A 59,648-nucleotide genomic window follows, 5' to 3' on the forward strand; every position below is an offset into this window, starting at 1 on the left:
TTATTAAACCATTCTCATTGTTCTCTCTCTACACCCCTCCTCTGCCTCCATCCAAACACATTCTAAGGCATAGTAGGTGTTATAAATATCAATCTGAGAAAAAGGACAGCTACTTGTGGATTCTTTCATCATATACCACCTCTCTCTCTTAGTATCCCTCATTTGAACTATGATAACAACAACAAGGCCAGGGTCCCAAATTTTTTGGGGTTAGCTACAGATCCTCAACAGATTAGTTAAGGTCGACTACATATATTCCTCATTTGCACTAAAAGAAAAAATACTTAAAGTTACACTGGGTGTCTAAGAATGATTCAGTATTCTGCAAAGATAATTCAGTTGACCAAAATTTGTTCCACACATGAAACATCCAGTTCTTAATGCAAAGACCAAAGTGGGAATCTATTCCAACACTTGAACCATAATGATGCGATGAACTAGGGCTAGTTTCCCTTTTTTAAAAGCTACAAAATCAGAACAAGAAGAACAAGCAACAGAACAATCCCACAAACAAGAACAAAACAAAAGAGACCACTACTAGTTCCATCCGATCCTCATGAAAGACTTTGTTGCCTGCAATGTGAGATGGCACACATCCTTCAAAATAATTCTGAAAACTTGACAAAACCACATACCCTAAAGCTTTTATTTACAGGTCTTGATGTCGTTAATGGATGCTTGCTGCTAAATCCCATGTACACTTAGTACAGCTACTACAAATATCCTTACTACTAGTTAAGACCAGTATTCTTTGAGAGCCACTTTGTTTGAAAAAAAACAACGTTTCTCACATATACATTATGCTTTGTGCCTTTAAGCCAAGAAAAAGGTAAATATCCAATAGCATATATATTCCTGACCAACATGTGGAAATTCTCAAAAGGCGGATTAGGCTAAGCAAGATGTTGTAATGAGAACGTCAATCAGTAGTTCTTAACATCTAGCGAGTACCTTCTCCAACAAAAAGAATTAAATTAATAATGACTTTATTGCCTTTATCATCAAATGGTCAAAACTGGGCTTCCTCTTATGCACTTTGTAACAAGTTTGTGTCATACAGGGTGTTAAACAACTTCTAACTTCAATACTTACCTTAAGGGTTATAGGTGCATTTATCCTTAGTGGCACAATTATAATACTTGGGGTTATACCTTCATAGTCGCCTTACGAAAAGTACAAAGAAGATTTCCTATCCTAGTAGAAGGGTAGAGGAAGCAAAGACAGAAGAATGTTTTATATCGAGCACTAGCAGCTATTCATTTAAAAATATAATAGATGCATAGCCTACCTCAGTTCCCACAATTCTAACTAGGTCAAGTTTTGTATTACATCTTGCTCCACTTCGATTAGCGATTGAGCTAGAACCAGCTAACTAAAAAAACTTAGCCTAAAATGTTCGATTGTAGGCTGTTTATTGATCAAACCTTAGCCTAATTTTTTTTCCATTTGTATACAATTTGGGCTCTAGAAGTTAAAGCAATGCATTTGAAAAAATGTAGATTTCCATAGAAAAGCATGTGATACAATTTGTTGAAATATTGCTAACCACAATGTCAAGATCCTTCTTACATTATTTCTTCATTTCCTTTGTAGCAAGGCTATTACATAAAGCTAACAACTAACAGTGGAAAAAACAAACAGAAGCAGGACACATCATAGCTAATAATTTTGTGGGCTAAACATCTCACCCAAAAAAAAATCGTTATGCATTCATCATATGATTAATAAGCATGCTCCCATAATGACACATAATCATAAAAATGCCACCATAGATGTCATAAACACCCATGCACAAGGAAGCACATCACCAATAAACATAGATAAAAAGATCTAAATAGTATGAAAACATAGAAATGACCCTCCTAATAGATTTTCCATTCAATTTTTATAAAAATAATTTCTCCGTTGTTATGACAAATTCGTAACAAAAAGGTTCCATCACTTTTTTTTCTTCAGTATATCTTCAAATATACATTACTCCAATGAGTCCATGTTAGGTCACACATGGACATTTCACCAAGCTTAATAGAAATATGTCATACACTGCTCTGGAAGTGTCCACTTCAGTTACTTCCAGAAAATTCGATGCAAGTAAGCAATTTCAATCATATGTCTTCAAGGAAACAATATGCCATCTCATTTACGAGATTACAAACACAAAACTACATAAAATACAATGCATTTTCTTAAATGCATAATTCAACAACAGGAAAATGTGACCACCTGGAAGAATCCAAATGAAGTATATTAATGTTCATAAATACACTGAAGCAAAGTGTAGCAATAAGCAGTAAGTGCTGTTTCAGATATTTTACAGCCACTTACCTCACAGTTCAGAGACTCAAATTACAGTATTTCCAAGGACTTGTTGACAAATGGTATTCCACTTTAAACAAGGGGCCACTCTAGAACATTGTTGTCAGTATCAGAATGGAGACCATCTAGGCTGGTAAAATGGTCACCTTTCCTGCCAAGATCTATAAGGGAAGATTGGTCAATAAGGATATCCTCACAACATTTATTTCCAATTTCCATTGACAGAGATATACCTAAGGAGGATTATAAATTCCTTGGTCTAATTATCAAATTCTAGTCTGTTTCCATCAATCCAAAAAAGATTCAGTTCAAATTCATTGAAAAACAACCAACTTCAGTACCCCTAAATTCAACAAATCAATGCAAGCATAACATATTAAGCAACAAAATCACCACAAAATTATATCGGCTTAATCAATCTACCACTAAAAATTAAAATTTTATCATAAAATGCAAGTACAAATAATGATTATATTGGACTAAAATTTTTCAGCTACTTACCATAACTGACCAAATTAAACTTAAATAAAACTAAATTTTGATCAACAAAGCACTAAAATTGAATCCTCAGCAGATATAAACATACCTAGAAACATAATCCAATTCCACATACCAATTCAATCTCAAAAAACAATAAAGCTTCTATCTTTTTTAACAGTTCTATTAGAAATTCAATACAAAAACCAAAATAGAAAAAAAAAAAAAAAAAAAAAACTGATTACTTTGCAAAATGCATAAAGGGACTCACCTTTTTTTATTTATTTTTTATTTTTTATTTCCAAATACTGCGTAGGCTGGAGACTGAGTGAGAGTAGAGGGTAAGTGAGAGAGTAGAGAGGGTGACAGGGACGTGCGACAGTGGGTCGGTGAGTGAGAGAGTGAGAGGGTGAGTGAGAGTGGGTCGGTGAGGCTGAGAGAGTGAGAGGGTCCGACCGGTGACGCTGAGAGGGTGAGTGGGTCGGGGTCGGCGTCGGTGTCGGTGAGGCTGAGAGAGTGAGAGAATGAGAGGGTGAGTGAGAGTGGAGAGGGTTTGACTGATGTGGTTGGGAGAGTGAGGAGAGGGTGAGTGAGATTGGAAAGACAGAGCGTTAAATTCAAAAAATCCCCTATTAGAAATCGAGTCTTATAGACTCGGTTTCTAGGTGGCTTCCACGTGAGTCCACGTCAAATTGCCACGTCACAAACAAATGAAAATCGAGTCTCAAAGACTCGATTTCCAGATGGATGCCAAGTGGCAAGAACGCCACATCAGATCTCACCCGAACATAAAAACCGAGTTTGTGAGACTTGATTTACAGCCCCAAAATCGAGTCTCTTAGACTCGAGATGTTAGTAAATTAATTACTTTCGAAACCGGACCTACTAACTAGATAGTTGGAAAATTATGGCTAATTTCCCATTTCGTCCATGATTCTCTCTCCAACTTTTACTCTTAATCGTCAATTCAACAAACCGTTACCTAATTATTTGTCAATTTGCCACCCTAATTATTTAATAATCTCTCTGTCCTCATTTTGCACAGTATTGGAGTCCTATATGCCAAAATTATGAGTGCAGTAACCAGACTTAAATAACTTAACACCTTTTAGATTTAAGAACCTCACTATTATGCTATAGATTGTTTATGAGTCGGGACTTGTAGCTTAGTTGTGCCATTGAAAGCTATAGATTGTTTATTTGGTGTCATTTAGCTATTTAGAGGGCATTTGGGCTGCGCGTTTCTGCGTTTGCGTTTTCTCCAGTTCACGTTTTCCCTTTTTTATTTTTTTGGCCCGCATTTGTTGACTTTGGGGGACAAATTTTACTGTTATGAACAGTGAATACACTGTTCACGCACTGTGCTGACACTGTTCACGTATTAAAAAATATTAAAAATGGGTCCCACGGTACTATTTACACATTTAAAAATTATTTTGCTACAGTGTTTTCAGTTTTCAGTTTTCAGTTTCAGCAACAATAAGCTCAATTCAAACGGACCCTTAATATTATGCACAGTTTCTGAGGTAATGTATTAACTTATTTGATGCTGACTTGCATCAAATAGACATGTGAAAGAATTTGTCAAGGTTTTGCCGCAGCTGCCAACTCAATCTGATTTCAGATTTGATTAAAGCGATCTTGTATGTGTTACCTATCAAGAGAGGTAATTCTTCCTCCTTGACTAATACATGTTCTTTATTGGTGTCATTGTTTGGGATCTGTTTGTGTGCTGGTAGCATAATATGCACTGAAGCGTACAGCTATAAAGTAGAATTTCTCAAAAGCAGGTCATTTCTGGTTAGAATTCTTTCTTTGTTCTGAGGCCATTGGGCTCTCAGAATGAGCTCTTACACTGGCTATTTACCACCAGGTTGGGACAGGAGGGCATGATGCTCTTTTGTTGTGTCATTCTACTGAAAACAAAATTAACAGTCGAAACACTTATTAACTTCTTAATAATTGAACAGAACACTGCGTTTGGATTAAATTTTTGCTGAATCGTTAAAAGTGGGCAGAAGTACAATTATACATAGAAAAAGTGAGGTTTTTAAAAGACATGATAAGCCAAAAAAAAAAAAAAAAAAAAAAGCAAATTCAAATGCACATTCTTATTTTTGCTGTAATCAGTTGTGGTAGTAATGAAAGAATCTCATCTGGGAGAAGCAAAAGAAGTTTGACTGACATGTACAGTGGCATAGCATGCACAACTAGTGTAGATTTTCCAAACCAGTGCCCAGATTAACACTTTCTGAGAAACTAACCAGAGTGAGTGCTAGTAGCATCCTATTCGGATTCTAGAGATTATCAAGCCTAATTCGCTGTTGAGAGCAAACTACAAAACACTGATTGACTTTTCTTTTGATTTTCATAGGAGACTGCTTCAAACCACTCCTAAAGACAAGACTCTAGACAGAATTTGTAGAAGGAACAAACATTGTTGTTTTTCCCTTACCCAAATTACATGTGTGAAAACCAGACATATAATAAGATTGAGGGAGCCAAAATAGCAAATTAGTTTGAATTTTATTCAACACTTGGACATGTCGAGTACACAATTTCTAAATTCTCCCATGTAGTGGCGAAACCAGAAATTTGGGTTAAGGGAATAAGATTAAAAGACAAAATTGAAAGTAAAAAATTAATCTAAAAAAAATTAATCAATATTAATAATAAAGTAAATAACCAACTATATGCTAATGAAATTCTCATACACAATCTAATATAAAATGTAAAATCTTATTTATTTTTTCACACCTAGTTTAATTTACTCAATTGCTCTTGATGATTTTTCATATTTTGAAACCACTGCATGATTTCTTCACACTCAATAGTCTTGAATATATCTTTATCAATATATGTGACTAAGCAATCATTTATTCATTGATCTCCCATTTGATTGTGCAATTAATTTTTAATTATGTTCATTGCTGAAAACTTTCTTTCAACAATAGTTGTTGAAACTTGTAAAATCAATGTTGAGGTCACTAACATGTAAAAACAATGGATATAAAACATCCTTTTTCATTTCTATCATTATTTTAATATAAAAATTGTTGGAGTACAGGTCTATTTATGTGAAAGCATTAGTATTGGTGGGCTAAAAAGCCATATTACTATTTTTAACACTATCAATACTAAAAAGCCTACTGCAATGGTGGAGGAAAAGCCAAAAAATTTAGTTGTTGAGCTACAATGCATAACCAAAGATGTTTGTGCACCGTAGCTAAGATGTTAAAAAACAATATTTTATTAAAAGTTATATTCTTTTATTGTGTTGCTGGTAGTGGTTGTTGTTTATTGTAGTAGATATATTATATTATTGTGTTGAATGCTAAAATAAAATCACTGATGTTAAGTGTTTTATAAAGTGAGGTGGTAAAATAGATAAAACAACTTTTTGTGGTGCCAAATTGTGAAATTTTTGGCACCACCAATGATGATGCTTTGAGCATTTGCATCCTATTCTATTTTATCATCTCAAAAAGCTACTTTATCAATTGTACCATACCATTTTACAACACAACCAACATCCCAAATTTTATTTTCCTATTCTACTTATTAAAATAATATATATTATCCACTAAAATAATATAATATATTCTAATACAACTTTCTCTCTTTCTTTTCCCCATCCCTCTTCCACTTTATCAATTAAAATATATTATAATTTTTACTAAAGTGCTACAGTGCCATCCTACATTTAGGATGGAACTATAACACAATTGCAAAAAAATTTGCAATTGTAAGATTTTACAAGTCCGGCTGCTGGCCTCTTTTTTTGTCTTTATGTTAAATTTTCTCTATATATACCATTTACAATTGCCAATTGGAACGCTCTGTGGCTTAAAAAAAGAGAAAAGTTATTTGTCCTTTTGTGGTGTAAGGGGCAAATAAGATATTTTTGTACAATATAGTAATATTAACCTATTATTAGATAAATTTTTGGAAGTTCAGCCCCCTTCCCCCCCCTCGGGGGATTGCCCCTCCCTCTGCCCCTACTCTCATGACAATTGCTCTAGCTCACTTGACGAAGCAACGAGATTTCACACTAAAATAATTGTTTATGGAAAATGACTCGTTTTATGTGTTTCGTACTTTGGTCCAAATACTAAAAATGACAGAAAAATATTTGTTGTTGTTGTTGTTGTTTGGTTTGAATATATATATATTAATTCAGAATAATTGTACGAACAAAAACTTTTATTTACAAAAACATACCCCAATTGGAAAAACAATTAATTTTTGGCAATTAGTGTGCGGCCACATTTTGCAATCAGCCAATTTTGGTAATAATTAACTCCTATCAGAGCACTCACAGCAGTGGTGCTATATAGGTATAATGCTATTTTTTAGCTCCCAAACACTAAAAAACCATCACGCAGCAGTGGAGCTAAATCTAAAAGATTTAGCTCCTCAACTACAGTGCACATCTATCTTTAGATGTGCATTGTAGCTCAAAGCTAATTTTTTTTTTATTACACTCTCTCTCTTCTCTCATTAAAATAATCATTTCCTTTTCTCTCTCCCTCTCTCTCTCTCTGGCTTCTCTTCTTTCTTCTTTCTTCTTTCTTCCTCAATTTTTTTTTTCTCTCTAGCTCGCCGGCCTCCTTTATCTCCCTCATCCCTCAGCTCACTGGCCAACTCCCTTACCGCCGACCTGTTCCGCCGACCCACGCCAAGCCCCATCGTCGGTCTCCCCAAGCCCCATAGCCCAATCCGTGCCCCTTCGCCGGCCTCAACGTCACCGGTTAAAGCCCCAAGCTGCTGATCCACGCCTCAGACCCATGCCTCCGCCCAGTCCGCCGATCAGACCCACGCCGCCCAGTCCTCCCCACTCCGCCGATCCATGCCTCCGCCCAGTCCTTCGATCAGACCCACGCCATCTCTCTATTCTTTTTGCTGTGATTGAGTTTGTTTGTTTGTTTTTTTTATTTTTTAATTTTTTTTAATTTTTAATGTGTTTTCATATGGGTTTGGTTGTGGTGGTGGAATGATGTTTGATTTTTTTTTTCTTCTGTGGGTTTGATGGCTGTGGTGGTGGCGATGGTGGTTGTTGCGGCTATGGTTTGGTGGTACGGTGTTTGATTTTTTTTTTCCTGTGGGTTTGGTGGCTGTGGTGGTGGCGATGGTGGTTGTTGTGGCTATGGTTTGGTGGTACGGTGTTTGATTTTTTTTTCCAGTGGGTTTGGTGGCTGTGATGGTGGATTGGTGACTATGATGGTGCTTTGATTTTTTATTTTGTTTGTGGGTTTGGTTGTGTCTGGTGGTGGTGGTGGTGGTGGTGGTGGTAGTGGTGGTTGTGGGATTGGGTGCGATTGTGGCGGTGGCTGATGGTAGAGGTGGTTGTGGGTGGTGCTGGGTTGTTTTTTTGGGTAGTGGGATATATTATTTTATTGTAGGTGATATATTATTTTATTGTGATGTTTATCTTATTTTATTACGTTGATAGCTAAAATAGATCCACTGCTGCAGCATGTGTGTAGGTATAATAGATAAAGTAACTTTTGGTGGAGTTAAAAAGCTAAATTTTTAGCTCCACTGCTGTAGATGCTCTCACAATGAAATTCACTTGTTGTACTTGTGAGAGACCTATTCCATACATACAACATACCCACTCTCATTTTGGAAAGAAAATAATAAAGTTCACTTGAACTTTTAAAATTACATTTTTGCCCATCACTTTCACTCCCTCTCTCAAATTCATGCGTAGGCATAAAAGTAAAAGCATACATTGTTCTTTCCATTTCCTCTCTATTTCTTTTCTCCCTATTTCCAAACATTAGAAAAGTGTTTTCATTTCTTTTCCTTCCTCTTCCTTCAACCGTAGCCAAACACAGTCGTAAAGAACCCCTTAAGCGGGAATGCCAAAATTCAAACCTTTTCTGTGAAAAAAAAAACAAAAAAACAAAAAACCAAAAGCAGATAACAAAATCGTCACATTGGTCACTGACCTCAAGATCTCCTCTGCTTCTCATCCATGGAGGAAGCCATATCTCGAATACTCGCAGAACTCGAAGAGATCCGCCATTTCTTCGATAACCCCACAAATCCAAACCCCCAATACCTCTCTGAATCCACTCTCTTAGACCTACAAACCCTTCTTCGCCGCGCCACCAATTCCAATGATTCCGAACCCCTTGACAGTTTCTTCGAAGACCTGTCGTCGAAATCCTTGTCTCCAACCCATATCGTCCTTCCTATCTCCTCTACAATGGACTTGGGCCCCACCCATTTGTCCCTCTTGGCCTCTAATGTCTACCTCTCTCTGCTTCTCTCTCCAAACTCCCCTGTTTTCACTCTGTTCACTCCAATGTCGTTTCTCTCTCTCCTTCGCTCTATTCGCCGGTATCTCAAGCCTCGGCCTCGGGGCACGTCTGAGACTGGTGAGGGGTCTCACAATGTTGTGGCTAATCGGAAGAGAAAGGGTGGCAGTGGTGGCCGAGGGCGAGGCAGGGGATCTAGGAATAACGTGAAAAGTTTGGGTGTCGATGAGGGTGAGTCTGAAGAGAGTGAATTTGATATTGGGAAGTTGTTCACAGTGCTTGAAAAGTTGGAATCAGTAATGGGTTTGATTCATTTGGATAGGTTTCCTGACAGTTTGAAGTCTTTGGTACAAACGGTTGTTGAGATTCCGGTAATGGCAGTTGAAGTGTGTGGCAATTCTGTTAGCTATAACAGAATAACTGATTTGTGTTCGCGGGTTTTGAGCGAGGTGTTGAGGCCTGAGCATGGAGAGCAGGCGGATACTGCTGCTGAAGTGTTGAAGTCTTTGTCACCGTTGATTCTTAGGTCTAAATCGTTGGCACGGACGTTTGGTTTGGAATTTGTGATGCATAGGATGATGGGAGTGGCAAAAAGTTCAGATGGAGTGAAGAAAGCAGTTGTGAATCTTCCGAGGTACTTGGTGCAGAAGGCGCCGGAGAAGACTGAGCTGAGGGCTTTAGCTGTGGAGTCAATCATGGAGATTGTCAAAGTGATGGAATTCAATGATCAAATTGGGTTTGTGGAGTATGTGTTGAAGATGACACAAGGAAAGGCTAGCCTGAGGCTCTTGGGGGTTGATCTTATTTTGATGCTCCTGATGTCATTGAAGGATCCATTGGGTGTGGAATTGGATGGTGAAGTGAAGAGTGAATGGGGTTTGAGGAGTATGGAGGCTTTGATACAGCGTTGTTCGGATACTATTGGTGGAATCCGTGCTCGTGCTTTGTCGAATTTGGCACAGCTGGTAGGGTTTCTGGCTGGTGATGATAGGAGTCGGGACGTGTTGAAAGAAGTTATGGGGTTTGGCAATGTGGCAGAAGAGCGAAGAGTGGAAGCTGATATCAATGGACTTTTGAGAAAAAGGTGTATGGATGAGAAGGCAGCAGTGAGGAAGGCTACATTTCTTCTGATTACCAAGTTGACTGCCCTTCTAGGTGGTGCCTTTGATGAAGTTGTGCTCAAGACCATTGGCATGGCTTGTTCCGATCCTCTTGTTAGCATAAGGAAAGCCGCAATTTCAGCTCTTTCTGAGGTTCATTCACTGCTTTGCTTCATCTGCCGTTTTCTGATTTGAATAATGTCATTTTTGTTACGATTAGTATATGATATCTAATTGGTTTGTGCCATCGCATACACACACAGTTGTGGCAATTTGTGCTTTTGGACACTTTAACCTGCCATGCCAACTTGTGTACTTTTTTAGAATAGACCTCGTGTACTGTCAACCTTGAACACAAATATCTTATTCAAGTACTATTTTGGATTAGCTTAAAGTAATTGTTACGTTAGTGATGATTATTTAGGTTGTTGGGATATGTCTATTATAATTATGGTGGTTGCTAATTGAATTATGAATACTCTAGGCAAAAATCTGGGTGTCCTTGGCTTCAAGGGGATTCTTTGATCGTTTTTCTATATAATGTGAAATAATATTATCCTAACTTTTATAATCTGGATTCCTGGATATGTCTAAGTAACTATGCTTGCACCTCATTAATTACATTTTTTTTTTTGTTTTTTTGGTTTTGTTTGGTTTTATTTATATATTTTTACCTTGCATCTGCTAGTATACCTCTTAGCAAGCATATATTGAACTTATGGTGGAATCTGCATTGATGTTATAGGCTTTCAGAAAATTCTCAGATGAAAGTGTTACTACTGAGTGGCTTCATTCAGTTCCACGTTTAATAACTGATAATGAATCCAGTATTCAAGAAGAGTGCGAGAACTTGTTTCTAGAATTGGTACTGGACCGAATATCTGGAGCTGCTTCGGCTGGTTTTTTTCAAAATGGATCTGTTTTAAGCGATTCAAGTCTCAAAGCTAAAAGTTCAGAAAGAGAAATGGAGTTTTTATTTCCTGAAGGAGTGTTGGGTCTTTTGAGAGGAATTTGTAATGGGGAGGTGACACCTTGGGTAAAGAAAATTTGTGCAAGCTTGGGTAAGAAGAAACGGCTTAAGCACAAAATTGTTTTGGCACTTCAGAATATTATTAAGACATCTGAGTCTCTCTGGTTGAGGCAATCTATGCCGATAGAGAAGTGGACAGCACCACCGGGTGCTTGGTTTCTTCTATCTGAGGTGTCAGCATATCTTTCAAAAGCAGTGGACTGGGAGTTCCTCCATCATCATTGGCAGCTCTTTGACAAGCATGGAGTAAGAGGGGAGGTTAAAATTCCACTTGCGCAAGGAGATGCACATGCAGAGGAAGACGGTATAGAATCCAATTCTGTTGCTTGGGCTGGGGATCGTGTTTTCCTCTTGCAAACAATCTCTAATGTTTCTACGGAGCTGCCTCCAGAACCTGCAGCAGATTTGGCTCATAACTTGCTTAAACGAATTGAAGAGTTCAACATGCATTCAACGGAGGTATCTACCACTTGATTTCATTTAGTGTATTCAGTTACTTATGTGTGTGTGTGTGTGTGCGCATTTTGTTGCAGTAAGGATCCTTTTCTTTTGTTGTCTAAAATGTTTTATTGGTCAATATAGTAGTTTGCCATCAGTACAGCTTGATGGTAAAAGAACTCCGATGAATTTCCCAATTCACACTGATCAAAACTCAATAGCTTTTTATAGAACTTAGGTGTTGATCATATGTTTTGGCTCACAAATTGCACATATGGATTGATGACATATACTTGCTTTAGTGTTTTCTTTTAAGGTTGAATATTGGGTTACAATTAGACTATTTGTTTAAGTATGTGTTTTTCCCTTTGTTTCTCTTTAATATTTGCACCTGCATGTGTACTTAATTGGTACATGTGATGGCAGGTTAATGCTCATGTAAAAGCACTTAGGACATTGTGCAAGCAGAAGGCTTCAAATCCTGAGGAGGCTGATTCACTTGTTATAAGATGGGTAGACCAGCTTCTCTCTAAAGCTTCTCACATCTTAGAAAAGTATGTTTTAGAGGTTTCAGAAGCAAAACAAAATGGTTGCTTTTTTACCCCACCTAGTAGAAAGGGCAAGAAAGCAGCCAGGTTGTTATCAAAAGCAGTCACAGCAGTTTATACAATTGGATCTTTGGTTATTGTTTGTCCGTCTGCTGATGTGAGCGCCATTACTCCGCTATTACACACCATAATCACTTCAGGCAATTCTGATCCCAAATTGAACAAATTGCCAGGCCCTTCAGTTTCTCTAAAGCAAACGGCTCCTCCTTTATACATTCAAGCTTGGCTGACAATGGGGAAGATTTGCCTTGTTGATGGAAAACTTGCAAAGAATTATATTCCTCTTTTTGTACAGGTTTGGTCATTGACTTGGCATCATTCAATTCCAATGGTCTTAGAATTATTTTCTTGAAAACTCATTAAGAAGCTGTCCTTGGTACAAAATTTTGTTCACCTAAAGCCATTCTCTTTGTGACAGGGTTCTCTCTGTATCTGTAAGAAATTTTAGCTTATAGAAACTCTATTTTTGTATAATTAAGTTAATTTTGATTCAAAGATTTTATTAGGCACAACTGATGCATATAGTATTATTCCCTAGATACTTGTTATATGTGTGTGTGTGTGTGTGTGTGTATTTGAAGATATCAATTGGAGGATATATATTTGTGTTTCCTGTAGTAATCATTTGTCACTCCCCCTGAATAACTGAAACAAAATTTGAACTTTGCATGTCTTGTTCCAGGAGCTTGAAAAGAGTGATTGTGCTGCTCTACGCAACAATCTTGTTGTAATGATGGCGGCTTTTTGCGTTCGGTATACTGCTCTGGTTGATTGGTAAGGCCTGTAAACAATTAACAGAAATGATATACCATTTGAACAGTATCTGATATTTAAACTAGCTTTTGAGAGGAGATGAAAGGATCAATTTTGATTAACTGTTTCTTATGCTAAGTTTCTAACAAATTGTTTTGAAGTCAACAGTTATATAGCAAAGATCACGAAGTGTCTCTGTGATCCATGTGAACTTGTGAGAAGGCAGACATTTATCTTGCTCTCAAGATTATTGCAGGTACTATTTGTTATGGTGTTCTGTTATTTCTGATACTTCTCATTTGTTTCCCTTTTGATAATTTCTAACCAGGGAGAATATTGACATTATTCTCATAATCAGAGAGACTATGTGAAATGGAGAGGAGTGCTATTCCTCAGATTTCTTTTGTCACTTGTTGACGAATCAGGAAAGATAAGACAACTCGCTGATTACCTTTTTGGGAGTATTTTAAAAGGTGACTAGGTTCTCACAAGCAATCATATTTTCAGCCTTTGAAGTTGGTCATGCATGCTTGTTGGGTGTTGACTCTAAAGTTTAATTTGTTTGCAGTGAAGGCACCTCTTCTTGCTTATAACAGTTTTGTGGAAGCCATTTTCATTCTGAATGATTGTCATGCCCACAATGGTCATACTGACTCTCAGGGCTCACGAGTGGAGAGCCGGCCTTTTTCCATCAGGTTGGTATGCCCCACCATATTCAGAAAGAACAGATCTGAAATTGAAATGCAGCTTGTCTTCTGTTTTCTACACCCTTCGGCAAAAAAGAAGTGAAACTCCTGTAATGACAAATATGATAAACAATGTGCCCAAAAGTGAGAGTAAAACTATTACTAAAAGTCGGTTGCTCCTCTTCAATAGAGGAGTAGGAATCAGTTTTGAGCAAGCCTTCAAGTCAACAGCAATACCACATAAGCCTCTTTTATTTTGCAGTGCTGCAATTGGAGTAGTGCGGAAGGCTTTGATGTTAGGAATAGGACCCTCTAACTCTTTGGAGGATTTATTAATGGATGCCAAGCTTGCAATATCATCAAATCTGGATAGGATGGAACTAGAGAGATTCAATTTTTCCAATTGTTTCATTCCTCCAAGCTTTTGTGGTATCTCCCCTACCAGCAAATTCTGACTAACATCAAGAACTTGAAGAGACTGCAGGCTTCCTATATTAGAAGGAATACTTCCATCCAGTATTTTCTGCTCAAATTCAAGAACATTAATCTTGAGCACTCTCCAAGTTGTTTGGGGATCAAGCCACTGAGATTGTTTGCTATCAAATTACAATGGTCTAAAACGGATAGCATTCCAATTTCTGAATGAATGTGACCTTAAAGTTGGTTATTGTTCAAAAAAAGTTTGAGCAATGACTTCTGGCACCGCAGATCCTTTGGAATCTTTCCAATTAGAAGAATTAGAGAGAGGTCATGGACACCTAGCATTGTTGCGTTGCCAAGTTCAAGTGGTATCCTACCAAAAATCTTTGTTAGATTAAGATAGATTGACCCTAGTTAATTAATTCAATTACACCCAAGTTGATTAATTAAGTCAAATTACATGCAAATCGTGAAGGCACCAACAAATCACCAAATAAACTAAATGCAGCAGAAATTAAATTGACACAATAATTTGTTGACAAATGGCAAAAACCTCTTGCAAGACAAAAACCTCATCGGGTGAACTTAAGGTCACCACTCCCAAGAATCCACTAATCAATTATCAAGCAATTACAAGTATGAGGAATCTTACCACTATCCTGTCCTATCTCAAAATACCAACCTACAGTTGAACCTTAATTTCAATACCCAATTGAACTTGATATTGTAGTAGTCTTCTTTCATTTGTTGCATAAATCTCTAATCTGTGACTAACTCCTTTGCACAAATCCCAATATATGACTAACTCCAACAACTTGAATGATTATCATTGGCTGCAAAGTTCTTCACTTCATCAACAATAAAGATCAGGAAGCACTTGGTTATAAAGCCCTAAGACATACAAACGCAGTAAATTCACACATAGTATATGAGTTCTAGGTATCTGTTTCCGTGTGTGATGACTTTTAAAATAAGCCTTATATATGACTAGGATTATGAGAAAAAAAAAAAAAAAACCCTAATCAAACAAGTTATCATGGGCTGAATTTCAGATCTGGAAATTTTGAAATAGTAGATCTCAATAGATCGAGCTGGTGCCGAACTTCTTCATTAATCCTTGATAACAATATTTGTCGAGTATCTATCAAGACTTAATGAAACAGCTTTTCTTCACTTGTTTCTTGGATCAATCTTCATGCCTTTAATGAAACCACTTGATATGTTTGAACAACATACTTCTTGGTACATTAAACCTAACTTAGATCTATCCAATTACAAGTGCGTTTTGACAAAGGATTACCCAATTACATAAAAAAATTGACCCTAACATTCTTGTTAAGATTTTTAGGTTTGTCAAGTTAAGGCACTGCCCCACTTTGATAAAAGTTCACCATACAGATTATTACTACTCAAATCAATATAATTTAGGTTCGGGTAGATTTCAAAATCTTCAGCTATATTCCTATCAGCTAGTTTCCATCAAGCCGAACCTGAAAGAGGCTTCTGCAGTTTTTCAAACTTTTTGGGATAGGACCTGTAAACTGGTTATTAGTGGCACCAAAGTAAACAAGTGTTCCTGATTGGCATATTTTTAGAGGAAACTGGCATATAAAATTGTTGTTAGATAGTTTCAAATTTGTCAAACTGCTAAAATTATTCATTTCGACCAAAACAGAACTAGTTAGTTTATTCATCATTAAAATCAATTTGATGAGATTGGTACGCGGTCGAATTGATCCATAAAGTTTCTTTTCATTAAGTTGAAGTTCAGACAAGGCAGCTAAGTTTCCTATGGAAGCAAGAATTGAACCACTTAGTTCGTTCATGAACAAATTTAAAGTGGTGAGCTTGATCAAATTTCCAATAGTGGTTGGAATTGGTCCAGAAAGTTTGTTTTCGTAAAGTTGAAGTTCGGACAAAGCAGCTAGGTTTCCTATTGGAAGTGGGAATTGAACCACTTAGTTCGTTCTTGAACAAAATTAAAGTGGTAAGCTAAGTCAAATTTCCAATTGTGGTTATAATGGTCCAAAGAGTTTGTTTAAGATCAGACAATGAAGTCATCTTTCTTTCCTATGGAAGCAGGGAAAAAAAAAGTTCTAGACCTCTATGGTAGTTGTCAAGCGTCCTAATTACACCCAACACTTTAAATTAGCGTTTCACAAGGAGATGTGAGTTCCCAGATCTGGGTTCATGATCAAGATCATCTGGGTAAAATATTTCATTAAAATTGAGAAATTAATTTTTTACTCAAACACTAATGTGTCATTTTTATTATTATTTTAGTGTTTATGTCAACTTCAAGTATGCCAACAATACATATTGTTTGCCACATAAGCATTTTGCATTAGTAAGTTGACAGTCGGGGGTAGGGACCAAATTAATTATAAAACAATAAAATAAAAATAGTTACTACCAAAATATAGAGACCAAATTAATTATGGTTCTAAAATGTAAAAGGACTAAAATAGTATTTTGGCATATTATTAAAAAAAAAAAAAGTATAAGGGAACTGTGGAAAACATTAATCATCTGTATTATCACTTTCGATATAAACCTTTGGATTTTTGTCCAGAGTTGTTCTGGCACTTTCTGATTTCCTTCTCAGTGTCTTGATCATGGCTTGACAATTCATGGATTGGAGTAGAGTCCTATCACCGAGGTTGTCAAAATCAGGATCCTACGTAGAATCGTTGAAGATAAGTGGGATTGTAGATCGTAGGATCGAATCATGAATCGTAAGATCCTACATATTTTTAGATTTAAAGCAAAAAACAAATTGATAATGACTTTGTATGTTGAATAATCATGTAAAATATAAATTTAAAAAAAAAAAAAAAAAAAAAAAAAAAAAAACAAACAAACAAACAAACAAACCTAAGATTAGCATCATATAATGTAATTTGTATGTCATACATCGCTAAGTCTATGCTAACAAAACAGATATATTTAAGTTTTGACTCAATGTATCTAAAAAATTCAATAAATGTTTAATTAGCAATCAAATACTAAAATATTTTCCAAGTTCTAAGTTCCAAGTTTGAAATCCAAAATAAGTTAGCAAATGAAAATTAGCTAAACTACAATATGAAATCTAAAAGTAAGATGAATATTAAGGTGAAGTGAACATTTAATTATTCCCATTCTAAAGTTCTTATAACCACCGTCCTAAATTTCTAATCTTCATCATCCATTTCATTATCTATGTAGACATTATATATTTGTATACTAGAGTTGCAAAAGGTATCAAGATACAATTTCATACTCAACTATTCAAGTTATACCACTTAGCAACAATTAAAGAGCATGCTCAAAAAAATCAATCAATCAATATACAAATACAAGCATAACTGATAAAATTATATATAAAAAAAATATTTTAGTAATGTTAGAACACAAATTAGTATATTAATCAAACAAATTTAACAACATTATAGCTTAAAAGACAGCAAAGCCAACATCAAATTCTTCATTTAGAAATAATGAAACATTCCTTGATTTTGATTACAAGTGAACTAGAAACTAAAAAACATTTACTTAGGTTAACATAATTTTATAAAAATAAAATTAAAGGTCATACCATCACAATATGAAAAACTAAAAACCCTTAAAGCTTCATCAAAAAAAAAAAAAAAAAAAAAAATTATCCCATTAAAAAAAAAAAAAACAAAAATTAATTTTTGGTAGGATCGGTAGGATCTCATACAATCCTACGACCCTACACGATCTTATGTACGATCTTACCATTTTTACGATCCTAGTGCGATCCTACGATCCAGATCGCGATTATGACAACCATACCTATCACTGTCTGTCGTTTCACAATTCTTTTTGCTACATTATTCTGCAATTGAATACATCACCTAATTTTCAAAAAAAAAAAAAAAAAAATACATCACCTATATACAATTAAACTTTTAAAAGAAATAAACTGGTTAAACCTAAGGAAAATTAGGATTATTTTGGATTAATTGGTGTCTGTCCTTTCAAAGAGAGGAAGGATTGTGTGTCGGGACCATTGCGCTAAATTTTGAAGGGCAATGACCTTTGGATTAATTGGCATGTCGTAATGTTGTTTAAACATCAAAAACTGTTATTTAAACAACATTAACAAATACCCCCTTAATTACACTCTCTCACCAAGCTCAAACACATTACTTAACCCGAAGTACCACTACAAAAAAAAGGTCTAACTCTTATAGTGATAGTGGGGCTTTAAGCAATGGGAAAGAGTTACACTTACACTCAAGAAAAGTTAATAAATTGTATTGATAGATTATATACCATTCGTCAGAGCGTGAGCTGTGTCATTCTACCTCAAAACCAATTAGTGATGAGGAAGACACACTCAAATCTTTTATGGGCTCCGACATCACACCACGCATACCAGTTTTTAGAGTGGTTGTAGGGAGTCAAATTGTGGTCCCCCAACACAATTATTAAAGAGTAATATTAGAACCATAATTTTTGTCACAACTTGCTCACGCGGCAAGTCGTGAATGGTGGAATTATTGTAAGGTTTTTAACTTTATTGTAAGGTTTCTCTACAAGAACTTGAATCCAAGCACATCAAACTATCAAAGCATCATATCCACAGCTAATGATTGTATCATGGTAATTCTCTATCAGAATTCCTATATATGCATTTACTTGAATTCATAAATGAATAAGAGCTTAAAAGGTGAATCTCAAGTCACAAAACAACTATTATTTAAACCAAGGAGCCTTCAGGCTCTAAAAGCAGTGAAAAGACAGTGTCATAGATCAAGGTGCAACTTAACTACTTATTCAACAAAAAATTTAAAAAATAAAAAATAAAAAGGTGCAACTTAACTGACTATAAAAGTCTAAAGCATAACGTTCTCCCTCAACAGAATGCAAGAGAAATGAATTAAATTAAATTGACTGATTCGTTCTACAAACTGGCACTTTTGCTTGGGAAAACAAAATTTCATGGCTTTGAAGTAGAAGGAATCAAGGCATGAATATTTTCTGTAAAATAAAAATATATATATTACTTGGATTGAATAGGAGAAAAGGCATTTACTCTTTTCTTCTTCTTTTTTGACACAAAAAGGCATTTACTCTTGTATTCTAATACAAACGTGGCATTAATTATTAGAGGACATACACACCTACAGCATACAAAAATGTTATCTTTCCTTTAAAAAAAAAATAGTATATTTACATTGAAGTATAGATGAAGCTTTAGACCAATGGGGCATCAGTTTTCTTCATCAGAGTCAAAAGAATGTCTCTTACTCAAAGATTTCAATACATTTACAGGTCGATCACATTGGGAAGTACTTGCACCATTACAAGACTTGAGCTTAGGCACACTTAAGGAACTGAGTGGCGGTGTAGATCCCTTGTTCACTTCCCTTAGCACAGAACGAGCTGTGGCTGCAGCTGCTGCATCCGCCATTGCTGAAGCCAATTTTGAATTGCCTTTTGACTTCTTGGTGAAATTATGTGCATGTTTTCCACTAGCAACCTTAGAAACATCAGGCGATTTATTGCTGCTTGATTTTTGCATTTTGGCAACAGCCTCGGTCGCTGTTGATTTTGTCTTTGCTGAATCATACTTTTGCATGTCATAGATGAGCTCTTTCTGAAGCTGCTTATCGGCAACCAATATGTCATCAATCTCATTCTTGTAGTCCTTGAGAAGGATTCTAAGGCATTCCATGAGGGAGCCTATGAGGGGGCTATTCTTGCTTTCTAATAGCCGTTTCAGCTCTATAAAGATGGGGATGGTATTTTGGATAAGGCCCTTTCTGACTGCTTGAGTTATAGCCCTTCCTCTAGCAGCAGCTGCGGATCCTCCTCCACTATCTCCGCCTTCTTCATCAATTTCTGCTGAGTCAGATGATGATCCACGGTTGGTTGGGAGGCGTATCTCTTTGCAGACAAGAATTTGGAAAGCATCCTGCTCCTCAATTAGAATGCAGTTTTTACATTAGAACTTATGAGTAACAGAAACCAACACAGATGATTAGTTTAGTAGGGAACTCTGGAAAAACAAGATAGACAACATGAAAGTTGAACAATTGTTATAAATATTTTAATAGAGAAGGAGCACTTGGTTTACATATTCACTATTAGGTAAGATGATGGCTGTGACCTTCTGTATTAATATTTGTTCACTAACTGCAACAATTATAAAGGAGCTAAACCCCCTTGATGAGCTTGATATTAACTGGTTAAGAAATCTCTCACGTATAGGTGCACATTAATATATTCCAAGAGAGCTCACCCACAAAACACTAATTTACCTGCAGAACAGACTGTCCAGTAATATCTTCTGTATCAAGCATACCATCGGATGCTGCAGCAAGAATCTCTGCACATAACTTTGCAAAGGTGGCCAAAAGGTGCTCTGGAGCCATTTGTTTCAGCAAAGAAACGTAAATGTACATTCTTTTAGATCTCGAATTCTCATCACTACCCCTGGAAACACATGCAGTAGTTTTAAATCTGCATTTCAATTTCAGATCTGTTCTTTCTGAATATGGTGGGGCATACCAACCTGATGGAAAAAGGCCGGCTCTCCACTCGTGAGCCCTGAGAGTCAGTATGACCATTGTGGGCATGACAATCATTCAGAATGAAAATGGCTTCCACAAAACTGTTATAAGCAAGAAGAGGTGCCTTCACTGCAAACAAATTAAACTTTAGAGTCAACACCCAACAAGCATGCATGACCAACTTCAAAGGCTGAAAATATGATTGCTTGTGAGAACCTAGTCACCTTTTAAAATACTCCCAAAAAGGTAATCAGCGAGTTGTCTTATCTTTCCTGATTCGTCAACAAGTGACAAAAGAAATCTGAGGAATAGCACTCCTCTCCATTTCACATAGTCTCTCTGATTATGAGAATAATGTCAATATTCTCCCTGGTTAGAAATTATCAAAAGGGAAACAAATGAGAAGTATCAGAAATAACAGATCTGAAATTGAAATGCAGATTTAAAACTACTGCATGTGTTTCCAGGGGTAGTGATGAGAATTCGAGATCTAAAAGAATGTACATTTACGTTTCTTTGCTGAAACAAATGGCTCCAGAGCACCTTTTGGCCACCTTTGCAAAGTTATGTGCAGAGATTCTTGCTGCAGCATCCGATGGTATGCTTGATACAGAAGATATTACTGGACAGTCTGTTCTGCAGGTAAATTAGTGTTTTGTGGGTGAGCTCTCTTGGAATATATTAATGTGCACCTATACGTGAGAGATTTCTTAACCAGTTAATATCAAGCTCATCAAGGGGGTTTAGCTCCTTTATAATTGTTGCAGTTAGTGAACAAATATTAATACAGAAGGTCACAGCCATCATCTTACCTAATAGTGAATATGTAAACCAAGTGCTCCTTCTCTATTAAAATATTTATAACAATTGTTCAACTTTCATGTTGTCTATCTTGTTTTTCCAGAGTTCCCTACTAAACTAATCATCTGTGTTGGTTTCTGTTACTCATAAGTTCTAATGTAAAAACTGCATTCTAATTGAGGAGCAGGATGCTTTCCAAATTCTTGTCTGCAAAGAGATACGCCTCCCAACCAACCGTGGATCATCATCTGACTCAGCAGAAATTGATGAAGAAGGCGGAGATAGTGGAGGAGGATCCGCAGCTGCTGCTAGAGGAAGGGCTATAACTCAAGCAGTCAGAAAGGGCCTTATCCAAAATACCATCCCCATCTTTATAGAGCTGAAACGGCTATTAGAAAGCAAGAATAGCCCCCTCATAGGCTCCCTCATGGAATGCCTTAGAATCCTTCTCAAGGACTACAAGAATGAGATTGATGACATATTGGTTGCCGATAAGCAGCTTCAGAAAGAGCTCATCTATGACATGCAAAAGTATGATTCAGCAAAGACAAAATCAACAGCGACCGAGGCTGTTGCCAAAATGCAAAAATCAAGCAGCAATAAATCGCCTGATGTTTCTAAGGTTGCTAGTGGAAAACATGCACATAATTTCACCAAGAAGTCAAAAGGCAATTCAAAATTGGCTTCAGCAATGGCGGATGCAGCAGCTGCAGCCACAGCTCGTTCTGTGCTAAGGGAAGTGAACAAGGGATCTACACCGCCACTCAGTTCCTTAAGTGTGCCTAAGCTCAAGTCTTGTAATGGTGCAAGTACTTCCCAATGTGATCGACCTGTAAATGTATTGAAATCTTTGAGTAAGAGACATTCTTTTGACTCTGATGAAGAAAACTGATGCCCCATTGGTCTAAAGCTTCATCTATACTTCAATGTAAATATACTATTTTTTTTTTAAAGGAAAGATAACATTTTTGTATGCTGTAGGTGTGTATGTCCTCTAATAATTAATGCCACGTTTGTATTAGAATACAAGAGTAAATGCCTTTTTGTGTCAAAAAAGAAGAAGAAAAGAGTAAATGCCTTTTCTCCTATTCAATCCAAGTAATATATATATTTTTATTTTACAGAAAATATTCATGCCTTGATTCCTTCTACTTCAAAGCCATGAAATTTTGTTTTCCCAAGCAAAAGTGCCAGTTTGTAGAACGAATCAGTCAATTTAATTTAATTCATTTCTCTTGCATTCTGTTGAGGGAGAACGTTATGCTTTAGACTTTTATAGTCAGTTAAGTTGCACCTTTTTATTTTTTATTTTTTAAATTTTTTGTTGAATAAGTAGTTAAGTTGCACCTTGATCTATGACACTGTCTTTTCACTGCTTTTAGAGCCTGAAGGCTCCTTGGTTTAAATAATAGTTGTTTTGTGACTTGAGATTCACCTTTTAAGCTCTTATTCATTTATGAATTCAAGTAAATGCATATATAGGAATTCTGATAGAGAATTACCATGATACAATCATTAGCTGTGGATATGATGCTTTGATAGTTTGATGTGCTTGGATTCAAGTTCTTGTAGAGAAACCTTACAATAAAGTTAAAAACCTTACAATAATTCCACCATTCACGACTTGCCGCGTGAGCAAGTTGTGACAAAAATTATGGTTCTAATATTACTCTTTAATAATTGTGTTGGGGGACCACAATTTGACTCCCTACAACCACTCTAAAAACTGGTATGCGTGGTGTGATGTCGGAGCCCATAAAAGATTTGAGTGTGTCTTCCTCATCACTAATTGGTTTTGAGGTAGAATGACACAGCTCACGCTCTGACGAATGGTATATAATCTATCAATACAATTTATTAACTTTTCTTGAGTGTAAGTGTAACTCTTTCCCATTGCTTAAAGCCCCACTATCACTATAAGAGTTAGACCTTTTTTTTGTAGTGGTACTTCGGGTTAAGTAATGTGTTTGAGCTTGGTGAGAGAGTGTAATTAAGGGGGTATTTGTTAATGTTGTTTAAATAACAGTTTTTGATGTTTAAACAACATTACGACATGCCAATTAATCCAAAGGTCATTGCCCTTCAAAATTTAGCGCAATGGTCCCGACACACAATCCTTCCTCTCTTTGAAAGGACAGACACCAATTAATCCAAAATAATCCTAATTTTCCTTAGGTTTAACCAGTTTATTTCTTTTAAAAGTTTAATTGTATATAGGTGATGTATTTTTTTTTTTTTTTTTTTGAAAATTAGGTGATGTATTCAATTGCAGAATAATGTAGCAAAAAGAATTGTGAAACGACAGACAGTGATAGGTATGGTTGTCATAATCGCGATCTGGATCGTAGGATCGCACTAGGATCGTAAAAATGGTAAGATCGTACATAAGATCGTGTAGGGTCGTAGGATTGTATGAGATCCTACCGATCCTACCAAAAATTAATTTTTGTTTTTTTTTTTTTTAATGGGATAATTTTTTTTTTTTTTTTGATGAAGCTTTAAGGGTTTTTAGTTTTTCATATTGTGATGGTATGACCTTTAATTTTATTTTTATAAAATTATGTTAACCTAAGTAAATGTTTTTTAGTTTCTAGTTCACTTGTAATCAAAATCAAGGAATGTTTCATTATTTCTAAATGAAGAATTTGATGTTGGCTTTGCTGTCTTTTAAGCTATAATGTTGTTAAATTTGTTTGATTAATATACTAATTTGTGTTCTAACATTACTAAAATATTTTTTTTATATATAATTTTATCAGTTATGCTTGTATTTGTATATTGATTGATTGATTTTTTTGAGCATGCTCTTTAATTGTTGCTAAGTGGTATAACTTGAATAGTTGAGTATGAAATTGTATCTTGATACCTTTTGCAACTCTAGTATACAAATATATAATGTCTACATAGATAATGAAATGGATGATGAAGATTAGAAATTTAGGACGGTGGTTATAAGAACTTTAGAATGGGAATAATTAAATGTTCACTTCACCTTAATATTCATCTTACTTTTAGATTTCATATTGTAGTTTAGCTAATTTTCATTTGCTAACTTATTTTGGATTTCAAACTTGGAACTTAGAACTTGGAAAATATTTTAGTATTTGATTGCTAATTAAACATTTATTGAATTTTTTAGATACATTGAGTCAAAACTTAAATATATCTGTTTTGTTAGCATAGACTTAGCGATGTATGACATACAAATTACATTATATGATGCTAATCTTAGGTTTGTTTGTTTGTTTGTTTGTTTTTTTTTTTTTTTTTTTTTTTTTTTTTTTAAATTTATATTTTACATGATTATTCAACATACAAAGTCATTATCAATTTGTTTTTTGCTTTAAATCTAAAAATATGTAGGATCTTACGATTCATGATTCGATCCTACGATCTACAATCCCACTTATCTTCAACGATTCTACGTAGGATCCTGATTTTGACAACCTCGGTGATAGGACTCTACTCCAATCCATGAATTGTCAAGCCATGATCAAGACACTGAGAAGGAAATCAGAAAGTGCCAGAACAACTCTGGACAAAAATCCAAAGGTTTATATCGAAAGTGATAATACAGATGATTAATGTTTTCCACAGTTCCCTTATACTTTTTTTTTTTTTAATAATATGCCAAAATACTATTTTAGTCCTTTTACATTTTAGAACCATAATTAATTTGGTCTCTATATTTTGGTAGTAACTATTTTTATTTTATTGTTTTATAATTAATTTGGTCCCTACCCCCGACTGTCAACTTACTAATGCAAAATGCTTATGTGGCAAACAATATGTATTGTTGGCATACTTGAAGTTGACATAAACACTAAAATAATAATAAAAATGACACATTAGTGTTTGAGTAAAAAATTAATTTCTCAATTTTAATGAAATATTTTACCCAGATGATCTTGATCATGAACCCAGATCTGGGAACTCACATCTCCTTGTGAAACGCTAATTTAAAGTGTTGGGTGTAATTAGGACGCTTGACAACTACCATAGAGGTCTAGAACTTTTTTTTTCCCTGCTTCCATAGGAAAGAAAGATGACTTCATTGTCTGATCTTAAACAAACTCTTTGGACCATTATAACCACAATTGGAAATTTGACTTAGCTTACCACTTTAATTTTGTTCAAGAACGAACTAAGTGGTTCAATTCCCACTTCCAATAGGAAACCTAGCTGCTTTGTCCGAACTTCAACTTTACGAAAACAAACTTTCTGGACCAATTCCAACCACTATTGGAAATTTGATCAAGCTCACCACTTTAAATTTGTTCATGAACGAACTAAGTGGTTCAATTCTTGCTTCCATAGGAAACTTAGCTGCCTTGTCTGAACTTCAACTTAATGAAAAGAAACTTTATGGATCAATTCGACCGCGTACCAATCTCATCAAATTGATTTTAATGATGAATAAACTAACTAGTTCTGTTTTGGTCGAAATGAATAATTTTAGCAGTTTGACAAATTTGAAACTATCTAACAACAATTTTATATGCCAGTTTCCTCTAAAAATATGCCAATCAGGAACACTTGTTTACTTTGGTGCCACTAATAACCAGTTTACAGGTCCTATCCCAAAAAGTTTGAAAAACTGCAGAAGCCTCTTTCAGGTTCGGCTTGATGGAAACTAGCTGATAGGAATATAGCTGAAGATTTTGAAATCTACCCGAACCTAAATTATATTGATTTGAGTAGTAATAATCTGTATGGTGAACTTTTATCAAAGTGGGGCAGTGCCTTAACTTGACAAACCTAAAAATCTTAACAAGAATGTTAGGGTCAATTTTTTTATGTAATTGGGTAATCCTTTGTCAAAACGCACTTGTAATTGGATAGATCTAAGTTAGGTTTAATGTACCAAGAAGTATGTTGTTCAAACATATCAAGTGGTTTCATTAAAGGCATGAAGATTGATCCAAGAAACAAGTGAAGAAAAGCTGTTTCATTAAGTCTTGATAGATACTCGACAAATATTGTTATCAAGGATTAATGAAGAAGTTCGGCACCAGCTCGATCTATTGAGATCTACTATTTCAAAATTTCCAGATCTGAAATTCAGCCCATGATAACTTGTTTGATTAGGGTTTTTTTTTTTTTTTTCTCATAATCCTAGTCATATATAAGGCTTATTTTAAAAGTCATCACACACGGAAACAGATACCTAGAACTCATATACTATGTGTGAATTTACTGCGTTTGTATGTCTTAGGGCTTTATAACCAAGTGCTTCCTGATCTTTATTGTTGATGAAGTGAAGAACTTTGCAGCCAATGATAATCATTCAAGTTGTTGGAGTTAGTCATATATTGGGATTTGTGCAAAGGAGTTAGTCACAGATTAGAGATTTATGCAACAAATGAAAGAAGACTACTACAATATCAAGTTCAATTGGGTATTGAAATTAAGGTTCAACTGTAGGTTGGTATTTTGAGATAGGACAGGATAGTGGTAAGATTCCTCATACTTGTAATTGCTTGATAATTGATTAGTGGATTCTTGGGAGTGGTGACCTTAAGTTCACCCGATGAGGTTTTTGTCTTGCAAGAGGTTTTTGCCATTTGTCAACAAATTATTGTGTCAATTTAATTTCTGCTGCATTTAGTTTATTTGGTGATTTGTTGGTGCCTTCACGATTTGCATGTAATTTGACTTAATTAATCAACTTGGGTGTAATTGAATTAATTAACTAGGGTCAATCTATCTTAATCTAACAAAGATTTTTGGTAGGATACCACTTGAACTTGGCAACGCAACAATGCTAGGTGTCCATGACCTCTCTCTAATTCTTCTAATTGGAAAGATTCCAAAGGATCTGCGGTGCCAGAAGTCATTGCTCAAACTTTTTTTGAACAATAACCAACTTTAAGGTCACATTCATTCAGAAATTGGAATGCTATCCGTTTTAGACCATTGTAATTTGATAGCAAACAATCTCAGTGGCTTGATCCCCAAACAACTTGGAGAGTGCTCAAGATTAATGTTCTTGAATTTGAGCAGAAAATACTGGATGGAAGTATTCCTTCTAATATAGGAAGCCTGCAGTCTCTTCAAGTTCTTGATGTTAGTCAGAATTTGCTGGTAGGGGAGATACCACAAAAGCTTGGAGGAATGAAACAATTGGAAAAATTGAATCTCTCTAGTTCCATCCTATCCAGATTTGATGATATTGCAAGCTTGGCATCCATTAATAAATCCTCCAAAGAGTTAGAGGGTCCTATTCCTAACATCAAAGCCTTCCGCACTACTCCAATTGCAGCACTGCAAAATAAAAGAGGCTTATGTGGTATTGCTGTTGACTTGAAGGCTTGCTCAAAACTGATTCCTACTCCTCTATTGAAGAGGAGCAACCGACTTTTAGTAATAGTTTTACTCTCACTTTTGGGCACATTGTTTATCATATTTGTCATTACAGGAGTTTCACTTCTTTTTTGCCGAAGGGTGTAGAAAACAGAAGACAAGCCAAGAGAAGCACATAATAATAATCTTTTTACAATATGGAGTTATGATGGGAAAATGGTGTAAAACATCATTGAAGCTATAGAGGAATTCAATTCCAAATATTGCATTGGAGTGGGAGGATATGGAAGTGTTTACAAAGTTGTTTTACCAGCAAAGTCTAGTTGTTGCTGTGAAGAAACTTCACCACTACTTGATGGTGAGAAATCCAATCAAAAAGCCTTCATGAGTGAGATTCGTGCCTTAACATAAATAAGACATCCTAACATTGTGAAGTTGTATGGTTTTTGTTCACATCCAAAGGCTCTCTTTTGGTTTATGAGTTTTTGGAAGGAGGAGGCTTGTTGAATTTACTAAATAGTGAGGAAGGAGCAAAGGCATTTGATTGGATTAAGAGAGTCAACATCATAAAAGGTGTGGAAATGTTTTATCTTATATATGCAGGGACGACAGAGGTACACTTGGGCTGTGGGGGGCAATGGCTCCCCCAAATTTAAAAAAATAAAATAAAAAATACTAGTATATATATAGGTACTAGTTTTAGTAATTTTGTTCTATAAAATTACATTTTGTCCCTTTTAACACTATCATTAATTTTTCTAAAAGTAATACTATAATCACAAACTTCTTTATAACATTTTTACAAACCGATGAGGTATAAATTATTATTGTTTCACATCTGAGCCCACCACTTACATCACATTTATATTTACTAATAACCACTCACCATATCATTAATTTGTAAATAAATTTGTTGCTCTAACATTTTTCCTCCTTTTAAAGGCCATAAAAATTTTTTTGCATCTAAAACAAAATATACAAGCCCAAAACAATTAGCTCAACAACAAAAATTGCCAATAATAAAGCTAAAAAAAATTAAGTACAATCAACAACTTTTACCCATTAAAGAAAAAAAAGAAAGGAAAAAAAAAAATCACTTGGAGTTGCCGCACGCAGATAGTAGCAAAACTACCCCCCAACTCCCAAGTCATGGTTCCGTCCCTGCTTATGTGCACTATGATTATTGGCCTCTTATAATTCATCATGATATATCTAGTAAGAATGTATTGGATCAAGAGTATGAGGCTCACATCTTTGATTTGGACACTGCTAGGCTTTCGAAGTCAAATTCATCCAACTGGAGTCACTGGACTTTACTTGCAGGCACCTTTGTGTACATGGCTCCAAGTTAATTTCTTTGTTGCTGTCTATAGTTTGTTTAAGTAGCAGTTTTCCATTGGTCATTTTGTTCTGTCAGAAAGATTGATGTTTTGGATTGACGAATAATTAGGGTTGTGAACATATGGACTAGCTAAATGCTTTTTTTTTTTTTTGGGTCTACTGTTTGTCTACTTGTCCGCTAATTTTCTATCGTTTTCCTGTTAAAAAAAAAAAGAAGACTTTTCCCTTTTTTTTTTTTTTTTTTTGGATAGGACTTTTCCGCTATTTTTAAGTTTAGGATTAGTTATTACTTATACCATATATTAAGGCCAACAAAAAAAACAATTCATATAAAAAATTGTAGCAGGTTTATCTATATAGACCTATATGCTTTATTGTAGAATAATACAAATTTTTTTGCTGCATTTTTACCTCATATATAAGAGATAAGTTATTAGGTAGCATAAATCATTTAACACCTTTTCTTTTGTATTTAGTCTACGGAAAACGAAACTAATACCTATTATGTTTCTATTTTAGCATAATTAGAAAAAATAGATTCTTATGCTAAAATAGACAAAAATATTTGCATAAACTAATGCAAATACTCTTAAATTTAGCGCCTCTAATTTTCATTTTATAGGTCCTATCCTAAAAAACTTGAATAATTGCACTAGCCTATACAAAGTTAGGCTTGATGTAAACCAATTTGATAGGGTGAGAATTGCGACCCAATGGGACCTCTTTTGATTCTCATCTTTAATGGATAAAGAGAGAGAGTCCCTTGCTTGTGAATCTCAAATAATGGCCAAGCTAGGATTTCTACTTCCCTAGGAGAGGATAAGATTATAAGTTAAAATTGAAAGTAAAAAATTAATCTAAAAAATATTAATAACAAAATAAATAAAGAATTATATGCTAATGAAATTACATCCAAAATCTCAAATATATATATATATATATATATATATGTACGGCACCGAGGTCCCAAGAACCAAATGGGCCCTGGGCTCAGGCCCAATGGCACGGCCCCATCGCCCTAAGCTCTGCTTGAAACAGCCTTCAAAGAATACAAGTTTTGGGCCTCGGCTCCTGAACTATGCTTGGCATAAAACTTCCCGAACAATCAGTGAAATCTTGTCCGGGCGTACCATAGGATGCTCGGGGAACATCACTACCGAGCAAATTCACCTGAGTTGGAACCAAGTTCCAAGGCCATAATCGTTACATTCCACTCTCACCTAAACATCCACTTATAACAGATAATATTGGACCTTCAATTGCACTAACAATGGCAGTAATCATGATCTCCCCACTAACTTAAAGTTATAAATAGAAGAAGTTGGGGAAGAAGAAGGGGTTGAGAAAAAAGGGAGAAAAAAGAGAGAAAAAACAGTTATTTAGGAAGAGAGGAGGAATATTACTTTGATTCTTTGTGCCGAGAACGACCCAAAGTAGGAAATCCTGAAGCCCACTTTATAAATAAATTGTGAGCCCAAGTGAGGTTGAGCCCAACAGTCTCATTTTAGGCTTGCACAATTGGCGCCCACCGTGGGGCTCTCCTACGAAGCTGTGGTTCGACTGAGACTCAAATAAGGGAAATGTCCGAGGGACGTTCGGGAGGGCATGCCCAGAGCGGTTTCGTGGGATCTTCTCGGGGATCCACGTGGCGGGAAAGAAGACAGAAAGGGGAGAGGATAGGGAGCGCCTGCGAGGAGAGGAAGAGTCTGGCCTGGGAGAAGGGTCGGATCAGACCCGCCGAACGGTGTCGGGTGTCTCAGGACACGGGTAGTATGATGATAGAGACCGAGAGTTGGAGCGGTTGTGCAGACTAGTAATGGATCTAGAGTTGGAAGCAAGGGGTCGACGCCAAGAAAGGGACCACCATCACTGGCAAAGGGGAAATGATAGCACGGGAAATCGGGGCGAAGAGGGCTCTAGCCAATCTGGTACACAATGATTCCAAAATCGATCACCCTCTCAAGAATCACGCTGGCGTAGGAATCACTCACACTCCCGAGAGACATGTCATCGCCGGAACCGTTCACGTTCGCATGGATATGACCACCGAGGATCGGATTCGCCAGAAGAACAGCGACCCCACAATGCTGCCATGGACGCCATAAGCCGAGCCTTACGAAGGGCTGCTCGGTCACCATTCTCTGATGAAATTGAACGGGCCCCTATGCTGAGTAGATTTACAAGACCGCCATTCAATTCCTACGATGGGAAGACGGACCCTGTGGAGCATGTCAGTCATTATATCCACATGATGTCCTTGCATGCGCACAATGATGCGTTGATGTGTAAGGTATTCCTTTCTCTCGGCTCCACGACCCTGAGATGGTTTAATGGGTTACGAAAAGGCTCCATTCGTAGCTTTGCCGAGCTGATCCACGAGTTCGGCAGTAGATTCGTGACATGCAACCGAGTGCCGCAGCCGATGGTTGCGCTACTTTCCATAAAGATGAGGGTCGGTGAAACCCTTCGGAGTTATGCCAGTCGGTACTGGGAACTCTACAACGAGATCGGTGGAGGAAATGAGAAGATAGCGGCAAGCACCTTCAGGATGGGGCTCCTCGAAGATTCTGAATTACAGGAGTTGTTGACGAAAAGACCTCTCGAGGATATGAGGCAACTTATGAGACGCATTGAGGAGTATAAACGCCTGGAAGATGATCGGCTGCAAAATAAGGGGAAAGCCTTGTTACTCGGGAGATCTCGGCAGGACATTATCCCGGCAAGACCGAAAAAAGATTTCAGGATGCAGGAACCAGAGGCGCAAATTGAAGGAGTTAATGTGGCTTTGAAAGAGCCTGTGCACAAAATTCTAGATCGGATTAAGAACGAATCGTTCTTCAGGTGGCTGAACAAAATGGGGGGTAACCTATCTTGGAGGAACCAAAACTTGTATTGCACATACCATTGGGACAAAGGGCACACCACCGAGCAGTGTCGGGTACTAAAAGATCATCTCGGGCAGCTAGTAAAAGCAGGGTATCTGAAAGAGTTTGTAGTGGACTCCGCAGACCGGGAGGCCGACCAGGGTGTTCAGCAGAAAAGGAATCCCCTCCCACCACCGCTGGGAGTGATCGAAGTCATCCACACTACCCCGAGAGGTACAGCAGCAGCTAAAGGGGTACTGACAGTGGCTTGCACGGAAGGAGAATCACCCGAGAAGAGGATGAAAGTTGGTCGGCTAACCATCTCTTTCGGCGAAGAAGACTTGGAAGGGACGATCCAACCTCATGATGATGCGTTGGTAGTAACAGCTCGGATAAGCGGGTTCTTGGTGAAAAGAGTGATGATAGACCAAGGAAGCGGAGCCGATGTGATGTACCCGGATCTGTTCGAAGGGCTCCGATTGAAGAGTCAGGATTTGGCGAAGTATGACACGCTGCTGGTCTCGTTTGACGGAAGAGTCGTGGTTCCCGAAGGGCAAATTTCTCTCTCGGTGGACATGGAAGGCAAGGAAGTAATAGTGACCTTCATAGTAGTCCGGTCGTTCTCACTGTACATTGCAATCCTGGGAAGGCCGTGGATTCACGCAATGAAGGCCGTTCCGTCTACCCTACATGTGAAAGTGAAATTTCCCACCGAGTATGGAGTCGCCGTAGTGCGAGGGAACCAACGAGTGGCTAGGCAGTGTCTTGTCGCCGCGGTTAGGTGGAAGAGCGAATAGCTCGGACAAACAGAGGAGACTGAAAAAGAAACTTTATAGCAATCAATTATAGAAGCCTCAAGGGGAAGCGGGGGCGGACGTTGCCGAGGAGGTTTTGAAGGTTAGAATTTTTCCGGACACTGACAGGTATTTCCAGATAGGCACAAGCATGAATGACCGAGAAAAGGTAGAGATGTTATTGTTCCTTTTGCAGAACGTGGATGTTTTTTCCTGGAGTCCGTATGAAGTGCCCGCGTAGATCCCGAGTTCATTGTCCACAAGCTTAACGTGGACCCATCATTCCCCCCGAAAAAGCAAAAACCAAGAAGAGCATCGAATGAGCATGTTGATGCGGTGAACTTGGAAGTCCAGAGGCTGAAGGAAGCAGGAGTGATAAGAGAAATATTCTTCCCGAGGTGGTTAGCAAATACGGTGGTAGTGAAGAAAAAGAATGGTAAATGGAGAGTTTGTGTGGATTTCACAAACTTGAATAAGGCATGTCCCAAAGATCCATTCCCAATGCCCAAGATTGACCAATTAGTAGACAACACATATGGGCAGCCGAGGATGAGCTTCTTGGATGCTTTCCAGGGGTACCACCAGATTGCCATGGCGCTCGAGGACCGAGAAAAGACAGCATTTATCTCCCTGAGTGCAAACTATCACTACAAAGTCATGCCGTTTGGATTGAAGAACGCCGGAGACACATACCAGCGGATGATGACGAGGATGTTTCGAGAGAAAATTGGGTGCACAGTAGAAGTATACATTGACGACATGGTGGTAAAGAGCAGAAAGGAGTCGCAACATACGGAAGACCTCCGGGGAGCATTTGAGATACTCCAGCAGCATAAGTTGCGCTTGAACGCCGAGAAGTGTACTTTCGGTGTGGGGGCTGGCAAGTTCTTGGGTTATCTGATTTCTACTCAGGGGATAGAGGCCAATCCCGACCAGATAGAGGCCGTGAATCGCCTTAGACCGCCAAGCAATCCCAAGGAAGTACAAGTGCTAACCGGGATGTTAGCCGCCCTAAACCGATTCATCTCAAAATTCGCTGATCCCTGCAGACCGTTTTATCAACTTCTGAAGAAATGGAAGGGGTTTCATTGGGACAAGGAATGTGACAAGGCTTTTCGAGAACTGGAGGAATACTTGGCAAAAGCGCCCATGTTAACAGCCCCGAAATTTGGGGAGGATTTGTTTATGTACCTCTCGGTGTCCGACCATGCCGTGAGTGCTGTGTTACTAAGGGACCAAGGAGTACAGCAACCAGTGTATTACATAAGCAAAACCTTAGTAGATGCCGAGACGAGATACTTGCCCTTGGAGAAGTTAGTTTTGGCACTGGTGCACGCCACGAGGAAGTTGCCGCATTACTTTCAGGCTCATACGGTATTCGTCCTCACCGAGTATCCCCTGCAGTTGTTGTTAAAAAGATCGGACTTTACGGGTCGAATAGCCAAATGGGGAACTCGGTTGGGTTCATTCGACATAAGGTACCGACCACGAAACTCGGTAAAGGGACAGGTTCTTGCTGATTTCATTACAGAATTCACCCCTAAGAATGACGGGAAGATAATCTGTAATGCAGAAAGTCATCCGTGGAAAGTGTTTGTAGGCGGCGCTTCGAATGCTATGGGGGCCGGAGCCGGTATTCTCAGAATCACCCCGGAGGGCATACGACTAGAACACTCCTTCAGATTAGGATTAAAGGCCTCAAACAACAAAGCCGAGTACGAGGCCTTTCTGGCTGGGTTGAGGGCCGTATTGCATTTGGGCGCGAAAGATGTTGAGATTTATTCGGACTCTCGGCTGGTCGTTTATCAAATCATAGGAAGCTTTGAAGCTCGAGACTCTCGGATGAAAGCCTATCTGAGTGCAGCTAGGTAGATCATTGGCCGGTTCGGGACAATGAAGGTGGCCCAGGTAGGTCGGGCACAAAACAGACATGCCGACTCGCTAGCCACGTTGGCTTCATCCACTACCGAGGATACACTTCGACTAGTCAAAATAGAGCTTATAAGGGAGCCAAGCATCGAGGTGAAAAGTGATGATGACCAGGCCAGGGTTGAGGTTGCCACGGTGTTAGTGGCCAATCCGTGCTGGATGAACCCGATTATAGATTTCCTAGCCGAGGATAAAGTTCCGGACGATGAAAAGGAGGCCAAAAAGATTCGTCGGGTGGCTCCCCGGTACTAGCTGTTAGCAGATCGCAAATTGTACCGGAGGTCTTTTGCAGGCCCTTACCTTTTATGCCTACATCCCGAGAAAGTGAACGAACTTCTAACCGAGTCGCATGACGGAGTGTGTGGTGGCCATGTCGGGGGACGGTCTTTAGCGCATAGGGCGATGACCCAGGGGTTTTGGTGGCCATAAATGCAGAAGGATGCCGTGGAATATGTCCGGAGGTGTGAACAATGCCAAAAGCACGCCCTTCTGATCCACCAGCCAGCAGGTCGTCTAAACCCCGTCAACAGCCCATGGCCGTTCGCACAATAGGGGCTAGACATTCTCGGCCCTTTTCCCCGAGCAACAGGTAACTGCCGTTTTGTATTGGTGGCAGTGGATTATTTCACGAAGTGGGCAGAAGTCGAGGCCTCAGCCAACATCTGGGATATCGACGTGAAAAATTTTGTATGGAAAAATATAGTCACAAGGTTTGGGGTACCAAACTCATTAGTATCAGACAATGGGCTACAGTTCGATAGCAAAGCTTTCCGGGCCTTCTGCAGCGATCTCGGCATTAAGAACAAGTATTCAACTCCAACATACCCTCAAAGCAACGGCCAAGCTGAGGCAGTGAACAAGACGATTTTGAACGGGTTGAAGAGGAGGCTGGACGGGGCAAAGGGGAGATGGGTTGAAGAGCTACCTAACGTTTTATGGGCTTACTATACGACTCCTAGAAGATCCACGGGTGAGACCCCTTTCTCTTTGACATATGGGGCGGAGGCCGTAATACCAACCGAGGTGAGCTTGTGCAGTGCATGAGTCGCAGGATTTGACCTCGCCCAGAACGCCGACCTGATGATGGAGCGCTTGGACTGGTTAGAAGAATGCTGGGAGGCTGTAACCATACGGCTCGCGGAGTATTAGTAGAAATTGGCCCAAAGATACAACCGAGATGTAAAGGGGAGGGAATTCAGTGCCAGGGAATTGGTGCTAAGGAAGGTCGTGGGAAACATGCGAGACGTAGCTGCAGGGAAGCTTGCTCAAACGTGGGAAGGACCGTACAGAATTACCGCCATCGCCGACGCGGGGGCTTACTATCTGGAAGATCTTGACGAGAGGCCGCTCCCTCGGCTATGGAATGCAAACAACTTAAAGAAGTTTTACCCGTGACCATCCATATACTGAAGTGTAAGTCAAAACTTTGTACTTTGCTTAAGTCAAGATAATGATGAAGTTACTTGTCTAAGCTGTTTTCGATGCCGCCATTGCACATTAAGAGAATTGCATGTTTTGTATAAAAAAAACTCTAAGGACAGAAGTCTCATCCTCGGTTCGATCAAAATCACCGAACAGGTGGAAACCTTATCGTTACAAAAAAACTCTAAGGACAGAAGCCTCATCCTCGGTTCGATCAAAATCACCGAGCAGGTGGAAACCTTATCGTTACAAAAAAAAACTCTAAGGACAGAAGCCTTATCCTCGATTCGATCAAAATCGCCGAGCAGGTGGAAACCTTATCGTTACAAAAAAAAAAAAAAAAAAAAAAAAAAATCTAAGGACAGAAGCCTCATCCTCGGTTCGATCAAAATCTCCGAGCAGGTAGAAACCTTAACACCCTTACAAACACTAACTGCAATTTCATTCTCGGATTATCCAAACACTGTGCAACAGGTTTTGGGGCATCAGGCCATTTACGGTCAGGGAAACTAAATCTCATTGTATGAACGCGATATATTAAGGCATGATTTAACCTACCGAGCGAGCAGCTCTCGGACCGACTTAATGCAGAATAAGAAACCACAAAAATAGGTAAAGAAAGGCGGCACAGACATAATCTAAGCAAACACGCAACGAGTAGAACGTCATTCAAAAAGTTAAAAGCAGAATTTAAAAGCAGAGTTAATATCTCATCGCCAAAACTCAGCAACCGTTTACGGGTCATCCCCGCGAAATGAGAAAATTGTTCAGTCACCACAACCCGGTGACATAGGCAAATATACCAATAATAAAACAAAAAAAAAATGCCGTAAAAATAAGTAAAAGCATGAAAAAGCTGCGCGGCAAATAACTTAATCAGGTGGAGGGCCGAGTTGGATCTGTCACTTCGTGCTGCCGCTGGTCGGTCACGGGAAAATGCAGGTCCTCACCGAGTAGGTCTTGCACAGTTGGGATGCTGGTGGCTTCCATCTCATCTGGCTCTGCGTGAGCATCAATCTGTTCCACCAGCTCCCTCATGCTTGCCGTTTCTTCCTCCTCAGCGGGCAATGTTGGGTCCTGCATAGTGGTAACGGGGCTCGGGAAGGGAATCTGGCCGGGGTTTCTTAGGGGGGAATCCTCGGGAACTCCTAGAGCTTGAAGGGCGGCAAACCACCTAGCCTCAAAACCCAGCCTCCGAGCTTGGGCCACCATCGGTTCCGCAAATTTCTCGGCGTCGGCGAACCCCTCGTTGTACCATTTTTACTCGCAGGCCTCCAGGGCTGCCCTCAGGTTGGTGAGTTCCAAGGCTTGAGAGGTGGTGAGGCTAATGGCTTCAGCTAGCTTCACGTCTGTTTTGTTCTGCTTAGCCAGGAGCTCAGAGCATCTCTTCTTCGCCAGTGCTCTATTCTTCTCCGCGGCAGCAGCCTTCTTCTCGGAAAATTCAGCTGCCTTTAGTTTTTCCTTTGCTGTTTTGGCTGCTGACTCCTCGGAAGATCCCTTGCACGGCCAGCCAATATGTGAGCCAGTTGAGCAGCCTGACAAACACAGAAGTTAGTACGGAAGTGAAAAAAAATGTATAGAAAGTAATAGACGAACAAGGAGTTACCGCAATAGTATGCCACTCTAACCGACGCCCCACGGACTCCTCCGACCCGTCCTTGAAAGCATGCACGTCGTCGGGAAGAATAAGACCTTCGGCCAGGGTCTGGGTAATGCGGCCACCCTCGCCTTTCTCCCATATCCGCACATAGGCGGTTGAAGGCAAAGGCTTGCTGTCCAGCAAAAATTTAGGCTTCCACGCTGGTGCGGCTTGGGAGGAGGATGCAACCCCTGGACCGATCTGGGTCTGCGGCTCGTGAATGATGATGCCCCTTGTTGGCCGGGGAGAAGTCTAGACGGCAGCGTCTCCCGGACCCGTAGATGGTTGATCAGCAACCTTCTGTTTTTTCCAGGCTCGTCCAGCTTGAGAAGAGGGTGGAGGGGGAGGCACCTGGCTCCGACCCTGAGAAGGTGGGGGCTGGGTGGGTTGTCGTGCATCGGGCATGAAATGATCAATGGTCATGACCCTCCTTGCCACCATGTTTTCATCGGGATGGGTATTTGTAGCCGACAAGTCGGTCGCTTCAAGCGCTAGATGCTCGGGCTTCGCAACAGGGTTCTCGGGCTGCGCTTGCTCTTGAACAGGGGCCTCTTATTGAATAGCCTTGTGAGCTAACTCTCGAAGGCCCCGAGACACGCGCTCTGCAGACTCGTCCCACAAAGGAGCTAGCTCATCCGAGCAGGTGTAGCGCATTTCGAACTCCCTCGCCTCCCCGGTCGTAAGTTTCGGTGGCAAGAAATTCGCGTACCGAACGTCAATGTACGACAGCAGTGGACTATCAACCAATAGTGCCTGCTTGAAGGACTGCCAGGTGGAATAAACAAGCTTTACTCTGAGGATCAGGTGCGATGCTCGGAGCTGTCCGTCCCAGTGCACGAATACCTCGGAGCGGAAGATAAAGTTCAAGTCTTTTATGTGGACTGTTCTGATGTCCGGAACGAACACTTTGCCGTTTGTAAAAGAACAAATGTTATAATAATATCCGATAACGAAAATCTACTTCAGTAAAGAGGAAAGAGAAGGAAAAAGGGGGGAGGGGAAGAACGATTAGATCAAGAGATTGGTACAAACCCACTTCATGCCGTGAAAGAGGGTAGGGGACTTCCTCGGCAAACCAGTTGTCGTGCACCCGGACAAACTCCCCGGCGGAGTTCCTATTCGAATCAGGTAGGCATGATATCAACCGTACCCGATTATCTCTAGTTTTTAGGTAAAAAATTGGAAGCTTTGTTCCGACAGAGGCTATACATATGGTTAATATCATGGTAATCTAACTGTAAATCAAAGGTGTGGTTCAACCTACTAACGCAGCTAACTACCTGGTAAAAGTTGGGGAGAAGCTGGTTGGGACACAGCCCGTAGTACCTAAGTGTGTTTATCAAAAGGGGATCCATGCGGAACCTAACCCCACCCTCTAGAATTGCCATTAAAGAAAAAAAGGCTGTACCATGCCCTCGGTGGAGAGCGATTTCACTCTCGTGGCAGTAAGCCACTTCCACGTCATCGGGAATATTAAACTTATGCCTAAAGGTGGCCAAGGCAGCTAGGGCCTCAAGGAGATAGGAGTAACCCATCTATGATACTTAATGCTATGAAAGGGAACTCGAAGAAATAAGCTGAAGGAATAGGAAGGGGAAGAGAACTTACTTTGGGTTCTAAGGGAGAAAGGAACTCTGGGCTGGTGAGTAAGCGCACAAAGAAGTGGTCGGCAGAGAGTATGCTCAAGAGATTAGAGGTGGAAAAAATGAAAGAATATTCTGAAGAAAGCTATTTATAGGATCAGAAAAGGGCATGGGAACGTTTAATCAAGCAATAAATGAGCGCGATTCATGAACGACCCTGCAAATGCCAAAGATAACCAACACGTGTGTCGCTTCGGTTCGCGAACCGTTAGGCAATAATGACAACTGAACCTGGCGCCTCGGAACAGCACGTCTTTTGAGAAGAGCATTAATGAGAAGCCATAACCACATGAGTCCTTGGCCATAGGACTTTCGAGACCAAAAGGCTCGGTTGGCTCCTTGATTCTTCCCGGCAACCGGGTATGAATCAAGGGGGGCTAATGTACGGCACCGAGGTCCCAAGACCCAGATGGGCCCTGGGCTCAGGCCCAATGGCACGGTCCCATCGCCCTAAGCTCTGCTTGAAATAGCCTTCAAAGAATACAAGTTTTGGGCCTCGGCTCCTGAACTATGCTCGACATAAAACTTCCCGAACAATTAGTGAAACCTTGTCCGGGCGTACCATAGGATGCTCGGGGAACATCACTACCGAGCAAATTCACCTGAGTTGGAACCAAATTCCAAGGCCATAATCGTTACATTCCACTCTCACCTAAACATCTATTTATAACAGATAATATTGGACCTTCAATTGCACTAACAATGGCAGTAATCATGATCTCTCCACTAACTTAAAGCTATAAATAGAAGAAGTTGGGGAAGAAGAAGGGGTTGAGAAAAAAAGGGAGAAAAAAGGGAGAAAAAATAGTCATTTAGGAAGAGAGGAGGAATATTACTTTGAGTTTCTGTATTGAGAACGACCCAAAGTAGGAAATCCTGAAGCCCACTTTATAAATAAATTGTGAGCCCAAGTGAGGTTGAGCCCAACAGTCTCATTTCAGGCTTGCACAATATATATATATATATATATATATCATGTCATCAAAATAAATTATATAAGTGGATTCTAGTTAGCTTAATTGGTAAAGTCTTTGATAGTTGAATAAAAGATATGGGGTTCAATCCTCGCTTACACAAAAAACTGATCGGTGTCTTAGTCTGATGATAAAGACCTATTATCAGAAGCGGATGTCATAGGTGGAAACTCTTTATAAAAAAAAAAAAAAAAAGGTATTTAGTTCCTACCATTTACACCATATTTCAATTTGATTCCTTTTACCCATTTAATTGTGTCAATTTGGTTCCTAATTTGTCAATACTGTGTTAATTTAGTCTTTGTCGTTATCTTTTAGAAGTAAATTATTGATGTGGCAAATAGCCAAAATAAAAATTTAGCTTATTGCCACATCAATGGAAACTAATTTTATTTTTTGGTTGTTAATCATATCATCAATTTCCATCAAAAAGATAACGTTGGAGACTAAATTGACACGACATTGAAAAGTTTGAGACCAAATTAACACAATTGAAAGGTTGAGGGCCAAATTAAAATATGGTGTAAAGGATAAAGACCAAATACGTAGTTTACTCCAAAATAATTGATATGTAGTTAATTACAATAAAATTAAGAGTATAGTTTAAAGACATAAAATTTAAACGTGTAATTTGATTCCTTAAGATAAAATGAGAAAATAAATCAATATAAAAATGTTAAAGAATATAGAAATATACTTGCAAAGTTGTATATGTGCATCATTGCCTTGAATGCTTTTAAAAAATAACGTAGAATTCATCATTTCTTTGTCTATTATTCCAAGCAGTAGAAATGTGGGTTTATAGAAAAAATATCAAAAGTTTGAAATTGTAAAAATGTCAAGAGATGGAAAGAGAAAAATGTTAGTGGAGACTAGAGTTTTTAGACTTTTTTGCACAATAATGTTATATAGACAATTGAATCAAAAGTTTGAAATTGTAAAAAAGTCAAGAGATGGAAAAGAAAAATGTTAGTGGAGAGACGAGTTTTTAGACTTTTTTGCACAATAATGTTATAGTGGTCTATCGTGAGTAGTGGGTTTATCGTGAGTAGTGGGTTCGTGAGTATTAATTGTGTTCACATTATACAGTCAATTACTTTAATAATTGTGAAATTTGTTATGAGAAATAAGTTATATCCATAGCATTTACTTATTTTGTTTGAGAAACATATCCATTTCTAGTATACAAATATAACAAAAAACATTTTAATAAATATTTTATAAGACCCACTAATCACCATCTTTTGTGTAGGAAAAGATGAAATATGTGGTTGCTTTATGGGAAGTAAATTAATTTGTGTCAGAGGGTGCAAAATGCTACTACGAAAAACATGGATTTTCCCAGCGTTTCAAAGACCTACAGTTGTGGTTTTGAAACGCCGGTATAGCTCATTTTTGTTGTTGTCCGCCGTTGAGCTCAATGAGAATACTCTATTATTGATAATGATTACCCTAATTTAATAGATTTACAATATAGTCGTGATTTGATTAATTAATTTATTAATTTACAGAAAAATTTATAAATTTTATTAATCAAATAATGAAAATTACGTTACTTGTCAAAGGAAAACAAATTACAACACTTTGTCTCTAAACACAATTGAAGAAAAGAATTACATGGTTTCATTTCCATCCTAAAAAGAAATATTACAAACTTACTCTAGATTATATAAATTAAGGGCCAGGGTTAAGTTAATAATGTGGTAGGCACTCACCCTGCCCAAACTAAAATCTGTCTTTTAGAGACAAATGGCCAATATAACCAAGCTCACTTACTTATCATAAATTCTCAAATAAGGACATGAACATATAATTTTTTTTTCTTTTCTAAAAAAAAACTCCATGCAGATAATGGTCGCATAATTGAAAATATCAAAGCTAAGACACAAAAGGGTTAGTCATGAACCAAATAAGTTGATAACATGCAATGCAAGAAATAAAACCATGCAATGCCACCTATTCTAAGATGTGTGGTGTAGGGACTGAAATTGTATTGATCCCAAAACCGGATTGGGCTCAAACGCTCATGACCCAAACAATAAATTTGTAGAGTGTGGATAGAAGAACTAGATTTATCCCAGAAGGAAAATGATTAATTTCAACGATTCAAGATGGTTCGACACAAATAAGATTATCAAATTTATCCTCGGAACAAACTAAGTTCCTTGTTTCATATGGTTTTCCTTAAGACAGAAATTGTATATGAGTTCCAATCCTCTTTCTCAGTGCATTCTTTTGGGTTATATATTGCAATCATGGTATCATCCTTACCACACACGTGTAGGTTAGATTTGGGGGACTTCTTCTTGTTCCATCCAACATCTCCTAGAACCATCAACCAGTAGCTGTAAGGCTGCTTGATTACTGTTCAGGCATCATTTCCACATTAATGCGGTCAAAGAGTTGGTTGAAAGGCATTTAATGTGGAGGTAGCAGCTTTTGAAGATATTTGTTAACCTTTCTTTCCTTATCCCTGGTCCAATGTCCAATCCTTAGTTGTGGTGTAACTCTGAAGTAAGTCTGTGATGGTATGACACTTAGATTTACCTCGGACACACGTTGCCGAGAAGATTTTTGTCCTCAGACGCTTATTGGACCCATCTCACATTGTCTCTATTCCTCTCTTGATTTTATTCCCCCCATAGCCCTATTTGGGCCTCCTTGGATGGTCTAACGTCCTCGGATAGGGCCATAGGCCCAGTGAATACTGCTTTTAACAATACTTCCTAATTAATTAGCCCCCACATGTGGATATCCACAAAATCATATTGAAATGCATGAAGTCGTGAACATGTGAGAATGTGTGTACAAATCCTAGATATTTTTTTTTTCATGATGGATGAACACATTTCTATATCCTTAATTAAAACCCACTAAACAAAGTTTATGTTTCTATCAGGGGAAAAAATTGGCTTTTGCCCCTTTCAAAAAAACAATCCAGCATTTTGCCATATTTCCCAAATTAATTAGGGAAATGCTCCTCTTTTGAAACTCGATTTTTTCAAAATCGAGTTAAGCCCTATAGTGACGTTTTTAAGGATCCTAAAGTGACGTTTTAAGGACCTATAATGGCGTTTTGTAATCCGATTTCCATGAAGTCGAGTTATAGGGAAAAAAAAGAAAAAATATTGTATGTAACTCGACTTCATGGAGATCGGATTACAAAACGCCACTATAAGTTCTTAAAACATCACTATAGGCTTCTTAAAACGCCACTATAGGGCTCCAATTTTATTTTTTATTTTTTTTTATAACTCAATTTTGAGAAAATTGAGTTTCAAAAGAGGGGCATTTCCCTAATTAGTTTGAAAAATGAGGCAAAATGCTAGATTTTGTTTTTGAAAGGGACATTTGCCCATTTTCTCCTTCTATCAGGTCTGAAAGAGGTTAAACTCAACCTAACACGCACAACCGTCACATCAAAATATGACCTACAATATAGGTAAAATATGTCATGAATTTTGACAAGGATGTTGATTTCATAATAGTTAAATTGCTAGATTAACAAAAAATTTCTACTTATTTGAAGAAAAAGGAAATGAAAATTTTAAAAATAATTTAAAATCTCCAACAATCTTGTTGAATAATTAAATCCATAACAAAAGCCAAATTATATAGTCAAATATACGCTTTAGAAAAAAGGTCGATGGACTGAAGGATTAAGATTTATAGCCATTCGTCTTGATTTTTGACGATCTTATTTCCGAAGATGTTTCAAGGAACTTGTCTGATCAATTTCTATATGTTCTACAATCCAAGAAATCTTGGTCCATATTAGTATGAGGTTTGTATTTAAAAAAAAAAAAAAAAAAAAAAAAAAATCAGCTAAGGTTTGTTTTGTAGTCAACTTAAATCTTGAACTTCCGTCCGACGTATACGTTCATATTAGAGAATCAAAGTGACTGCGAGAAGTTTAAGTCATGTATACATGTATTCAACAATTAAGTCTAGTTTACGGGAACTTTGAATACAAACATCTAGATTGAAGAATCATCAAGAGAATTTATTCAGGCAACCAAAAAGAAGTGAAAAAAGGCATTTATAGAAAGATAAGGAATATTAACATTTCAAATTTCCCATAAAAAAGAAAATTTTAGTTAGAATCGATTTAATGGCATTCCTTTTCCCATTTCCAATAGTATATTATTAACCCATTACAATCACAAAGGGCCAGATCTAATTAAACTAATAAACTAAAATGAAAAAAAAAAATACTAAAATTACTACAAATTTTACTGTTTTAAAAAATACTATTTGAAAAAAAAAAATTATTGGTTAACGAATTTATTTCTGTAAGCATTTAACTTTGAGATGGGTTGGCACAATGTCTCAATTGAAAGTACCTTTTAGTTTTTATTGTGGAAAGATTGCAACAAACATGAAAATATTAACAAGCATAAAGTAAATTGGATTGAAAACGTACTAAGGAATTGTGACTAACAAGTAACAAGTAACAACTAATAACTTGCTTACTTTTTTTTTTTTTTTGATGAATAACTTGCTTGAACTAAATCAAAGAGTACAATTTTATAAAAGCTTACTTGAAACTACAAGTGTGTTATACATGGCATTTTTCGCCAAGACACGCATGCCATTATTACAAAACTTATACATGTTATGGCCATACTCTTTCTCAAAAAAATAAAAAAAATAAAATGTTATGGCCATACCAAGTCATATATGACGTCATTTCTTTTAGTATTACAAGTAGCTTTATCCCCATAAATAATACTTGTACAAACAACTATTTTTAGCCTTAATTGTGATAATTATTTTATGTCATAAACAAATGCCCCTGTGTCCATTGCATAATATTTTAAGAGTTCGGTGAACGAGTGATCCTAATTAGGATATTTGTTAATGGATTATTTATGAAAGTTTTGATATCACATTTACAAGATAAATAAAATTTTGAAAAAAAAATTGCTTTTTTCTTTTTTAAAATAAAAATTCTAAAAATATTTTCTAAACTAATGTTCTTATATCATTTATTAACGTTTTCCACATTTTAAACACAATAAACCAAATCAACGTACTTGGCCATCCAAAAAAAAAAAAAAAAAAAAGAAGGTACTTGGCCATCTAATAATTCCCATGCCACTTAATAATACCAATACTTTTTTAATATTGCAGAGTCGAATATAGACTGGAGTCACTGGACATCAATTTCAGTGGGTCTAAGTTCTAACGCTTCTTTTACAATATCATCAAGACTTCCACAGTTATTTATTATGGCATACAATTTGTCTTTGCCTTTCTTATTCTACCGCACTATTATTGGTTTCATTTATCTTTGGCCAGGTTGGGTGATAATCCATCAATTAGTAGGTTCAACAAAATGGGTTGACACGCATTAAAGCCATCCCTTACGAAATTGGATAATTATTCGGTACTCTCGGAGTACCATAAATGTGTACTTCCTTCTCTTACATAACTGTGAGTCACACTAATTAAATTTATGGTAAGACTTACAATTCATGTGAGAAAGGGAGTACGCATTTATAGTATTCCCAGAGTATTTAATAATTTTCCTACGAAATCAACACGTTGGGATGCAAGCCTACGAACTTAACTAGTGTCTTTGCACTAAGAATGATATAGTAGGATCTCTATCTTTTACACTACACTTGATAATTTAATCGGACTATTTTTGTTTAGGGAAGTCAATATTGTACTAGCAACGGTCATACTGGAAAAACATACTGTACCAGCCATTCACTAAAAGAACTGGGTCTATACCCTATAGTGGTGTTTGTGAAACGCCATTAGAAGTCCAAAAAACGCCACTATAGGTCCATGTGGGCTATAGTGGCAGCTATGAATGTCACTATTGTATCGTAACAAAAACGCCACTATAAATCCATAATCTATAGTGGAGTTTATAAAACGCTGCTATAGGCTGAATTTTTATTTTTTTAAAAAATAGGTTATAGCAACATTTTAAAATGCCACTATAGGTTCATACATGACTTTTTTGTGTATTTTGACTTGTACCAAAAAAAAAAAAATGAAAAGTTTGAATTTATTTTAAATATATTATTTATACTAATATATTGGTTAATATACACAAGCTAATATTTAGGCTTGTAAAATATTTAAATTAAAATTTTTATGTTGATAAACATAAAAATTAATAAATTCATACTTATATAAATAACTAAATATATATATATAGCAGTAATCCTGTACAGTACACCGCTATCAATCAGTACGGAAATATTTCATTTCCTTACCCAAACTGAAGCGGCCTCGAATACAAAATCGACTCCCAAATGACACTTTTTCTGGCAAGAATCTGACAAACAATTGATAATGGGTTTGTGACTTTCCCTCAACAGTTACTAATATTTTACAATATTAGCGCCTAATTCAAGACTAATTTGATCGAGGAGACCAGTTGTTTGAATGGAATTTTAACAAATGGAAGCCATATAATTGACTAAAATTGCTTTAGTTTTCATATGAATCATCATAATTTTTGAATTGAACCATCTACTTGGAGAATTTTCTTAGATCATGAGATCCAAACAACCAACATGGATCATTTTCAAAGATAGTAGAATTAATGGAAACTTGGTAATAGGACATACATAGTTTCTTATATTCTCTATCTTTGAATAAAAACATAAAATCTAATGGGTCTTTTTCACCCATTGGCAATTTTTTGCCATTCAAAATTACATTTTTGAATATTAAAATCATGAAACAGTTCATGCCATTTGAGTTTTAATTCTTGAGTTTGAACATTTGGTGCAATTTAATGAAGACATTGACATCTCTTATGATTTTTTTTTTTTTGCTCTTGTTCAATTCATATAATTTTGGAATTGGTAAGGTTCTTGTTCAAAAACTAGTTTGGGATTAAGATAATCCCACAAAGTTGAACCTTTAAGTAAGTTTGATACGGCCACTTTTGTATAATTTAATTCCACTTGGCCTCTTCTCAAGTTGACCCCAAATTGCCATGTTTAATTCCTTTAATATGACTAACATTTTATTTTTATCCATTAATTAAAAAAAAAAAAAAAAGACTACTAACATCTAGAATATTTGAGAATCAACGGAGTCATTTGTTTAGGGCATTTATAAAATGATAGGGACCATTTTGAGTCACATCAACCAAAGAAAGAGATTAATACTACAAACACAAACTATTTTTCAAATATAATAAAATAGTTTGTACCTGTAGCTATTCCAAAAAAAAAAAAAAAAATTACATCAACTTGCTATAAGAATGGTAGCAAGGTCTAAAAGGTAAAAGGGTTAAACACTACATAAACCTTGAGGTCCTTGAGGTGAGATTTGGTTTCTTTAATCAATTTCGGGAAAAAATTGCCAAATGCCCTTTTCGGGCAAAAATAGTAGTTCCTTGCCTCATTTTCCAAACTAATTAAGGAAATGCCTCTCTTTTGAAACTTGATTTGTGATAAATAGAGTTAGGCCCTATAGCGGCGTTTTTAAGAAGGTTATAGTGATGTTTTCAGGACCTATAGTAGCGTTTTGTAACTCGACCTCTATAAAATTGAGTTATAGGTAAAAAAAAAATTGCCTATAACTCGATTTCATAGAGGTCGAGTTAAAAAACGCCACTATAGGTTCTTAAAACGTCACTATAGGTCCTTAAAAACGCTGCTATAGGGCTCCATAATTTTTTTTTTTTTAAACTCAATTTATCTCAAATCGAGTTATAAAAGAGGGGCATTTCCCTAATTAGTTTAGAAAAAGGGGCAAAACGCTGCTTAGTTTGGGAGAAAAGGGCATTTGCCCATTTTCTCCTTAATTTTGTCTATAAATTCCTCACCCATGTAGCCAAATTCTTCATCAACCCATGCATGCAAAAACGCAATATTCCTCTCAAATAACAGACACAAAAACACACAGCCCAAGCTCAAACACAAACAGCTACCAAGAGTCATGGCATTCAGAGTCTTGTTCTGTAGCCTTGTAGTTTTGTTGGTTTCCTTGCTCCATTTTGCTACTTTTGCTTCCTCCACAACTCCTTCTATGGCTGCTACAGCTGAAGTAGGTAAAGCATTTTATAAGGAAGCAGAAGCTCTTCTAAACTGGAAAGCCAGTCTTGACAACCAAAAAAAATCTCTCCTATCTTCGTGGGTTGGAGACCGCCCATGCATTAATTGGGTTGGAATTACTTGCGATGACTTGGAGTTGGGTGTCACTCGCTTAAACCTGTCAAGTTTTGGTTTGAAAGGTACGCTTTACAACCTTAATTTCTCATCCTTTCCCAACCTCCTTACTATTGATCTATCAAAAAACTCGTTTTATGGAACCATTCCTGACAGTATTTTCAACCTTTCCAATCTGACCCATCTTGACTTGGCTGACAATAATCTTTCTAGCACCATTACTCCCAGGATTGGTAACCTTTCCAAACTCCTGTTTCTTCATCTGTCTCGCAATAATATCTCAGGAAGAATTCCACCCGAGATACTCCAAATAACAAGTCTTCAAATCTTTTGGTTTTCCAATAATATGCTCAATGGTTCCATCCCTCAAGAGATAGGAGTATTAAAAGATCTAACTCAACTTGCTTTAGATGTAAATAATCTCAGAGGCCCCATCCCAGCTTCTATGGGAAACTTGAGCAATTTATTTTTTCTTCAGCTTCAAAACAATGAACTTTCGGGATCTATTCCTCAAGAAATTGGAAAGTTGGGCAACTTAAACATACTATACCTTTTAAACAACAGTTTTTCTGGTTCCATACCCCGAGAAGTTGGAATGATGAGATCTCTCACTCAACTTGATTTGTCATCTAATTTTCTCATTGGTCCAATTCCCTCTTCCATTGGAAACTTGAGCAAGTTACAACAACTTTACCTTTATTCCAACAATATCTCTGGTTCCATTCCTGAGGAATTAGGATTGCTTAAACATCTGTGGGTACTTCAATTACTAAATAATAGTCTCACTGGTCCAATCCCTGCTTCCGTAGGAAAGATGGTTGAATTGTCTGACCTTAAACTACATAGAAACAAACTTTCTGGACCAATTCCAACCACTATTGGAAATTTGACCAAGCTTACCACTTTAGCTTTGTTCTTGAATGAACTAAGTGGTTCAATTCCCGCTTCTTTTGGAAACCTAGCTGCCTTGTCTGACCTACTCCTTGCAGAAAACAAACTTTCTGGACCAATTCCAACCACGATTGGAAATTTGACCAAGCTTACCACATTAGCTTTGGACTCGAATGAACTAAGTGGTTCAATTCCCGCTTCTTTTGGAAACCTAGCTGCCTTGTCTATCATAGTCCTTCAAGAAAACAAACTTTCTGGATCAATTCCATCCACCATTGGAAACTTGACCATGATCACCACATTGGGTTTGGGGATGAACCATCTAAGTGGTTCTGTTCCAGTAGAAATGAATAATCTCACCCGTTTGACAAGTTTGCAACTATCTGACAACAATTTTGTAGGCCAGTTACCTCCACAAATATGCCAATCTGGAACACTTGTTTACTTTGGTGCCATTAATAACCACTTTATAGGTCCTATCCCAAAAAGCTTGAAAAATTGCAGTAGTCTCTTTCGGGTTCGACTTGATGGAAACCATCTGACAGGAAATATAGCAGAAGATTTTGACATCTACCCGAACTTAAACTATATTGATTTGAGTAGTAATAATCTGTATGGTGAGCTTTCATCAAAGTGGGGGCAGTGTCATAACTTGACAAACCTAAAAATCTCCAACAACAAGATTTCTGGTAGTATACCACCTGAAATTGGCAACGCAACAATGCTAGGCGTCCTTGACCTCTCTTCAAATCATCTAGTGGGAAAGATTCCAAAGGATCTGGGGCGCCTAAAGTCATTGCTCAAACTTCTTTTGAATAATAACCAACTTTCAGGTAACATTCCTTCAGAAATTGGAATGCTATCTATTTTAGACCATTGTAACTTGGCAGCAAACAATCTCAGTGGCTTGATCCCCAAACAACTTGGAGAGTGCTCAAGATTATTGTTCTTGAATTTAAGCAGAAATACACTTGATGGAAGTATTCCTTATGATATAGGAAGCTTGCAGTCTCTTCAAAGTCTTGATGTTAGTAAGAATTTGCTGGTAGGAGAGATACCACAAAAGCTTGGAGGAATGAAACAGTTGGAAACATTGAATCTCTCTCATAATAATCTCTCTGGTTCCATCCCATCCACATTCGACGATAGTGCAAGCTTAACATCTATTGATATATCCTACAATGAGCTAGAGGGTCCTATTCCTAACATCACAGCCTTCCACACGGCTCCAATTGCAGCATTGCAAAATAATAGAGGCTTGTGTGGTAATGTTGTTGGTTTGAAGGCATGCTTAAAACTGATTCCTAATCCTCTGTCGAAGAGGAGCAACCAATTTTTGGTAATAATTTTACCCTCACTTTTGGGCACGTTGTTTATCATATTTGTCATTGTAGGAGTTTCACTTCTCCTTTGTCGAAGGGTGAAGAAAATAGAAGACAAGCCAAGAGAAGCACATAATGATAATCTTTTTGCAATATGGAGTTATGATGGGAAAATGGTGTATGAAAACATCATTGAAGCTACGCAGAATTTCAATTCCAAATATTGCATTGGAGTGGGAGGATATGGAAGTGTTTACAAAGCTGTCTTGCCAACAAGTCAAGCCGTTGCTGTGAAGAAATTTCACCCATTACTTGATGGTGAGAAATCCAATCAAAAAGCCTTTACAAGTGAGATTCATACCTTAATAGAAATAAGACATCGTAACATTGTGAGGTTGTATGGTTTTTGTTCACATCCAAAACACTCTCTTTTGGTTTATGAGTTTTTGGAAGGAGGAAGCTTGGTGAAATTACTAAAAAGTGAGGAAGGAGCAAAGGCATTTGATTGGATTAAGAGAGCCAACGTCATAAAAGGTGTGGCAAATGCATTATCTTATATGCACCATGATTGTTCACCTTCTATAATTCATCGTGATATATCTAGTAAGAATGTTCTATTGGATCAAGAATATGAGGCTCACATCTCTGACTTTGGCACTGCAAGACTATTAAAGCCTGATTCATCCAATTGGACTTCACTTGCAGGCACCTTTGGATACATGGCTCCAGGTTAGTTTCTTTGTTGCTATCTATGTTTTGTCTAACTAGCAGTTTGCCATTAGTCATTTTTTGTACGTAAGAAAAATTGATGTTTTGGATTGACCAATAATTAGAGTTGTGAATCTATGGACTTGCTAAATTCTATTTTTTGTTGTCTACGGTTTGTCAATATATTTAGCTTGCCCCCTCCCTCTAACAAATTCTAGCTCTGCCACTACTTGTAAAGTAGACAACCTAACTCTGGCCAAAATGGCCAAATGGCCATGAAATCCTAATTATATAGTTAGTAGTTCTAGTTACCAAACTATATTATTTACTAGCATCTCGAGTCTAAAAGACTCGATTTTGGCCTATAAATCGAGTATCATAGACTCGATTTCCATGCTCTAATTACATCCGATGTGGCATATTTTTCCACAAGGACCACATGGAAATCAAGTCTCTAAGACTCGATTTCTAACCCTTATAAATAAGAACAAATCAGAGGAAACACCAGAACATCAGAGAAAAACCCAAAGGAAAAAAAAAAAAAAAAACAGAAATAGAAAGAGAGAGAAGATCGAGATTAGAGACCCAAGCTCGCATAAGCCCCATGCCATGCGCGACCCAGGCTCGCGCGAGCCCCAGGCTGCGCGCGACCCAGGTCGGTACGAGCCCCAGGCTGGCGCGAGCCACAGGCCATGCGCGACGTAGGTCGGAGCGAGCCCCAGGCCGTGCGCGATGCAGGCCAGTGCGAGCCCCAGGCCGCGCGCGACGCAGGTCGGCACGAGCCCCAGGCCGCGCTGGTGAGGTTCTCTCCCTTTGATACGCAGGCCGGCGCGAGCCCTAGGCTGCGCTGGTAAGGTTTAGGCCGCGCTAGTGAGGTTCTCTCCCTCTGAGCTCTTTCTCTCCTTCTGATCTGAGTATCTAGGATTGGGATGGATGTGTTTGGAGTTTCTTAATTTTTTTTTTTGGGTATTTCGGCTTGTACATTAGACTTAAAATTTTTTAAAAAATTTTTGGCTTAGAAATTGAGTCTTAGAGACTCGATTTCCAGCACCACGTGGAAAAAAATGCCACATCAGATGTGATCAACCCATAAAAATCAAGTCTCAAAAACTCGATTTATAGGCCCTAAATCGAGTCTCTTAGACTCGAGATGCTAGTAAAAAATATACTTTGGTAACTAGAACTACTAACTATATAGTTAGGATTTTATGGCCATTTTGGCCCCTAACTCATTTACAACCTTACAATTAGTCTAAACTTAGTTCAAGATTAGTTATTATTTATACCATATATTAAGACCAACGGAAAAAACCATTCGTATAAATTTTTTTTAGCATATATATATATATATATATATATGAGATGAGCTTAAGTTCCACTTGATGTAACTTTTGATTAGTTATTTATTTATATATTTATTTATTTTTGGTGGATGTAGATTTATATGCTTTATTATAGAATAATACAAAATTTTTTGCTGCATTTTTACCTCGTATATAAGAGATAAGTAATCAGGTCGCATAAATCATTTAACCCTTTTCCTTTTGTATTTAGTCCAAAGACAACGAAACTAACACCTATTATGTTTATATATATCCTATCAAAAAGAAAAAGAAAAAGAAAAAAAAATGTTTCTATATAAAAAATAATTAAAAACTGTCTTGTCAGTCTTTAAGGTTTTTATTTTTTTGAGAGAAATATCAGTTTTTAGTATGTTGCTGATTCTATAGATAATAAGTTTGAATGAGAAACTAGTGCATGTCCCCCTTTATTATTATTATTTTTTCCTACAGCCAATCAAAATTTAAAAGATGGTAAAAACAGAAAATTAATTGTGTTAAGCATATTTTCTCCAAAAAAAAAAAAACCAATTGTGTTAAGCATAAGTTCCATGAATATCGATCCTAAAAAATGATTATCATAACATTGATATATTTTATTCTCAAAAAAAAAAAAAAAAATTGATATATTTTACAATTTGCATATGCATGGACCAAATTTAAGTCATGTTCAGATTTTATTACTAACTGTGGCACTGCTTTGATTTTGATTAATTCATTTTCTTATCAGAGTTTGCATACACAATGGAAGTCAACGAAAAATGTGATGTCTTTAGCTTTGGAGTGTTGACTTTAGAAATAATCATGGGCAAGCATTCCGAAGATCTCATATCATCTCTGTCATCACCAACAATTACAATTGGTGATCTACTATTGAAGGATGTGTTGGACCAACGACTTTCACTCCCTACTAATGAAGTTGCAGGGGAAGTCCTCTCCATTGCAAAGATAGCAATTGCTTGCTTGCACACCATTCCACAATCTCGTCCAACAATGCAGCAAGTTTCTCAAGAACTTTCAACTCGAAAACCACATTTGCCAAATACATTACACACAATCACATTTGGAGAAGTAGTTGATCTCAGAGTCTCAACTGTCTAATTGCATTTTGTTTGTGTTCGCCTGTTTGTGCATTGTTGTTGCTCTACCTTTTCAGATATACTCCTCTCCCAATAAACCATTTCAATAACTAGTTATTTTATTGTGTTTGACTAGTAAGAGTGTATACATGAAAATGCAGAGTTTTGAGAAATTTCACTAATAAAACGAGGAGTTTTTATTTGAGAAATTTCATATGCGTGTTAATCAATTTAGTGCTCGCTTGTTGTTTATAAGGTTTTTATTTATTTTTAAAAGAGAGCTATTTATAGGGTCAAGATATAGAACGACGTAATTGTAAATAACTTTGTCCAATAACTGAAAGAGTAAAATGCAAATTGCATTTTATAAGTTTGATTGAAATTTATTTTAGATGCCTAACTTTAATTTTGTTAAATTAAGTTTTTAAAGTTTTAAATTTATTTAATTCAGACATTTCATTCGATTTTATTAGGAAAAAAAAAATTATACTTTAAGTGTGGGGCATAGGAATTTAGGTAAGGTACCTGTGCCACGTGTCGTGTCCATGGCCGAGGAGCTCGATATCATGCTGAGGGGGCCACACACTCGGACAGTAAGGCCACGTTAGTGGCACATTGCTAGAGGAGGTCCTGCTGTTGAGAAAAGGCTTCAAAGAGGGGATTAGCCCTGACATGACTAGAGGGATGGTGGCTGCCTCCACATTCAATGCATCCCAGCAAATCGCCTAGCTGCATTTATGTGGAGAAGACCCCTGAACAATGTTGCCTTGGCCGCTGCAACTCACAAGAGGTTTGAGAAGGTGTCTAATGGGACAAACACTCAAGTAGTGGACTTGGCAATCAACAAATGGAGAGCTAAGATCGCCTGAAGGGAGCTATATATTGTGAGAGACCCTCTAACGGGAAGAGGGGAGGAAATTCTGTAAAGAAAACACTGTAGTATTAAGAGAAGTAACTGTAATAAAATCCAAGGGCAATATATCCAAGAACTACTCCTCTCGGACATTGCTGAGGAAGAATTTATGTGCATCACTTTTGCCTATTTATTGTTTTTCCTCGCTCTCTTACCATCTTGGGTCCATTTTGGGCGTTGTCCACTTCATTAAAGCCTAGCTTTTTGGCCCACTCTCTACAAATTTATTGTATTAGGCTCTTTGGGCCTTAATCCAATCATCTTGGGATCTAAGAACTAAAGCGTGCACTTACAATTGGCGCTGTCTGTGGGGAGGCTTGAGTTTCAATGAGTTTGACGTCCAACCATGGCAGGATCAAGGTAGGACTGGGAGGAGACTATTGGTTCCCAACGTCAGGATCAGTTCCTCAACCTTGAGCAGAGGAGGGACTGAGAGGTTAGTGTACACACCACGCATACTAACAGGAGCCAGTCTCGAGGAAGGAGTCACCTATCCCACGAGGAGAACACCAGGAGCCTACAGTTAGAGATTGACTGTCTTTGCAGGAGGCTACACCGCGAGTGATGAAGGACTCCTTCAGACTCCGACCCTTCTTCTGAGGATGAGGGGGATGGTAGCTACAAGCCCAGGTTCCGGACTCCTTCTAATGAGTCTTTCTCATATGATGAAGACGGTCACTACAAACAGAGGAGCAAGAGTCTGTCTCGCAAAGGTCTGGGCAATGATGCTATGAGTAGGACTTTTAACCAGATCTCCAAATCACTGTTTACATGTAGAATTGGAGGGGGAAAACTTCCCTGACGCTTTACTCAGCCAATGTTCACCTTGTATAATGGGAGAACAGATCCCGTAGAGTATGTGAGCCATTTCAATTAGAGGATGGCTATGCACTCCAAGAGCGAGGCCTTGATGTGCAAAGTGTTCCCATCCATCTTGGGGCCCGTGGTGATAAGGTGGTTTGACGGCTTGAAGGAAGGCTCTATCAACTCCTTTAAACAGCTTACTCAGGCGTTCGGGGCTCGTTTTGTGACTTGCGGCAGGGTTCCTCGACCTTTGGATTCCTTGTTGTCCATGGCGGTGCGGGAGGGGAAAACCTTGAAAACATACTCTGACAGATACTGGGAGATGTTCAATGAAATAGACGGGGACTTTGACGACGTGGCCATAAGAAACTTCAAGGTCAGCCTGTCAGTCGAGCATGATTTGAGAAAGTTTTTGACCAGGAAATCGGTCAGGAGTGTGCGTAGGCTCATGGATCGCATTGATGAGTATAAGCGGGTCGAGGGAGACCAGCAACAGGGAAAGGGGAAGGTTAAGATGGTCCCTCAGGACAGAACGGATCTCAGGTCAGACAGGTATAATAACGGTCAACCTCGAAGAGATTTTGCGGGGCACTCTGGATTAACTATTACTCAGGTAGTTAGTACTGTGTTCTAAGAGCTGGTACACTAAATCTTGGAAAAAATCAAGAACGAGCCATACAGCCAAACAGGATGGGGGGAGACCCCACGAAGCGCAACCAAAGTCTTCATTACCAATACCACTAGGAACGAGGGCACACTACCGAGGATTGTAGGACTTTATGGAGGGTGTTGGTAGATCAGGGCAGATATGCAGAGATCATGTACCCTGACTTGTTTAAGGGACTGAAGCTGAGGTCCAAGGACCTGACTTACTATGACTGCCCCCTAATAGGGTTTGACGGCAAGGTTGTCTTTCCAAAGGGCCAAATCCGACTACCCATTTAGACAGGGACGGAGGTGGTGGAAGTGAACTTCATCATGGTAGATGCCTATTCCCCTTACACTACCATTGTGGCAAGGCCTTGGCTTCACACCATGGAGGTTGTATCTTCCACCCTGCACCTGAAGGTGAAATATCTGTCTTGGGGACGGATTGAGGAACTGGTGGGGAGCCAATCCATGGCCAGGCAATGCATGGTAGCCGCAATCAGACATCAGATCGGGGGAAAGTCCTCGGCCTCCGTGGCGAAGGACTTATAGCAATCAGGGGTACTGGAGTTGTCCCCGGGGGCAACGGCAGAAGGGGCTAAGTGTGAGCAACTAGAAAAAATTGTTATTGGCAACAACAAGGAGAAATTTTTCCAGGTCAGGGTTCAGCTACCTTCTAAGGAGAAGGAAGAGCTGATAAATTTTTTCAGAAAAAACGTTGATGTATTTGCATATAGCACTTACGAGGCCCTCGGGGTGGATCCAGACTTCATTTGTCACCATCTAAACGTCAATCCATCTGTCCTTCTCAAAAAGCAACCACCTCAGCGCTCAACCAAAGAACATTCTGATGCTATCAAGGAAGAAGTGCTCAAACTTAAGCGGGCTGAGGCCATAAAGGAAGAATTTTATCTCGAGTGGTTGGCCAACATAGTAGTGGTAAAGAAGAAAAGTGGGAAATGGCAGGTGTGTGTTGACTTCATGGACTTAAATAAGGCTTGCCTAAAGGATCCTTTCCCCTTGCCTCGGATAAATCAGCTGGTGGATGCAACCGCGGGCCATCCTTGAATAAGCTTCTTGGATGCTTTCCAGGGATACCACCAGATATCGTTAGCTCAGGGTGATCAGGAGAAAACTTCTTTCCTTACACCTATATGAAATTATCATTACAAAGTGATGCCCTTTGGGTTGAAGAATGCGAGGTCTACTTATCAGAGAATGATGACCAGGATGTTCGAACCACAACTGGGCAAGAATATTGAGGTATACATAGACGATATGGTGGTAAAAAGTAAGGCGGAGTCTAAGCACATAAATGATCTTGGAAATATTTTCGAGATACTGAGGAGACATAAACTACGCCTCAATGCCGCTAAGTGCTCTTTTGGAGTGGGCTCTAGCAATTTCTAGGCTATATGGTTACCCATTGCAGAATTGAAATCGACCCAGATCAGATTTGAGCAATCTACGACCTATAGCCTCCTCGAAATCCTAAAGAGGTCCAGAAGTTGACTGGGGTGATTGTCGATTTGAATCGATTCATTTCTCGATCAGTGGACAGATGTAAGCCTTTCTTCCAACTATTGCATAAGTGGAAGGGATTCGAATAGACAGAGGAGTGTTCCTCGGCCTTCCAACAATTGAAGGAGTATTTTTCTCGGCCACCTATTATGTCCAAGCTCAAGGAGGACGAGTTTTTGTTCACTTACATTGCTGTAGCCTCACATGCGGTAAGCTTGGCACTGGTGCGAGATGAGAATGGGGTGCAGAGACCAATTTATTATGTGAGCAAGTCATTACATGAAGCAGAGGTTACCTAGATCAGATTTGAGCAATCTACGACCTGTAGCCTCCTCGGAATCCTAAAGAGGTCCAGAAGTTGACTGGGGTGATTGTCGCTTTGAATCGATTCATTTCTCGATCAGTGGACAGATGTAAGCCTTTCTTCCAACTATTGCATAAGTGGAAGGGATTCGAATAGACAGAGGAGTGTTCCTCGGCCTTCCAACAATTGAAGGAGTATTTTTCTCGGCCACCTATTATGTCCAAGCTCAAGAAGGACGAGTTTTTGTTCGTTTACATTGCTGTAGCCTCACATGCGGTGAGCTTGGCACTGGTGCGGGATGAGAATGGGGTGCAGAGACCAATTTATTATGTGAGCAAGTCATTACATGAAGCAGAGGTCCATTACTTACCACTGAAGAAGGCTATCTTGATAGTAGTGCATACTACGCGGAAACTCCCACACTACTCTTAGGCTCATATTGTTGTGGTTGTAACCTAACTCCCTCTCCGATCACTGCTTCAGAAAGTTGACTACACAGGGAGGGTTGCAAAATGGGCAACGATCCTAGGAGCCTTCGATATCAAATACATGCCTCGCACCTCCATAAAGGGGCAGGTCCTCGTCGACTTAGTAGCTGAGTTCGTTGAGCCTTCGTTTGAAGAAAGTGGCAAGAGGCTGAGCATGGATGGAAAGTCAGTTGGGATGATCTCCTTACAGGAACCTCTACCTGGAAGGTGTATGTAGATGGCGCAGAAAACCAGAGCGGATTAAGAGTGGGGCTAGTTGTGATATCTCCTGAAAGGATCATCATTGAGAAATCCCTAGGGCTGGGCTTCTCGGCCACGAATAATGAAGCCGAGTACAAGACTTTGCTGGAGGGGATGTCAATGGTTCAAAAAATGGGAGGAAGAGTAGTGGAGATGTTTTCAGACTTGATGTTGGTTGTAGGCCAAGTGAAGGGGGAACTGGAGGCCAGGGATGTGAGAATGTAAGAATATTTGAACTGGGCTAGACATTTGCAATCAGGATTTTACTCTTTTTCCTTACACCAAATCCCTAGAAGCAGAAATATGCATGTTGATTCCCTTGCCACTCTTGCGACCTCCTCGGCGTAGAGTCTACCTCAAGTCATCCTGGTTGAGGATCTATGCAACCTTACCGAGATGGAGAGGAAGAAGGTCTAGATTCATCAACTGAGGGCGGGACCTAGTTAGATGGATCCTATTGTCTTATTCCTTAAAGATGACATCCTACCCGAGGAGAAAGGCGAGGCTGACAAGGTGCGAAGGAAGGCTTCGCGATTTTGGTTATCCGAGGACCAAAAGTTGTACAAATACCTTTTTTCTAGGACGTATTTGCTATGTATCCATCCCGAAGCAGTAGAACTACTTCTAGAAGAGTTGCACGAGGGAATTTGTGGAAGCCATACAGGAGACAGATCCTTGTCTCACCGGGCCCTCACACAGGGATATTGGTGGCCCAATGTGCAAAGGAAAGTGCAAGAATACATGAAGAAGTGTGACCAGTGTCAGAGATTCGCTCCTAACATTCATCAGTCAGGGGGCGTTTTTAATCCTCTTTCGAGTCCTTGGCCTTTTGCTTAGTAGGGCTTGGACATTGTGGGACCTTTCCTTAAGGCACCATAAAATAGGAGATGGCTTCTGGTCGGCACTAATTACTTCACC

General features: G+C 38.2%; 3 protein-coding genes across 3 annotated transcripts; all 3 read left to right on the forward strand.

Annotated features, from left to right (window-relative positions):
• The first annotated feature begins 8,641 nt into the window (after nt 1-8,641).
• On the forward strand, nt 8,642-22,392 carry LOC115995085 (condensin-2 complex subunit D3-like). Its single transcript, XM_031119511.1, has 9 exons — nt 8,642-10,312; nt 10,905-11,648; nt 12,054-12,530; nt 12,918-13,009; nt 13,157-13,244; nt 13,347-13,461; nt 13,557-13,683; nt 21,086-21,260; nt 21,607-22,392. Exons 1-9 carry the CDS (start codon nt 8,774-8,776, stop codon nt 22,309-22,311), a joined length of 4,062 nt encoding a protein of 1,353 aa, XP_030975371.1. The 5' UTR covers nt 8,642-8,773; the 3' UTR covers nt 22,312-22,392.
• A 9,219-nt stretch (nt 22,393-31,611) lies between these two features.
• On the forward strand, nt 31,612-32,724 carry LOC115949785. The gene has a single exon (XM_031067062.1). It carries the CDS (start codon nt 31,612-31,614, stop codon nt 32,722-32,724), a length of 1,113 nt encoding a protein of 370 aa, XP_030922922.1.
• Nucleotides 32,725-48,242: 15,518 nt separating this feature from the next.
• On the forward strand, nt 48,243-53,918 carry LOC115949786 (MDIS1-interacting receptor like kinase 2-like). The gene is made up of 3 exons (XM_031067063.1): nt 48,243-49,170; nt 49,315-51,414; nt 53,464-53,918. The coding sequence occupies exons 1-3, from the start codon at nt 48,243-48,245 to the stop codon at nt 53,832-53,834; spliced, it is 3,399 nt and encodes a 1,132-aa protein (XP_030922923.1). The 3' UTR covers nt 53,835-53,918.
• The last annotated feature ends 5,730 nt before the right edge of the window (nt 53,919-59,648 follow it).

The sequence above is a fragment of the Quercus lobata genome, chromosome 6 (assembly GCF_001633185.2).
Source record: "Quercus lobata isolate SW786 chromosome 6, ValleyOak3.0 Primary Assembly, whole genome shotgun sequence".
In the NCBI taxonomy this organism is placed as follows: Eukaryota; Viridiplantae; Streptophyta; class Magnoliopsida; order Fagales; family Fagaceae; genus Quercus; species Quercus lobata.

Excerpts from the sequence above, each read along its gene's own strand:
- LOC115995085 (XM_031119511.1), top strand. The coding sequence starts at position 8,774 with ATGGAGGAAGCCATATCTCGAATACTCGCAGAACTCGAAGAGATCCGC. Across the intron at positions 10,313-10,904 it reads CAATTTCAGCTCTTTCTGAG|GCTTTCAGAAAATTCTCAGA; the intron begins GTTCATTCACTG and ends TTGATGTTATAG. Across the intron at positions 13,010-13,156 it reads TATACTGCTCTGGTTGATTG|TTATATAGCAAAGATCACGA; the intron begins GTAAGGCCTGTA and ends TGAAGTCAACAG.
- LOC115949786 (XM_031067063.1), top strand. The coding sequence starts at position 48,243 with ATGGCATTCAGAGTCTTGTTCTGTAGCCTTGTAGTTTTGTTGGTTTCC. Across the intron at positions 49,171-49,314 it reads GTTACAACAACTTTACCTTT|ATAGAAACAAACTTTCTGGA; the intron begins ATTCCAACAATA and ends ACCTTAAACTAC. Across the intron at positions 51,415-53,463 it reads CTTTGGATACATGGCTCCAG|AGTTTGCATACACAATGGAA; the intron begins GTTAGTTTCTTT and ends TTTTCTTATCAG.
- LOC115949785 (XM_031067062.1), top strand. The coding sequence starts at position 31,612 with ATGGGGCTCCTCGAAGATTCTGAATTACAGGAGTTGTTGACGAAAAGA.